General features: G+C 51.0%; 1 protein-coding gene across 1 annotated transcript; it reads right to left on the bottom strand.

The window, feature by feature from the left end:
• Window positions 1-26,162: 26,162 nt before the first annotated feature.
• On the bottom strand, window positions 26,163-63,863 carry XPNPEP2 (X-prolyl aminopeptidase 2). Its single transcript, XM_073360629.1, has 21 exons — window positions 63,614-63,863; window positions 53,533-53,606; window positions 52,884-52,994; window positions 47,070-47,133; window positions 45,791-45,895; window positions 45,255-45,341; window positions 44,867-45,013; window positions 44,311-44,412; window positions 43,502-43,583; window positions 42,702-42,897; window positions 41,720-41,809; window positions 41,480-41,589; window positions 40,578-40,655; window positions 40,002-40,073; window positions 39,667-39,727; window positions 39,067-39,136; window positions 35,516-35,620; window positions 34,870-34,929; window positions 34,433-34,509; window positions 26,490-26,588; window positions 26,163-26,412 (listed from the first exon to the last, which is right to left on the bottom strand). Exons 1-21 carry the CDS (start codon window positions 63,660-63,662, stop codon window positions 26,212-26,214), a joined length of 2,040 nt encoding a protein of 679 aa, XP_073216730.1. The 5' UTR covers window positions 63,663-63,863; the 3' UTR covers window positions 26,163-26,211.
• Window positions 63,864-71,017: the final 7,154 nt, after the last annotated feature.

The raw sequence follows: 71,017 nt of genomic DNA, 5'->3' as shown, positions 1-71,017 counted from the left end.
CTCATTCCAACGCTCTCCATAGCACATGTCAAGGTTCCTTCCCCACTCTGAACGCTTGGGTACAGATGTGGGGACCTGCATGAAAACCTCCTAAGCTTACTTTTACCAGCTTAGGTTAAAACTTCCCCAAGGTACAAACTATTTTACCCTTTGCCCTTGGACTTTCGCTGCCACCACCAAACGTCTAACACTGGTATTATTATTATTAGGAAAGAGTTCGTTTGGAAACGTCTTTCCCCACCAAATCCTCCCAAATCTTACCCCCTTTTTTCTGGGGAAGATTTGATAAAAATCCTCATCAATTTGCATAGGTGACCACAGACCCAAACCCTTGGATCTTAAGAACAATGAAAAAAGCATTCAGTTTCTTAAAAGAAGAATTTTAATAGAAGAAAAAGTAAAAAAGAATCACCTCTGTAAAATCAGGATGGTAAATACCTTACAGGGTAATTAGATTCAAAACATAGAGAATCCCCCTAGGCAAAACCTTAAGTTACAAAAAGACACAAAAACAGGAATATCCATTCCATTCAGCACAGCTTATTTTCTCAGCCATTTAAACAAACAGAATCTAACACATCTCTAGCTAGATTACTTACTAAGTTCTAAGACTCCATTCCTGTTCTGTCCCCGGCAAAAGCATCACACAGACAGACCCAGACCCTTTGTTTCTCCCCTCCTCCAGCTTTGAAAGTTTCTTGTCTCCTCATTGGTCATTGTGGTCAGATGCCAGCGAGGTTATCCTAGCTTCTTAACCCTTTACAGGTGAAAGGGCTTTTCCTCTGGCCAGGAGGGATTTTAAAGGTGTTTACCCTTCCCTTTATATTTATGACAGCACGACACTTAGGCCCTGTCTACACTGGCAAGTTTCTGCTCAGTAAAGCCACTGTCTGCGCTGTGACTCCCGAGGTGCATACGCTGCCAAGGCACTTAGTGCGCAGAAACTGTGCAGTTCATAGATTCATAGATTCATAGATATTTAGGTCAGAAGGGACCATTATGATCATCTAGTCTGACCTCCTGCACAATGCAGGCCACAGAATTTCACCCACCACTCCTAAAAAAAACCCTCACACCTCACAGTTGCAGCGCTGTAAAAAAAAACCACCCTGACAAGAGGTGTGCAGCTCAGTGTAGACACCCTGGTTGATTACAGCGCTGTGATTGGCCTCCGGGAGGTGTCCCACAATGCCTGTTCTCGCCTCTCCGGTAATTGGCTTGAATTCTACTGCCCTGCCCTCAGGTGACCAACCATCATCCCCACCCCATACATTCCTTTGGAATTTTGAAAGTCCCCTTCTTGTTTGCTCAGTGATGCATGCAGTGGTCTCAGCACATCCTTCCAGGTGGCCATGCCTGCTCCACACACCAGGCGATCCCCCGCTTGGAGCAATGCTGAGCAGCTGGACCTCATCGGCATTTGGGGAGAGGAGGCTGTCCAGTCCCAGCTGCGCTCCAGCCATAGGAATTATGATACCTACGGACAGATTTCACGATGCATGACAGAAAGGGGCCATGACCAGGACACATTGCAGTGCAGGGTCAAAGTGAAGGAGCTGCGGAACGCTTACCACAAGGCAAATTGCCACTCCGGTGCTGCACCCATGAGCTGCTGATTCTACAAAGAGCTGGACGTGATACTCAGCGGCAACCCTACCTCCACTGCAAAGACCACTGTGGATACTTTGTGGCTTGCGTGCCAGTTGAGAGTGGACTGAGCCAGGAGGAGCAAAACTTGGACGAGGATGTGGAGGGGGAGGGGGACCCAGAGGCAGAGGATGACTCGGAGGTCAGAGATGCATTCAGCTAGGACCTCTTTTCTACCCCGGAGGAGGCTAGCCAGTCACAGCTGTCGGATGTTGGCAAAGTGCAAACAGGGGAGGAGGCGCCGATAAGTGGATTTGATTTGGGGAATTGCTGAAGCAAGTTGTTGGGGGCAGGAGGGTTGCAGAAAGCAGGCTTGTGTCCCACCGCATGCCGAGTCTGAGCAGCGGAACAGGCTGTTGATTGACTCCCTCACTTCGTGGGAATCTGCCTCAGATCTCCAGGAAACTGTCATGGAGATACTGGGCAATCCACTGCTGCAGATTCTTTGGCAGAGCAGCTTTGTTTCTTGCCCCATTAACAATAACTTTCCCGCACCACTGTGCCATCACGGAGGCATGGGAGGAATCATTGGTGCACACAGGTGAGCCACACAGGAGCCAGGGCGGAAGCTGCAGGCTTGGAGAAGACCCTCCCTTGATTCCTGCTCACCCTCAGCAGCGAGATCTTCCATAATGATCACATCCTGTGGAAAGTGTGGGGACAGGAATGATTATCAGGCCCCCTACAGTGCTGGCTCTCCCCAAGAGCCACATGCCCAGTGTACAGCAGGGTTCGGGAAGACTGATTTACCCTGCCTCTGTGGCTACTCACCATTTTGGGGGGCTTGTGGCTCATGTGGGTTCAGCCAGTTAGTGACAGGTGTCTGAGTACTGGCTGTGTTTTAAATCACTGAATCAGTGTTCTGTGTGTTGCAAACAATACTGCTTCTGTAAAATGTTGCATTTAAACTTCACAGAGAAGACCTTGGGAGCCCAGCCTCCCTCTTTATCAGTGGGACAGCGAGAAGAGGGACCAAAAGGAGAACATGGCACACCAGAATGAAGCCAGAGTGGCTCTTAAACATTATGGAGTGCAAAGCAGACTCTCTCCTCTGGTTGTTGTTTTTTAATAAAAGAATTGTGCTGGTTTGAAAGCAATCTTTATTCTATTAATTGAAAGCAAACAGAGCCCTGAAAAGCAACAGACAATTGTTAAGCATTCATATTGCACTGTCTGCATCAATCACCTCCTAGCATTACAAGCACTGCACTCCTGAGCATAGCAACAAATATTCATGGCCTTCAGTTTAAAATTCCTGCCTCAAGGCATCCCTGATCCTTATGGCCCCGCGCTACGTCCCTCTAATAGCCCTGGTCTCTGGCTGTTCAAACTCAGCCTCCAGACACTGAGCCTCTGCGGTGCAGCCCTGAGTGAAGCTTTCACCCTTCCCTTCACAAATATTATGGAGTGTACAGCACACGGCTATAAGCATAGGAATATTGTCATCGACCAGGTCCAGCTTCCCATCAAGGCATCGCCAGCAGGCCTTTAAACGGCCAAAAGTACATGCAACAGTCATTCTGCACTTGTTCAGCCTGTTGTTGAACTGCTCCTTGCTGCTGTCAAGTTGCCCTGTGTATGGCTTCATAAGCCACGGCATTAAAGGGTAGGCGGATCACAGGATCACAATGGACATTTTGACTTCTCCTATAGTAATCTTCTGTTCCGGGAAGAAAATCCCTGCTTGCAGCTTCCTGAACAGGCCAGTGTTTCAAAAGATGCATGCATCATGCACCTTTCCAGACCAGCCTGCGTTAATGTCTGTGAAACGCCCATGGTGATCCACAAGCACCTGGAGAACCATTGAGTACCCCTTGCAATTAATGTACTCAGTGGCGAGGTGGTCTGGTGCCAGAATTGGAATATGTGTGCCATCTATCACCCCTCTGCAGTTAGGGAAGCCCATTTGTGCAAAGCCATCCACAATGTCACACACATTGCCCAGAGTCACAGTCTTTTGGAGCAGGATGCAATTAATGGCCCTGCAGACTTCCATTAAAGCGAGTCCAACAGTCGACTTTCCCACTCCGAACTGGTTAGTGACCGATCTGTAGAAGTCTGGAGTAGCCAGCTTCCATGATGCAATCGCCACACGCTTCTCCAACGGCAGGGCAGCTCTCATTCTCGTGTCCTTGCGCCGCAGGGCTGGGGCGAGCTCATCACACAGTTCCAAGATTGTGGCTTTCCTCATCCGAAAGTTCTGCAGCCACTTCTTGTCATCCCAGATGTGCATCATGATGTGATCCCACCACTCAGTGCTTGTTTCCTGAGCCCAAAAGCCGTGTTCCACTGTGGTCAGCACCTCCGTGAATGCCACAAGCAATCTCGTGTTATAGCTAGTACGCGTGGCAAGATCAATGTCTCACTCCTCTTGCCTTTGAAGTTTAAGGAATAACTCCACTGCCACCTGTGATGTTAGTCAGAGCGAGCAGCATTCTGGTCAACAGCTCGGGATCCATTCCTGCAGCCTGAAGAGGCAGGGCAGGGCGCGCAGGACACAAACCATTGAAAGATGGCGCCAAATGCGGACAGAAGCACAGGGATTTCTGGGATGCGAAGCAATGCATCACAGGACATTGGGACAGGACCCAGGATGTCCCACGACTCCCTCCCTCTTCCCACAACTCTTAGTGGCAGAAGAGAAAGAGGGGCTCGGTGGGATAGCTGCCCAGAGTGCAACACTCCGAATAGCGCTGCAAGTGCCACAAGTGTGAACATGCTATTGCGCAGGCAGCTGATAGTGTGAACACACAGTGTTTCCCTTCAGCGCCCTCTCAGTGGCGCTGTGACTCCCAGTGCTGTAACTCTGCCAGTGTAGACATGACCTTAGGTGGGTTTATAGTAAAACCGAATTGCCCACATTATAGCGTGGCTGCGCTGTGACGTGGGCTAGGTAGTCACACTTTGTCAGTGCGGGAGAGCTCTCCCAGCGATTAAAAAATAACCACCCCGAACGAGTGGTGGTAGTCTATATTGGTGCTTTTCAGTGCTAAAACTTTTGTCGCTTGGGGGGTGTTTTTTCACACCCCTGAATGACTAAAGTTTTAGCACTGAATGTGGCAGTGTAGACACAGCAGGAGCTTGAGATAAAGATTCAAGTAAAAGGATTTGGAGACCTAAGGTTAGAGGTAAAAGAAAAGCATAAAATGCTCTCTATGGCCTGTACTTATTAACAAGTCGAATAAGGCATTTCTCACCCCCTGGTTAGTTCTTGCAGCTCTTGTCCAGTTTAGAGAGCTGGGATCCACTGTTCATGAGACACCCCCACTGGCAGTCACTCCTCTGTAATGGATAACCATTTGGGCTATTTCTTCTCCTCTTATGCAGTCACAAGCGACTGTCTCTTAGCCCAGGGGGCCCCCTCTTCTGAGAACTCTGCTGGGGTTTGTTTGTCATTGTAAATCTCCAGTCTGCATCTAGTCCAAACAGTAAACTTAGGTTGTCTCTGAGGATGTTCATTGTTCTTATGTTGATTGGGTCAGCTCTCAACTCTCCCTCCTCAGGTTTCCCTCCCAATAGATGAGGAACAGAATATCCTACATGTTACATAGCTCTTAACTTGTTTCACATACAAACATCTCACAATAACCATGACAATCAGCTACTTCGTAGCTTTCGGCACAAATCTCACGCGGCCCCTGTGGTAAAATACTGTGAAGATGGTCGGACACAAGGCTAATATGCCTGCCTGCCTGCCTGTGTTATAGGTGTCATGGACACCCATGCAGTGGACAGATGAGGGGCTTGTGGGGCTGAATGAAATGAAGTTGTGATGTGTCTCTTTCATTCCCTATATGTGTCACCGTTGTTAGGCAGGCACAGGGGCAGGGTTTTCTGGTGCGGGTACGGTGGGGCTGTTTTCTGGTTTGCATCTCCCTTTGCCTAGGAACTCCATCTGCTAGCTGAGAATATTGTCAGTCTAGTTGAATTACTTCCCAGTCCTGTGAACAAATTTCACAGACTTTAAGGTCAAAAGGGACCATCATGATTATCCTGGGCACGTCTCAGGCCAAAGAATCTCACCCACCCAGGGGTGGCAGGTCTGTAGAAATTTTGGTGGTGCCCAGAATGCCCAGAGCCTGCCCCCCACAAACTCCACCCCCCACACCTGCCTAAGGCTCTGGGAGGGAGTTTGGGTGCGGGAAGGAGGTCTGGGGTGCAGGCCCTGGGCTGGGGCAGGGGATTGGGGTGTAGGAGGGGTGCAGGCTCTGGGAGGGAGTTTGGGTGCAGAAAGGGTGAGAGGTTGGACTCTGGGAGGGAATTTGGGTGAGGGAGAGGGTTTGGGGTGCAGGATATGGGATGGAGTTTGGGTGCTGGGTGCAGGCTCTGGGCTGGGGCAGGGGCTGGGGGTGCAGGAGGGGGTGAGGGGTGCAGGATCTGGGCTGGGGCTACAGCCTCTGGGAGGGAGTTTGGGGATGGGAGGGGGTGCAGAGGGAGGCAGTGCAGGCTCTGGGAAGGAGTTTGGGGGTGTCATAAATATAAAGGGAAGGGTAACCACCTTTCTGTATACAGTGCTATAAAATCCCTCCTGGCCAGAGGCAAAACCCTTTCACCTGTAAAGGGTTAAGAAGCTAAGATAACCTTGCCTCCACCTGACCCAAAATGACCAATGAGGGGACAAGATACTTTCAAATCTGGAGGGGGTGGAGGGGACAAAGGGTTCTGTCTGTCTGTGCGATGCTTTTGCCAGGAACAGATCAGAAATGCAAGCCTTCCAACTCCTGTTAAGTTAGTAAGTAATCTAGCTAGAAAATGCGTTAGATTTCCTTTTGTTTAATGGCCAGTAAAATAAGCTGTGCTGGAGGGAATGTATATTCCTGATTTTGTGTCTTTTTGTAACTTAAGGTTTTGCCTAGAGGGATTGTCTGTGTTTTGAATCTGATTACCCTGTAAGGTATTTTCCATTCTGATTTTACAGAGGTGATTCTTTTACCTTTTCTTTAATTAAAATTATTCTTTTAAGAACCTGATTGATTTTTCGTTGTTCTTAAGATCCAAGGGTTTGGGTCTGTGTTCACCTATACCAAATGGTGAGGATTATTATCAAGTCTTCCCCAGGAAAGGGGGTATAGGGCTTGGGGGATATTTTGGGGGAAGACGTCTCCAAGTGGTCTCTTTCCCTGTTCTTTGTTTAAAACTCTTGGTGGTGGCAGCATAGGGTTCAAGGACAAGGCAAAGTTCATACCTTGGGGAAGCTTTTAACCTAAGCTGGTAAGAATAAGCCGTGCAAGTCTTTCATGCAGGTCCCCACATCTGTACCCTATAGTTCAAAGTGGGGAAGGAACCTTGACAGGGGGCAAGGGGGATGTGTGGGAAGGAAGTGGGGGTGCAGGCTCTGAGAGGGGGTGTGGAGGTGCAGCACTTACCTGTGGCTCCTAGGCAGGGCAGGCCGGGGGGCCTCTTCACGCAGTTACCCCCGTGCACTGCCCCCGTAGCTTCCTATTGGCTGCAGAGGCGCTTGGGGTGGAAGCAGCGCGCATAGACACAGATCCACCCTGCCCAGGAGCCGCAGGGAGGTGCCAGCAGCCACGTGGAGCAAGCAGGCAGGAAGCCGCTCAGCTCTGCTGTGCTGCCAGAGGTGGGTAGGGGCCCCAGGCCATTTTAAATCACCTGGGAGATGCATGGGGGGGAGAGCCCAGGGGCGGAAGGCAGGGCTGAGGGAGAGACCCGGCCTCAAACATTGCTGGAGCCCTGCGGGCCAGGAATATTCCTAGTGCCCAAGCACCACGGGCTCATAAAATTCGCCACCCTTGCATCCACCCCTCCTGTAATAGCTCCTACTCTCTGGCTGAGCACCTCTAGTCCTCAAAAGTTACTCTAGTTACCTCTAGTCCTCAAAAAGTTACCTCTAGTCCTCAAAAGTCTCATAAAGTTACTGAGAATCCACCATTTACACTAGTTCAGATCTGCAAGTGACCTGTGTCACATGCCGCAGAGGAAGGTGAAACCTCCCTGGGATCTCTGCCAATCTGACTTAGGGGAAAATTCCTTCCAGACCCAAATATGGCAATCAGTTAGACTCTCCGCATGTGGGAAAGACCCCCCAGCCAGAAACCTGGGTAAGAATTCTCTATAGTAACTCAGAGCCCACTCCCTCTAATGTCTTATCTCCAGCTGTTGGAGACATTTGTAATAGCAATCGTGGATGGGGCACATGCCATTGTAGGATGGGGCACATGCCATCCGCTCCAGGAACTTATCAAGCTCAGTCTTGAAACAAAGTAAAGGTTGTTTTTGTGGGGGGTTTTTTTTTCCCTGTTCACAGGCGCTGACTTTCAGCTTTCCCCAGGGGTGCTCCAACCCCGCTTGGCCCCGAGGCCCTGCCCCCACTCCACCCCTTCCCCCAAGGCCCCACCCCTGCCCCACCTCTTTCTGCCCACTCCTCTCCCTCCCCCCAGCACTTCCCCATGCTGCCGAACAGCTGAGCGGCGCTGCGTGAGAGAGTGTGACACATGGCTAGAAAGGGTTAAACATCATGCAGAAGAAATAACCCTCAAAAGACATGTGGGGAGATAATGTTTGTGGTTTTGGATGTTTACATATGTGTGAGTAGGGTGGACAATGTAATCAACAGTCCCTGTCTATGCTGTATTCTGATAATTCAGACGTCAAAAGAACATCATCATGTAAATGAATTGTAAACAAGGGATATCTTAGTATTCATCTCACTTTGAAATGTACTGTGAATGGTGGAGGATGAGCAAATGGTCTTATGTTAATTCATATAGCTAAGTACCGGTGATGGACCTCCTTCAAAGTCATCCTAATTACCTTTTGTTCCCTGAGGAATTCCAACTTGTCAAAAGACATGAAACTGTATAAAAGATCCTTGGGTCCTGATTCTGTCGTCTCCAATCTGCTTAGGCTTCATCAGGGGAAGTTTGAGTCGCAAGACTGAGGTCCCAGTTATGCTGGTACGCCTTGAATATGAGATTTGGACATTGGACTGTCACCTATGAACTGAATTCTAAATGAACTCTTTGCAATTGCAAAGCTCACCATCTCTACTATGAATCTGCACCTCAATGAATTGAACTCATGTCTGTAGGTATATTGATATTTTAACCATACTCTCTCTCTTGTTTTTTAATAAATTTTAGTTTAGTTAATAAGAATTGGCTGTAGCATGTATTTGGGTAAGATCTGAAATGGTCATTGACCTGGGAGGTCATGTGTCTGATCCTTCGGGATTGGTAGAACCTTTTCTTTTATGTGATGAAATAAGGTTTACAGAAATTTTCATCACATTTGACGTGGGTACCTGGATGGAGGCCTGAGGCTGGATCACTTTAAGGGAACTGTGTTGTTTGGGTTTCTGAGTAACCAGTAAGGTAATAAAGAAGCTGTTTTACGCTGGCTTGGTGAATCTAAGTATTGGAATATCCACCAGCTTTTGGGGGTTTGTCTGTCCCATTCTTTGCAGTTCACCCTAATTGAGTGACCACAGCTGGCTCCCCACTAGGACCCCGGTCACAGTGGTGTAGTTGTGCTTGGATACACATTACCACAGGTAACTGGGTTTTTGTATCAGAACCACACACTTGTCAAAATTTAATTTTGATATTGGAGAGTTTAAGGGTTAAAAATCAGTTACAGTGAGTGACCCATGATCAAGATCCTGACAAAAAGCCTGGAAGAATTGTGCTCACCGAAGGGGTTGTCTTTTAAGAAAAACGCCCCAGAGCAGGAACTGAAAAATCTGTTAATTGCTAGTGATAAGGAAGCAGACCCAGCGAAAATGCTTGCAGTGAGAAATCAGCAGCTAGAACTTGAACAAAAGCAAAAGATAGCTGATATGGAAGGAGAAGCTGCTGAAAGAGAACCCCTGTGTTTTGAACATGAACAAAGAATGGCATATATTTGATTGCAGGAACTAGAAGCTAATGCAAAAGTGCACAGATTTAAGTTCCAACTCAAGAGAATAAAGGAACAACAGGAACTGTATCATCCTGAAAAACCAGCTCATCTCAACAGCAAAGATGGAGATAAAATCTATCTAGGTTGTAACAATGTTGGTATGTTGTTTGACTCTACATCTGGAAGTGTAGCCATGCCCTTAGAGCGCTTTGAGTTAAACCCACCTTCGGAGAGCGCAGTAGGGAAAGCGCTGCAATCTGTCCACACTGACAGGAACAAGCGCACTGGCATGGCCACATTTGCGACACTTGCAGCGGAATTGGGAGCGGCGCATTATGGGCAGCTATCCCACAGAGCACCTCTTCCCATTCTGGCACTGTGGCTTGTGAGAAGGGGGCGGGGGCTGCGGGGCCTTGTGGGTCCTGTCCCAACACCCCATGATGCATCGGTTCGCATCCCAGCAATCCCTGTGCTTCCATCAACATTTGGCGCCATCTTTCAATGTTTTTTGTGCTGCGCGCTCTGGCTTCCCTTTCGGTCTGCGGGAATGGAGCCTGAACTGCTGAGGAGTATGATGGTGAGTCTCGCCAACACATCATGTTTGGCAGTCGAGTTGTTCCTTATGATCCAAAGTGACAGTGAGGACTCCGATGATGATATTGACTTGAATAACACATATGACATGAGTGTGCTTGTGGCATTCACAGACATGCTCACCACCGTGGAACGCCGCTTTTGGGCTCAGGAAACAAGCATTGAGTGGTGGGATCACATCGTGATGCACGTCTGGGATGATGAGCAGTGGCTGCAGAACTTTCGGATGAGAAAAGCCACTTTCATGGGACTGTGTGATGAGCTTGCCCCCACCCTGTGGCGCCAGGACACAAGATTGAAAGCTGCCCTGAAGGTGGAGAAGCAGGTGGCTATTGCAATCTGGAAGCTGGCAACTCCAGACAGCTACCAATTGGTCGCTAACCAGTTTGGAGTGGGGAAGTCGACCGTTGGAATTGTGTTGATGCAAGTTTGCAGGGCCATTAATTGCATCCTGCTCAGAAGAACCATGACTCCGGGTAACGTGCATGACATTGTGGATGGCTTTGCACAAATGGGTTTCCCCAGCTGCGGAGGGGTGATAGATGGCACACATATTCCAATTCTGGCACCAGCCTACCTAGCCTCAGAGTATGTTAATCGGAAGGGGTATTTCTCTATGGTTTTCCAGGCACTTGTGGATCACCATGGGTGTTTCATTGACATTAACACAGGCTGGCCTGGAAAGGTGCATGACGCACGCATCTTTTGGAACACTGGCCTGTTCAGGAAGCTGCAAGCTGGGACTTTTTTCCCAGACCAGAAGATCACCATAGGGGAAGTCAAAATGCTCACTGTGATCCTTGGAGACCCCACTTACCCTTTAATGCCATGGCTCATGAAACCCTACACAGGGAGCCTTGACAACAGCAAGGAGTTGTTCAACAACAGGCTGAGCTGGTGCAGAAAGACTGTGGAGTGTGCTTTTGGCTGTTTAAAGGGCCGCTGGCACTCTCTGTATGGGAAGCTGGACCTGGCCGATGACAGCATGCCCATGGTTATACCTGCATGCTGTACCCTCCATAATATTTGTGAAGGGAAGGGTGAACGATTCACTCAGGCATGGAACTCGGAGGTTCAACACCTGGAGGCTGAATTTGAACAGCCAGAGAGCAGGGCTATTAGAGGGGCCCAGCACGGGGCTGCAAGGATTAGGGATGCCTTGACGGAGCAATTTGAGGCTGAAAGCCACCAGTAATGTCTGGTTCCCTGCACGGGAGTGAAGTGCAATGGTTCCAATGTTAGTAGGAATCTGTGTTTTGCTATGCTGACTTGCAGTGCCTGTTTCTTTCCTGGGCTAAGGTATCTTTTACTTCATGCAATAATAAAGAATGTTTTCAAAGCCAAAAAATCCATTTATTGAAAAGAAACACAACTGCTTGGGAAACAGGGCAAGGGGGTGGGATGGGGAATGATACAATCACAGATTTGCGTATGTCCTGTTATCATACTCGGCCTTCCTGTCTGGAGTGCTGTGCAATGAGTGCTGCACTTCAGGATGGCTATACTGCATGGTGATGGGGGTTGAGTGCAGTGGGTAAGGGTCGTAGTTTCCAGGGCTGGGTGGTGAAGCTACAGGTGTTGGAGGCAGTTGGTGGCAGTTAAGAACCCGGATGTTGGGGAAAGTGGGTTGGAGATGATATGGGGGCACAAGGGAAAGAGTTTTGGGACCAGAGCTGCAGGGGGGCTCAGGCACGGTAGTGCTCCGCCTGCATGGCTACGAGCGCCTGGATCGAGTCCGCTTGGCGCTCCATTATGCTTATCTGCTGATCCGTGCTTTGCTGCCGGAGCACCACGCTTTTGTGCCGGCGCTCCTCATTCTGCTGGCAGATCCTCCTTTCACTGTTCCGCCACTCCTGCACTTTTCAATTTTCATTACTTGAATGCTGCATGACTTCATGCAACATGTCTTCCTTGCTTCTACGTGGCCTCTTTCTGATTCTTTGGAGTCTTTCGGCTGGTGATAATACAGACGGCTGAGATCTCAAGGTTGCATCTGTAAAGGCAAAATGCAACACTTAACAGAGGCAGCATTGTTCACATCAGACAGAGCAATGATTCCCCTGTACTTAAGGGCAAGCACAGTCTACACAATAGCATAATTTGCCCATCCCAAAGCGAGCACACATAACCCACGGGAGCCCCAAAATGGTGAGTAAGTACAGGGTCAAGCGTGATTGACTGTTCCACAGCTGTACTGTCCTCTGGGTTTCTGTGCCTGGGGGAGAGCCAACAGTGGCAGGGGGCCCCTATACTGAACACTGTCCCCACATTTTCCACAGGAGTTCATCCTGGAAGATATCTCGCTGCTGAGGGTGACCTGGGAAGCAAGGGAGGGTCTTCTACCGCAATGCAGATTCTGCCATGCCCCATATGCAGCTTGCCTGTGTGCAGCAGTGGTCCTCTCGCCCCTCAAGGCACAGTGGCGTGGACACGGTAGCCTTACTGGGACAAGGAACACAGTGGCTCTCCTGAGAAACCTGCGCAAGCGCATTGCCCAAGTTCTAGATGAGACCTCTGAAGAGATCACTGAGGCCGATTACCGTGATGTGAGAGAGCACATCAACGCCCTATTCTGCATCTAGGCATGGATGCAGCTCAGACCCTCCTCACCCCAAGAGTCCGTACCAAATAACTTCCTTCCCAAAATAAAAGCCGCTTACCGGGAACCTCCTCTGGTGTTTGTCCTTCCCTAAGCACTGGCTGCCGCGACTGGCTACCTTCCTCCTGGCTTGAGAACAGTTCCTGGCTGCATGCATCTATGGATTCTGGGGTGTCTTCCTCCGCCTCAGCACCCTCGCTCCTGCATTGCTGCTCCTCCTCTTCCTCCTGCCTTGTTGAACTGGGCTCTGAAGTGTCCATGGTGGTACTCGGAGTGGAGGTGGGGTCGGCCCCAAGTATCATGTCCAGCTCTTTGTAGAAAGGCAGGTTGCAGGGGCAGCACCGAAGTGGCTGTTTGCCTCACGGGCTTTGCGGTAGGCATTCTGCAGCTCCTTCACTTTAACCCTGCACTGCAGTGCGTCCTGGTCATGGCCCCTTTCCATCATGTCCCTTGATATCTGCCCGAAGGTATCATAATTCCTACAGCTGGAGCACAGCTGGGACTGGACAGCTTCCTCCCCCCAAACACTGATGAGGTCCAGCACCTTGCCATTGCTCCATACTGGGGATCGCCTCGCATGAGTACTCATCTGGAGTACTGTGTCCAGTTTTGGGCCCCACACTACAAGAAGGATGTGGAGAAATTGGAGAGAGTCCAGCGAAGGGCAACAAAAATGATTAGGGGTCTAGAACACATGACTTATGAGGAGAGGCTGAGGGAGCTGGGATTGTTTAGCCTGCAGAAGAGAAGAATGAGGGGGGATTTGACAGCTGCTTTCAGCTACCTGAAAGGGGGTTCCAAAGAGGATGGCTCTAGACTGTTCTCAATGGTAGCAGATGACAGAACGAGGAGTAATGGTCTCAAGTTGCAGTGGGGGAGGTTTAGATTGGATATTAGGAAAAACTTTTTCACTATGAGGGTGGTGAAACACTGGAATGCATTACCTAGGGAGGTGGTAGAATCTCCTTCCTTAGAGGTTTTTAAGGTCAGGCTTGACAAAGCCCTGGCTGGGATGATTTAACTGGGAATTGGTCCTGCTTTGAGCAGGGGGTTGGACTAGATGACCTTCTGGGGTCCCTTCCAACCCTGATATTCTATGATTCTATGAGGAGGCATGGTCACCTGGAAAGATTTGCTGAGAGCACTCCATGTCTGGCTGAGCAAATAGGAAGGGGATTTTCAAAATTGCCAGAGAATTTAAAGCATGGGTCTGATGGTTGGTCACCTGTGGGCAGGGCAGTAGAGTTCACAGTGATGACGAGAGTGGCTAGAACAGGCATTGTGGGACACTTCTGGAGGCCGATCAGAGTACACTAACAGACCAGGGTGTCCACACTGATGCCGCGGCGTTCCAGTGGGGGCGCACAGAACATTATTTCACTCGCCGACGTGGAGTACCAGAAGCGGACCAGCTGCGGAGTCAGAGCGCTCTATGTGCCTTGCCAGTGTAGACAGGTAGTGAGCTAGTGCACTCGGGGCTCCTCTAATGCACTGTAACTCGCAAGTGTAGCCAAGCCCTAAGCAGTTGTCTGTGTGTAACAAAATTTACCCCAACAGTGCCACATTTTATGTAAATGCTTTTACTGTGAGCTCAGGTGAAGGTAACCCCATAACTTATGCAGAGAATGTAAAAGTCAATGGTAAAAGCTGTTTAGGGCAAATTACAGCTTCTAACATCACTCTTGTTAAAGCAGATTTTGTCAAAGAGGAAGATTATTCATCAAATCAGAGTATGAATATTTTAATCCTTGTGAAGCTCTGTACCTCAGGGGAACACCCAGCACCCCCCTGTTCATCCTTGTAAAATGATTGTGTGATATCCACTACAAAGTTTGTCATGTCAGGTGTCTTCAGAAGGCTCATGATGCACTGAGCATTGTTATAGTGATGTGATAGGTCATAAATTCATGTATATAGTTATGAGGCTGAAAATGTGTCTTCATGGCTTAAAATAAACCCAGGCAAAAACTCTCCAAGAGCAGAGACGCAGTTCTCACCTCATCATGGCATGTATGGGATAAACCCAGCCCAGCCTCACAGGAACAAAGGACGCTGGCCTAGGCAGCAACAAAATGATCCGTTTGACTCTCAAGTGAGTCACTCCCCTTCCTTTGGTCAGATTGGGACTGTGATGAGGTAATGCTCATCTGACTCTGGGTGGGGGGGTGCAAAGCCAATAGGGAAGAAAGAATATGATAAAAGGGAGAGAAGTTTGCCATGCTCTCTCTCTTCCACCTCCATCTACAGACATCACCACCAAGCAATTGAAGTGCTGAACAAAGGGGAGAGCCTGGCTGAAGAGCAACCAGCCAGCCTGTGGAGAGAAGCATCTAAGTTTGTAAGGGCACTGAACGTGTTAAGATCAGTTTAGAATGCATTTTGCTTTTATCTCATTTGACCAAATCTGACTTGTTATGCTTTGACTTATAATCACTTAATCTATCTTTGTAGTTAATAAATGTGTTTGTTTATTCTACCTAAAGCAGTGCATTTGGTTTGAATTGTGTCATTGACTCCCCTTGGGATAACAAGCCTGGTACATATCAATTTCTTTGTTAAATTGATGAACTTATATAAGCTTGCAGCATCCAGCAGGTATAACTGGACACTGCAAGATGGAGGTTCCTAGGGTTGTGTCTGGGACCGGAGATATTGGCTAGTGTCATTTGGTTGCAAGTAGCTGGGAGCAGCTTACATGACAGGGGCTGTGCGTGAACAGCCCAGGTGTGGGAGTTCTCACAGCAGAGCAGGGTAAGGCTGGCTACCAGAGTCAAGGATTGGAGTGGCCTAACAGATCACTGGTTCAGACAACACCAGGCAGGAACGTCACAATCCTTTGAGTTTACTGTAAGTGTGCCTTTAGTCAGAATCCATCTTGAATGGAATGGTGTTAAACATAAAGGTATAGCTGGTGTAAGGAAGTTATTGCCTAAGGATCTTTTGATTGGGGATGATATTAAAACTTTGTTCAGTCAAGTTGATGACATAAACCAGTCTCAGGAAAGAAATAATCCTGAACCTATGTCTACTAGGGGCAAGGATTTGCCTATGGAGGGTTTCTCCAAATGTTTGTATGAGGAAGATAGCTGTGCAAAGAAGCAGTGCATATGTGGAAGAAATTTCTGAGTGCCTGTCTGGTAGAGCAGACAGAAAAAGCCTGTCAGCCTATGATGGATAAAAATTTATCAGTTGACCCAGAGTTGATTCTGGACACAACTAAAGCCCAGGAAGGAAGTTGTTCTAAATTTGTGTCTGCTAGGGATGATGACATTGTAACTTGGTTGCTTCCAGTCAATGTCATAAGTAATTTCCAGAGACCAAGCGATTGTGGTGCTTCTATTTTGCCTGTTGCTAGTATGTTGCTGGGTAAAGATATGACAACCCTTTCTGATCAGGGTGATATCATAGGGGGAAGGGAGTCCAGGAGAGCTGGCTGTATTTCAAAGAATCCCTATTGAGGTTACAGGGACAAACCATCCCGATGTGTCGAAAGAATAGTAAATATGGCAGGCGACCAGCTTGGCTTAACAGTGAAATCCTTGTGGATCTTAAACATAAAAAAGAAGCTTACAAGATGTGGAAGATTGGACAAATGACTAGGGAAGAGTATAAAAATGTTGCTCAGGCAAGTAGGAATGAAATCAGGAGGGCCAAATCGCAACTGGAGCTGCAGCTAGCAAGAGATATTAAGAGTAACAAGAAGGGGTTCTTCAGGTATGTTGGCAACAAGAAGAAAGCCAGGGAAAGTGTGGGCCCCTTATTGAATGAGGGAGGCAACCTAGTGACAGAGGATGTGGAAAAAGCTAATGTACTCAATGCTTTTTTTGCCTCTGTCTTCACTAACAAGGTCAGCTCCCAGACTGCTGCGCTGGGCAACACAGCATGGGGAGTAGGTGGCCAGCCCGCTGTGGAGAAAGAAGTGGTTAGGGACTATTTAGAAAAGCTGGATGTGCACAAGTCCATGGGGCCGGATGCGTTGCATCCGAGAGTGCTAAAGGAATTGGCGGCTGTGATTGCAGAGCCATTGGCCATTATCTTTGAAAACTCATGGCGATTGGGGGAAGTCCTGGACGACTGAAAAAAGGCTAATGTAGTGCCCATCTTTAAAAAAGGGAAGAAGGAGGATCCTGGGAACTACAGGCCAGTCAGCCTCACCTCAGTCCCCAGAAAAATCATGGAGCAGGACCTCAAAGAATCAATCCTGAAGTACTTACATGAGAGGAAAGTGATCAGGAACAGTCAGCAGGGTGAGCCCTGCACACCCCCAGCCCTGCATCTCCCCCCAGAGATGTATGTCCTGTACTGCCCAGCTTGATTACCATGCACATTGTAGGGAGAGTGGTCACTTTGGATGAGCTATTACCAGCAGGAGAGGGAGTTTGTGTGTGTATGGGGGTGGGGGGGTGAGAAAACCTGGATTTGTGCTGGAAATGGCCCACCTTGATTACCATGCACATTGTAGGGAGAATGGTCACTTTGGATAAGCTATTACCAGCAGGAGGGTGAGTTTGTGTGTATGGTTTTTGGAGTGGGGTGAGGGAGTGAGAGAACCTGGATTTGTGCAGGAAATGGCCCACCTTGATTATCATACACATTGTGAAGAGAGTTGTCACTTTGGATGGGCTATTACCAGCAGGAGAGTGAGTTTGTGTGTGGGGGGGGGCAGAAACCCTGGATTTGTGCTGGAAATGACCCAACTTGATGATCACTTTAGATAAGCTATTACTAGCAGGACAGTGGGGTGGGAGGAGGTATTGTTTCATGGTCTCTGTGTGTATATAATGTCTTCTGCAGTTTCCACGGTATGCATCCGATGAAGTGAGCTGTAGCTCACGAAAGCTTATGCTCAAATAAATTGGTTAGTCTCTAAGGTGCCACAAGTACTCCTTTTCTTTTTGCGAATACAGACTAACACGGCTGTTACTCTGAAACCTGTCATTATGTAGAAGCAGAGGTTGGTAATGGAAGGACAAAAGAATCTTGGATGGTATCTCTTTAAGACAGCCTTGGAATTGGTAAAGCTTGAGGATTTGAAAACTAGTAAACAAGCTCGTGTTTGTGTTGATGCAAATTACCTGACTCACTGTGGGGAGAAAGACTTGCCTGTAGCTGTTAGCAAAGAGGATGCACCCAGCCAGTCAATGGATTCTGTTACACAAACGAGTTCAGATTTTGACCCTACTGGAAAGGGAGGAAGGGAAGGATTAACCCTTGCAAATGAAAACCACATGTTAACCCTAAAATACCAAAACACCAAGGAAGGGGTTAAACTGAAAGCCTTTGTTAAGGAAGACCCTGAGGTCAAGAAAAAGCTACAAAGATTCAAAAGGGATATTGAACAAGCTGACCTAAAGAATGATTTGTCTAAACCAAAGGCTTGGCATGACAAAAATAATTGTAAATGTACACTTGTGATAGAACTGATGTTAATGTTATTGCTAATGATTGAAACTAATTTGTTGCTGATACCAAGAACTGTAAAAATGTACAATGTGCATGGTGGTTTGGAAAAGTACTTGAACATGTTAAGAGTGGTGTATATATATATAATTTTGGGGGGAGGGATAGCTCAGTGGTTTGAGCATTGGCCTGCTAAACCAAGGGTTGTGAGTTCAATCCTTGAGGGGGCCATTTAGGGAGCTGGGGCAAACATTGGGGACTGGTCCTGCTTTGAGCAGGGGGTTGGACTAGATGACCTCCTGAGGTCCCTTCCAACTTTGATATTCTATGATTCTATGGTACATAATAGAAACCCTTATGATTATGCTGTTTGGTTCAACAAGGACACACTTTGTGTTAAAAAGCCTAATGATGTTGAGGCTTCACAGCTAATGAATAGACATATTTCCAAAACTTTCCACAGCAGAAAAATCAATACAAGCTTAAACTGCTGTGCACAAAGGGAAACTGAGGTACAACACCTAACAGCCTTTATGGCTGAATGCCAGAGTAAGTACTCTCTGAAGAACGTTCATGGCTATGTTAAGTTAACACATAGACCAAACCCTGGAATCATTGAAGTGTTTCACAAAGTATGTGCTAAGTTTTTGGCTGGGGCCAAAGCATGCATCAATGATTTGGCCTTACAAAGAATTCAATATAAACACAGCTCATATCTATGTTGGAAGGTACTTAAGATGTATCCAGGAGCTCTAATTTCGCCCTTCCACACCAGTCTCATGTTGGAGCTGTGACTTGTGGCTAGAAAGGGTTAAACATCCTGCAAAATAAATAACCCTCAAAAGACATGTGGGGAGATAATGTTTGTGGTTTTGTGTATTTACATCTGTATCAGTAGGGTGGACAATGTAATCAATAGTCCCTGTCTATCCTGTATTCTGATAATTCAGAGGTCAAAAGAACATCATCATGTAAATGAATTGTAAACATGGGATATCTCAGTATTCATCTCTCTTTGAAATTTACTGTGAATGGTGGAGAAACAAGCAAGTGGCCTTATGTTAATTCATATAGCTAAGTACTGGTGATGGACCACCTTCAAAGTCATCCTAATTACCTTTTGTTCCCTGAGGCATTCCAACTTGTCAAAAAGACATGAAATTGTATAAAAGATCCCGGGTCCTGATTCTGTCATCTCAGATCTGCTTAGCCTTCATCAGGGGAAATTTGAGTCCCAAGACTGAGGTCCCAGTTATGCTGGTATGCCCTGAATATGAGATTTGGACATTGGACTATGACCTATGAACTGAATTCTAAAGGAACTCTTTGCAACTACAAAGCTCACCATCTCTATTATGAATCTGCACCTCAATGAATTGAACTCATGTCTGTATGTATATTGTATCAGAGGGGTAGCAGTGTTAGTCTGGATCTCTAAAAGCGGCAAAGAGTCCTGTGGCACCTTATAGACTAACAGATGTACTGGAGCATAAGCTTTCGTGGGTGAATACCCACCTTGTCGGATGCATGTAGTGGAAATTTCCAGAGGCAGGTATAAATATGCAAGCAAGAATCAGGCTAGGGATAACGAGGTTAGTTCAGTCAGGGAGGAGGAGGCCCTCTTCTAGCAGTTGAGGTGTGAACACCAAGAGAGGAGAAACTGCTTTTGTAGCTGGCGAGCCATTCACAGTCTTTGCTTAATCCTGAGCTGATGGTGTCAAATTTGCAAATGAACTGAAGCTCAGCAGTTTCTCTTTGAAGTCTGATCCTGAAGTTTTTTTGCTGCAGGATGGCTACCTTTAAATCTGCTCTTGTGTGTCCAGAGAGGTTGAAGTGTCCAGGGAGGTTGAAGTGTTCTCCTACGATACCCACACGAGGAAATAAGGAAACAGATCAACAGAGCCAGACTGTACCCAGAAGCCTTCTGCTGCAAGACAAGCCCAAGAAAGAAATCAACAGAACTCCACTGGCCATCACATACAGTCCTCAGCTAAAACCTCTCCAACGCATCATCAGTGATCTACAACCCATCCTGGACAACGACCCCTCACTTTCACAAGCCTTGGGAGGCAGGCCAGTCCTTGCCCACAGACAACCCGCCAACCTGAAGCATATTCTCACCAGCAACTACACACCACAACATAGTAACTCGAACTCAGGAACCAATCCATGCAACAAACCTCGATGCCAACTCTGCCCACATAGCTACACCAGCGACACCATCACAGGACCTAATCAGATCAGCCACACCATCACCGGTTCATTCACCTCCACATCCACCAATGTAATATACGCCATCATGTGCCAGCAATGCCCCTCTGCTATGTACATCAGCCAAACTGGACAGTCCCTACGTAAAAGGATAAATGGACACAAATCAGATATTAGGAATGGCAAGATACAAAAACCTGTAGGAGAATGCTTCAACCTCCCTGGACACACAAGAGCAGATTTAAAGGTAGCCATCCTGCAGCAAAAAAAACTTCAGGACCAGACTTCAAAGAGAAACTGCTGAGCTTCAGTTCATTTGAAAATTTGACACCATCAGCTCAGGATTAAACAAAGACTGTGAATGGCTCGCCAGCTACAAAAGCAGTTTCTCCTCCCTTGGTGTTCACACCTCAACTGCTAGAAGAAGGCCTCCTCCTCCCTGACTGAACTAACCTCGTTATCCCTAGCCTGATTCTTGCTTGCATATTTACACCTTCCTCTGGAAATTTCCACTACATGCATCCGACGAAGTGGGTATTCACCCACGAAAGCTTATGCTCCAGTACGTCTGTTAGTCTATAAGGTGCCACAGGACTCTTTGCCGCTTGTATGTATATTGATATTTTAAACATACTCTCTCTCTCTCTCTTGTTTTTTAATAAATTTTAGTTTAGTTAATAAGAATTGGCTGTATCGTGTATTTGGGTAAGATCTGAAACATTCATGAACCTGTGTCATAAATATAAAGGGAAGGGTAACCACCTTTCTGTATACAGTGCTTTTAAATCCCTCCTGGCCAGGGGCAAGACTCTTTCATCTGTAAAGGGTTAAGAAGCTAAGGTGACCTCGCTGGCACCTGATCAAAATGACCAATGAGGGGACAAGATACTTTCAAATCTGGAGAGGGGGAAACAAAGGGTTCTGTCTGTCTGTGTGATGCTTTTGCCAGGAACAGATCAGAAATGCAAGCCTTCCAACTCCTGTTAAGTTAGTAAGTAATCTAGCTAGAAAATGCGTTAGATTTCCTTTTGTTTAATGGCTGGTAAAATAAGCTGTGCTGGAGGGAATGTATATTCCTGTTTTTGTGTCTTTTTGTAACTTAAGGTTTTGCCTAGAGGAATTCTCTATATGTTTTGAATCTGATTACCCTGTAAGGTATTTACCATCCTGATTTTACAGAGGTGATTCTTTTACCTTTTCTTTAATTAAAATTTTTCTTTTAAGAAACTGATTGATTTTTCATTGTTCTTAAGATCCAAGGGTTTGGGTCTGTGTTCACCTATACCAACTGGTGAGGATTATTATCAAGCCTTCCCCGGGAAAGGGGGTGTAGGGCTTGGGGGGATATTTTGAGGAAAGACGTCTCCAAGTGGTCTCTTTCCCTGTTCTTTGTTTAAAATGCTTGGTGGTGGCAGCATAGGGTTCAAGAACAAGGCAAAGTTTGTACCTTGGGGAAGTTTTTAACCTACGCTGGTAAGAATAAACTTAGGGGGTCTTTCATGCAGGTTCCCACATCTGTACCCTCGATTTCAGAGTGGGGAAGGAAGCTTGACAACCTGGGAGGTAATATGTTCGATCCTTTGGGATTGGTAGAACCTTTTCTTTTATATGATGAAATAAGGTTTACAGAAATTTTCATCGTATTTGACGTGGGTACCTGGATGGAGGCCTGAGGCTGGATCACTTTAAGGGAACTATGTTGCTTGGGTTTCTGAGTAACCAGTAAGGTAATAAAGAAGCTGTTTTACGCTGGCTTGGTAAATCTGAGTATTGGAATATCCACCAGCTTTACGGGGATTGTCTGTCCCATTCTTTGCAATTCACCCTATTTGAGTGACCACAGCTGGCCCCCACTGGGACCCCGGTCACAGAGGCGCTGGGGGTGAGAAAGGGGGGAGCTGATGGAGTCCGCTGAACAGCTGATCGGTGGTTGGCTGCTGTTGGGTGCTGAGCACCCACTATTTTTTTCTGAGTGCTCCAGCCCCAGAGCACCCACGGAGTTGGTGCCTATGCCCCTACTATTCCCCTTGGGAGGCTGTCGCAGAACTTCACTCCTCTGAAAGTTAGAAACTTTCCTCTAATTTCAAGCCTAAACTTGTTGATGGCCAGTTTATATCCAGCATTGGTTCTTAACTTAAATACCTCTTCTTCCTCTCTAGTGTTTGTTCTCTATAAATACATCAGAGGGATAATCATGCCATTTTGTAAGGCTAAACAAGCCAAGCTCTTTGAGTCTCCTCTCATAAGGTAGGTTTTTCATTCCTTGGATCATCCTAATAGCCCTTCTCTGCACTTGTTCCAGTTTGAATTCATCTCTCTTCAACACGAGGTCAGCACTGCACACACTATTCCAGATGAGGTCTCACCAGTGCCTTGTATAATGGTACTAACACTTCCCTGTCTCTACTGGACATACCTCGACTGAGGCATCCTAGGGTTGCATTAGCCTTTTTTATGGCCACATCACATTGCAGTGAAACTAGATATTCTAGTGTGACAGAATACACTCCTGTATTCACACCCTATGCACTGTTGCAATCTTTGTACAAGGTATGCCTTGTAAGGGATCATTTGAAAACTCATAATTTGCTGGTCAGTATTATTCTGATAAAGTGCGTGGCAACACTGTATGTAAAGTTATAAGATTCCCCTGTATGGTGTTAACACATGTAGATTATCATAATTGTCCCTTCTGACCTTAATATCTATGAATCTATGTTCCAAACCGCACAATCTTGCCCAAGCAAAAGAGGTCTGTTTGTTTTGAACCAAGGAGTGTGTTTGCCTTAATTTGCGTGTAAGCAGTAAACAGAGTCAGCAAGCAGGAAGGGAAAACAAAGGCAGATCAAACAGGTGAAGAAGAAACAGCAGAGAACATCCTTCCACGCAGACTTTGTCTCCTAGTGCCCAGCTGGAAACGGTTTTCAAGAGGGGAGACTGAAACTATAAAAAGAAGGGGCAAACAGCCCAAGGCAACCCCCCTGCCCCTCTGTGTGTCCCTGTCTCTCTGGCATCACACCTAGGAAAACAGCTGTTGGTGGGGATGGGGTCCTGACCTGAAGAGTTTGGTCAGTAATCGTGCTGGAAGCACGTGGTGAGAAATTTTGCTTGACTTTAATATAGTTTAATTTAAGCAATTTATCTTTATTTTTCTTGTAAACATTTCTGACTTTTATGCCTCATTGCTTGTACTCACTCAAAATCTCTCTTTGTAGTTCATAAACCTGTTTTTATTGCTTTATCTAATCCAAGGTGCTCAAGCTGAAGCGTCTGGGTAACTCTATTTAAGATAATAAAATGGCATATTATTCCTTTTAAAGGAATAATGGACTTAATATATTTTGCACTGTCCAGCTGAGGGCTGGGCAGTACAGGACATACATCTCTGGGGGGAGATGCAGGGCTGGGGGTGTGCAGGGCTCACCCTGCGGTGTAACCAAGGCTGGTGAGAGCCAGAGTGTAGCTGGCTGGAGTGGTCCAAGTGGGAGCTACTTCAGCAAGGCATTGGAAGGCACCCAAGGTTGCAGGGCAGGGGGGACAAAGCTGCCGCTCCCCAGCCTGGATTGTGCCCTGGTATGTCATATAGAGGGATAATGGAAACATGGTGGACTAGTAGTGATAACTGGAGCACAGGTATAGAAGGGATTGTATTGTATTGTTTGGTAAAGACAGCCGTAAAGGTGGTGTGGCATTGTATGTTAACAATGAGGTAGACTGTAAAGAAACTAGAAGAGAAGGAATGGATAAATACAGGAAAACACACCTTGCCATGGGACCTTGCTCAGGGGCATTTGCATTGCATTCTCTCACACTGCTCCCTGCGCCCTCAGGTTTCTTTATATTGCAAGTTCCGCAAGGGAAACCAAGGAGGAGAAGTGACTTGCCCAAGCCTCAGCAGCAGAGCCAGGAAGAAACCCAGATCTCCTGACTCCCAGACCAGTGTCCTATCCACGTGACCCTGCCATCTGCTTCTCCGGGGCTGATTTGACCTGTGCCAGGTGCCACGCCAGCCTCTCGAGCAGCATGGCATCTGGGAGGCACAAAGACGGCTTAGAGCTGATGGCTTTAGAAACTGGCCCAACGTCTGCAGGTGGGTAATTGCCTCCTTGCTCTATTAGCCCCCTTCTTCCCATCTCCGCTGTCCCTCCCTCTCTGCTGGCATCCGCAAGCCCACCCCCTCTATGCTGCTCCCCCCGCCCATGTGCTAGTCTGCAGTGGGAGGGGCAGGGGAGAGTATATCAGCTTTGCCACTCTCAAGAGATCAAAAATCATGAGACTACCGCCCCTCCCAACCATGAGATTTTAAAAAAAGACTACGGGGGGATTGCTCCATCTTTTGATGAACACTTCCTGCCCATCCCTAGTGTGTGTGAAATAATTAGTGGGGAGTCAAGGAAACGGCCACCCAAGCAGGACAGCCCATTCAGTCAGGGCAGCCAGCTGTGGGGCAGGTGGGTCTCCCTGCTTCCTCACGTGTCTTTAGCCTCCCAGCATTATTTACAGGGAGCTGGGATCCCTGGGATGCTAACAACAGTGCTATAGCCAGAGTCCATGTCAGGGGCCTGGTTTTCAGGGGCTCTCTGCCCCCCTACCCCTCCCACCTGCCACTGTGGCAGTATAAGGGACGTTAAACTGGATTGAAACAGAAAGAGGCTTCTGGGATTCCCCATGCATTGGAGAATCACCACTGGTATGGCACTGGTCTACAGGCTCTCTGCTGCCCTGATCCCAGGCCTGTTTCAGGGGGTGGATCGGGGCATGACCAGGGAGAGCTGTGTGTGAGAGCAGCCCTGAGGCTGCTCTAATTTACATCAGGTCCAGGCAGTCCCTGCACTTCCCCAGAATACATGGGACCTGATTTTCCATTACCCTGGTCATTTGCACTAGTGCAAAGTGGGTGTCAGTCACTATTGTCAGGATGGGAGCACGCACGCCCAATGTGCACAAGATGTGAGGCCCTGGTGTTCAAAGGTGGCTTAAAGCTACTCTAACACCCTGTCTGAAATACAGGGACAGAGCGATGGAGAATCAGGCCCCAGGTCTTTACATCGCCTGTTGGGTTCAAATCTGGGCCTGTACCAGAGACTGGGCTACCCTAACTGTGGCAGGCATGGGAGGAGGCTAGGGAAGGGATGAGCCTTTGGAAATTAGCAGGGAGGTTGGAGAGGGCAGGCCCTGCCTGGAAAGGTGGACACTGGGGTGGAGCTGGCAGTCTAGCAGGGGGGACACAAGTGGGCCCTAAACTAAAGGCAGGCCCAGGAAGTGATGACACAATGCTGCTATGTAGGGTGAATTTGGAATCTGTCCCGTCAGCCAGCCTAGGTTCCACATGCATCTGGGCCGGCCACGTCAGCCTCCCTCTCCACAGAATTCAGTGCTTCACTGACACTTGCCCGTTGGCAGGCTGTTGTGCCCCAGACCTGTACATGGATGCCCAGGTGCATGCAGCAGTCCTGCACACATGCTCCCCCCCCGCCCTGCACACACCAGCACTACACATATACACGCGCCCACCAGTGCCACAAGCGCTTGCATGCAGAAGCCTTGCACAGGTACCTCAGCTCAGCCCCCGCACCAGCGTCCCTCCCTGCATGCGTCAGCCCCATTAATGCAACCGCTGGCTTGACACACGCACACCAACCCTGCTCGTTTGTGCATGCCACAGCCAAGCCCCACACCCTGAGGGCGCAGCAGCACAAGGGGAAGCTCTCAACCCCCTGCCCGGAGGTTACTTGTTTTTAATCATAAGCTAAAAAGGAAGTGAGGTAACAAGGCTGAGGGTGAGAAAAACAAACAAACCACAGACTGCCTGGAAAAGGGGCTGGGAGACTGGCTTACAGCGGGGGGGGGGGGGGGGGGGGGGGGGGTTAGACTTGGCTGGGTGGTTGGGGGCGGAGTATCCCTCAGGCCTGTCTGTCAGGCAGGAGCGCAGACACCAGAGAGGTGATTGCCAGGGTGCCCAGGGAGGCGGCCACCAGCGTGCCCCGTGAGAAGGGCTGTGTGTTCCTCCTCAGCCACTCGTACTCCTCCTCCAGCTGCTGTCTCTGCAGCTCTGGCCCCACGCGCTGGCGGATGGTCTCATAGTACGTGTTGAGATACTGGATCTGCAACCAGACAGGAGAAGGCCATGAGCGGTAGGCGTGATGGGCAGCCCCAGCCTGCCCCGAGAGCCCCCACTCACCTGGTGCTCAGACAGGAAGCTGATGTCGATGAGGTTCCGGTCATAGGGCACCAGAGACACCACCTCGAAGGTCAGGTAGGCCTTCTCCCCTGCCCCATGCTGCAGCAGGAGAGAGAGAGTGAGGGGACCGAGCCCACCACCCCTCCCAGGCTGCTGTTTACACCCTGCCGGCCCTCCTGAGCCCTGACCTCCTCCTCCTCACAGCGTGTCATGGCCCCAGTGCCACAGCCTCACTCATCTGCCACCACACCCCTCACTCTCTGCCGCGTGTCATGAAGTGCCTAGCTCTGTGCCACGTGGTCAGGACCTGGCTTGAGAGACAGGCCCCACTCCCTTGTGCCCTGTGGCCAAGGGAAAGGTGCACGAAGCTAAAAACCCACACGTGGGGGTTTCAAATCCCAGTGCCTCCTCCACTGACTGGTCTCCGTCTGCCTGGGTGTTGCCCGCCCTTCGCTCTCTGCAGCCTCCTCTCGCCCCCCACCAAAGCATCTCCCCATTTCGCAGACGGGACAAGGTCACTGCAGACCCCCAGTCCCTGGGCCAGCTGCGTTGCAAATGGGCTGGGCCGGAGCAGCTCCCTGGGTGACACATTGTCCCGCCCATGGCTAGAGTTCACCCGAGGTTTGCGAGGCTGCTGCTGGGCCCTGTGGTGTTGCTCAGGCGCTAGAGGCACAGGTGGGCACCTAGCTTTGCTGCCTCTGGCCACTGGAGAAGGAGGCTGGCCCAAGGGTTTGTCATTCGCCAACATGGGAGACCTGGGGTCAATTCCCTGCTTTGCCACAGACTTCCTGTGTGACCTTGGCCATGTCTCTTAGCTGCCACTGTTACAGGCTCTGATTTAGGTGAGTCACAGCCTCTCCCCACGCGATTAGCACCCAGGCCTCTCCCACATCTGAGCCAGTGTGAACCTCCCTCCCTTCCCTCTAACCATGGCAAGAAGACAGAGCATCTCCCTACTGTTGGTAACCACGCACCCTCTCATCCAGCCCAACTGGGAGGAATGGGGCATGGCTTAGTGCAGAGGCCAGTGCCTATTGGGGATGCTCAGTGGCTGGAAGCATGGCATGCAGGACCTAGCAGGACAGCCCTTCCATGCAGACAAAGTAGGGGCAACCGCTCCTTCCCCTCCTCCAGCCTGGCCTCAGGGGAGGGGCCAACTAGCCAAGCCTTGCTGACCGCTCATGGACAGCCAGACTCCCTGGAGCACATGTGTACAGCCGCCCCTGCAGCTCTGCTCCAAGTAACTCTGACCTGGGGCTGCTCAGCGCTCAGGGACTCCAGAGCAAATGGGCTCGGGGGACAAGGAAAAGGGGGGTTCTCAGGTGGCTGGTTCTGCAGACTCCCTGGGACTCATGAGTCCTGCTGGGCTCTCTCCAGCCCATGCATCATCCCCAGTATCTGACCCAGCAGGAGTGTCCCCCTGCATACAGCTCCACAGAACCATCGTACAGCTGGACTCTGCTATCAGCGCTGTGTGACCGGGGCTAGGCATCAGCTCCCTCTCCGCAGCCTGTGAGTCAGTGTAATGCCAGCTGGGAGCAGCTCTGGGGGGCTGTGGCTATTTTGTCAGTCGTGACTTTTGGCCCTTGCCTGAGCTATGGTCCCTTCGCTCTCCTTCCCGGCCCGGGGTGTTCTTGTGAAAGGAGCCGTCACACCTTTCCCACTGCAGGCTCCTTCGCTGATCCCAGTCTGGGCTCTGCTGCAACCTGGCCTGGAAACAGCTCAGCTCCCTGGTCTCTTCCTTTCCTAGCTCTGGCTCCTTCCAGTGCCTCGCCCCCTTGGCCCAGCCCAGTGAGTTGTGCTGAGGAACTGCCTTCCTAGCAGTGCATCTCTGTCATGGTTCCGGACCCGGTCCCACCTACATGGTGGCTCCCTTTTGGGATCCCACCAGGTTCCTTTCTCCAGCTCTGCTCTTTGCTCCCTGGTGTTTCCTCTCTGCTCACTCCCAAGCTGACCCACCCGTGCTTTTCCACACCTCACTGCCTGTCTGGGTCAAGCTTACGTGGCTGTTTCTCCTCTTCCTGTGGCTGGACGGCTGAGACAGGTGTGTTTGCGTTGAGCAAGAGGTGCCTGCCCTGCCACAGCTCACCGCCTCTCCCTTCCAACGTGCTTCCATTTGCCACACTCCCTACAGCCCAGTGTGGCCTGTCCTGCTCTCACACCTGGGGCTGCCAAGCCTCCATAACACCACTGAGGGTGAGGGCTACTACTCTTGGCTCCTGCTCTGCACACAATGTGCTCTGAGCTGTGATCGGCTCAATCCCAGCCCTCACTGCGCCCTCCACGTCCGTGCTGCAGCCTCTCCCGGGGATGCTGGCAAAGTGGCACCGAGTTCACTGATTCTGTTGAAGTCTCATGTGTGGATACCTTTTGGGGCTCACAAGACCCACACTGACTCAGTGGCATTGGTTTAACACATGGTTTTAAAATGCCAGGAGACCAAATCCAGCTAGACACCTATCTGGTCTTCCTGGTGCCCTACCTAGTGCCCCAGCACTCCCTGGCTGGTGGGTGCAGCGGGGCACAAGGGCTGTCATTTTGCACACACGCTACAGGGCCCCATCCTGCCACACAGACCCCGGGTCACACAGCCAGGCCCCGCTGCCCCCACCCAGACGCCGGCATGCGCAGCTGGGTCCCTCTGCCCCACCCAGACCCCAGCACGCACAGCCAGGCCATGCTGATCCTGCAGCCAGCAAGTTGAGCTCTTTGATGATCTGCCCAAGAACATGAATAAGTACACACTCCATCTCCTGTGTGTTCAGAGTCTCATAGACTCCAAGGCCAGAAGGGACCATTGTGACCATCCAGTCTGACTCCCTGTATAGCACAGGCCAGAGAACTACCCCAGAATAATTCCTAGAGAAGAACTCTTAGACATCTCTGGCCTCACACACCCTTCCCCGAGCCATTGCTAAGCACCTGGTAGGGAACTCATAAAGCAGTGAGCAAACAACCAGGGAGCTTTGCAAACAGGAGCCGCTAACAGGGAGTTTGGAGAGGGACTTTGGAAGGAGAGTGGGAAGGGGGCAAGATACACTTGCCATTCTTTAAAACCTTTATACTAAACTATAATCAAAACTTCTTGATTTAAACAAAAACCCTATCATTAACCTAGGTAACTGTAGGAGAAAATGCAGGCAGAAGCCCAGCAGCAGAGTGGGGGCTATCCTGTTTATTGCACTCAGTGTAGCATGTATGATTACCTGCCCTGTGGGCGGGTGGCATATGTGTGCATTCGGTGCAAGGAGCTCCTGGCCCTCAGAGACCGCGTACGGGCTTCGGAGGCCAGGGTGGCGGAAATGGAGGAGCTAAGGGAGGCAGAGAGGTATGTTGATGAGGCTTTCCGGGACACTGCAGATTTGTCCCACCTCTGGTCAGACAGCTATTAAGGAGGATGAAAGGCCCAGAGAAGGAGAGCAGTCAACAGGAAGAGAGGGAAACCTTTCCATAGTTGGGACCCTCCTTCCAGATGAAGTTGGGGTATCCTCTCGCACTGAGGTTAACTCACCGGGGGAGGGAACTCCAGTCATTAGGAAAAGGCAGGTGTTAGTAATGGGAGATTCGATCATTAGAAACCTAGATAGCTGGTTTGTGATGACCGGGAGAACCGTATGGTGACTTGCCTGCCTGGTGCGAAGGTAGACTTACATGTAGTGCTGGGGAGAAGCCGGTGGTCGTGATACATGTAGGTACCAATGACGTAGGGAAGAGTAGGAGAGACGTCCTGGAGGCCAAATTTAGGCTGCTAGGAAAGAGACTGAAATCCAGGACCTCTGTGGTGGCGTTCTCAGAAATGGTTCCAGTTCCACGCGCAGGGCCAGGTAGGCAGGCAGAGCTTCAGAGTCTCAATGCGTGGATGAGACGATGGTGTAGAGAGGAGGGGTTTAGATTTTTTAGGAACTGGGGAATCTTTGGGGATAGGGGGAACCTATACAGGAAGGATGGGCTCCACCTAAACCAAAGTGGATCCAGACTGCTGGCACTTCACATTAAAAAGGTTGCAGAGCAGTTTTTAAACAAAGAGATGGGGGAAAGCCGATTGCTGCAGAGGCACACGTGGATCGGACAGAGACTTCTCTTAGAGGAGAGTCTATTGATAGAGATTCTCTAGGGTTTAGTCAGGAGGAGAGGATGAAAGAGCACAAAGTATGGGCCAGATCAGACAAGAAACATTCACATAAAGAATCTGACACATCAGAAAAGGGCAGACAAATAAACAGTGACAAGTTTTTCAAGTGCTTGTACACAAATGCTAGAAGTCTAAATAATAAGATGGGTGTACTAGAGTGCCTCCTGTTAAAGGAGGATATTGATATAATAGGCATCACAGAAACCTCGTGAAGTGAGGACAATCAATGGGACACAATCATTCTACGGTACAAAATATATCGGAAGGACGGAACAGGTCATGTGGGGTGGGGGGGAGAGAATGGCACTATATGTGAAAGAAAATGTAGAATCAAATGAAATAAAAATCTTAAATGAATCCACATCTTCCATAGAATCTCTATGGATAGTAATTCCATGCTCTAATAAGAATATAACAGTAGGGATCTGTGATCGACCACCTGACCAGGCCAGTGATAGTGACGATGAAATGCTAAGGGAGATTAGAGAAGCTATCAAAATAGAATCATAGAATCATAGAATATCAGGGTTGGAAGGGACCCCAGGAGGTCATCTAGTCCAACCCCCTGCTCAAAGCAGGACCAATTCCCAGTTAAATCATCCCAGCCAGGGCTTTGTCAAGCCTGACCTTAAAAACCTCTAAGGAAGGAGATTCCACCACCTCCCTAGGTAACGCATTCCAGTGTTTCACCACCCTCCTAGTGAAAAATAAAAAAACTCAGTCATAGTGGGGGGTTTCAATTATCCCCATATTGACTGGGTACATGTCACCTCAGAACAAAATGCAGAGACAAAATGTCTCGATACTTTAAATGACTGCTTCTTGGAGCAGCTGGTACAGGAACCCACAAGGGGAGAGGCAACTCTCGATCTAGTCCTGAGTGGGGCGCAGGATCTGGTCCAAGTGGTAACTATAACAAGACCACTTGGAAACCGTGACCATAATATAATAACATTTAACATTCCTGTGGCGGGAAGAACACCTCAACAGCCCAACACTGTGGCATTTAATTTCAGAAAGGGGAACTACGCAAAACTGAGGAGGTTAGTTAAACAGAAATTAAAAGGGACAGTGACTAGAGTTTCAGAGTAGCCGCCGTGTTAGTCTGTATCTGCAAAAAGAACAGGAGGACTTGTGGCACCTTAGAGACTAAAATAAATGTGTTAGTCTCTAAGGTGCCACAAGTCCTCCTGTTCTTTTTGCAGTGACTAGAGTGAAATCCCTGCAAGCTGCATGGACACTTTTCAAAGACACCATAATAAAGGCTCAACTTAAATGTATACCCCAAATTAAAAAACACAGTAAAAGAAGTAAAAAAGAGCCACCGTGGCTTAACAACCATGTAAAAGAAGCAGTGAGAGATAAAAAGGCATCTTTTAAAAAGTGGAAGTCAAATCCTACTGAGGTAAATAGAAAGGAGCATAAACACTGCCAAATTAAATGTAAAAATGTAATAAGAAAAGCCAAAAAGGAGTTTGAAGAACAGCTAGCCAAAACCTCAAAAGGTAATAACAAAATGTTCTTTAAGTACATCAGAAGCAGGAAGCCTGCTAAACAACCAGTGAGGCCTCTGGATGATCGAGATAGGAGCACTTAAAGACGATAAAGTCATGGAGAAACTAAATTAATTCTTTGCTTCAGTCTTCACAGCTGAGGATGTTAGGGAGATTCCCAAACCTCAGCTGTCTTTTGTAGGGGACAAATCTGAGGAATTGTCACAGATTGAAATGACACTAGAGGAGTTTTTGGAATTAATTGAGAAACTTAACAGTAACAAGTCACCGGGACCAGATGGCATTTACCCAAGAGTCCTGAAAGAACTCAAATGTGAAATTGCAGAACTATTAACTATGGTTTGTAACCTGTCTTTTAAATCAGCTACTGTACCCAATGACTGGAAGATAGTTAATGTAACGCCAATATTTAAAAAGGGCTCTAGAGGTGATCCTGGCAATTACACCAGTAAGTCTAACGTCAGTTCCGGGCAAATTAGTTGAAACAGTAGTAAAGAATAAAATTGTCAGACATATTGAAGAACATAAATTGTTGCACAAAGGTCAACATGGTTTCTGTAAAGAGAGATCATGTCTTACTAATTTATTAGAGTTCTCTGAGGGGTCAACAAACATGTGGACAAGGGGGATCCAGTGGAAATAGTGTACTTAGATTTCCAGAAAGCCTTTGACAAGGTCCCTCACCAAAGGCTCTTACGTAAATTAAGTTGTCATGGGATAAGAGGGAAGATCCTTTCATGGATGGAGAACTGGTTGAAAGACAGGGAACAAAGTGTAGGAATAAACGGTAAATTTTCAGAATGGAGAGGGGTAATTAGTGGTGTTCCCCAAGGGCCAGTCCTATGACCAATCCTATTCAACCTATTCATAAATGATCTGGAGAAAGGGGTAAACAGTGAGGTGGCAAAGTTTGCAGATGATACTAAACTGCTCAAGATAGTTAAGGCCAAAGCAGACTGTGAAGCACTTCAAAAAGATCTCACAAAACTAAGTGATTGGGCAACAAAATGGCAAATGAAATTTAATGTGGATAAATATAAAGTAATGCACATTGGAAAAAATAACCCCAACTATATAAACAATATGATGGGGGCTAATTTAGCTACAACTAATCAGGAGAAAGATCTTGGAGTCATCGTGGATAGTTCTCTGAAGACATCCACGCAGTGTGCAGCGGCAGACAGTCAAAAAAGCAAATAGGATGTTAGGAATCATTAAAAAAGGGATAGAGAATAAGACAGAGAATATCTTATTGCCCTTATGTAAATCCATGGTACACCTACATCTTGAATACTGAGTACAGATGTGGTCCCCTCATCTCAAAAAAGACATACTGGCATTAGAAAAGGTTCAGAAAAGAGCAACTAAAATGATTAGGGGTTTGGAACTGGTCCCATATGAGGAGAGATTAAAGAGGCTAGGACTTTTCAGCTTGGAAAAGAGGAGACTAAGGGGGGATATGACAGAGGAATATAAAATCATGAGTTTCAGAGTAGCAGCCGTGTTAGTCTGTATTCGCAAAAAGAAAAGGAGTACTTGTGGCATCTTAGAGACTAACCAATTTATTTGAGCATAAGCGTTCGTGAGCTGAGCTGTAGCTCATGAAAGCTTATGCTCAAATAAATTGGTTAGTCTCTAAGGTGCCACAAGTACTCCTTTTCTGTTTTTGAAAATCATGAGTGGTGTAGAGAAAGTGAATAAGGAAAAGTTATTTACTTGTTTCCATAATATAAGAACTAGGGGCCACCAAATGAAATTAATGGGTAGCAAGTTTAAAACAAATAAAAGGAAGTTCTTCTTCACTCAGCGCACAGTCAACCTGTGGAACTCCTTCCCTGAGGAGGTTGTGAAGGCTAGGACTATAACAGGGTTTAAAAGAGAACTGGATAAATTCATGGAGGTTAAATCCATGAACGGCTATTAGCCAGGATGGGTAAGGAACGGTGTCCCTAGCCTCTGTTTGTCAGACGGTGGAGATGGATGGCAGGAGAGAGATCACTAGATCATTACCTGTTAGGTTCACTCCCTCTGGGGCACCTGGCATTAGCCACTGTTGGTAGACAGGATACCGGGCTGGATGGACCTTTGGTCTGACCCAGTATGGCCTTTCTTATGTTCTTATGAGCTGTCACTTGGCTAAGTCCTCAAATCCCTTTACCCTCACCTGGGCTCCAAGTCTGGCCCAGCCCTCTAGAATTGAGGGAGAAAGTGCAGGGAAGGAGGGAAGGGAAGGTGGCTGCCGACCAGTGATGCATTCAGCAAGGCCTGTCCCATCAGGGGTGAGGAAGATTAATCACCTTGGTCTGAGCTTCCACCACCAGTGCCACGTCTTCAATGCGGATTCCAAACTCACCCTCCTGGTAATAACCGGGCTCTGGGGAGCAGACACAGGGAGGTCAGTGAATCCAGAGCCCTGACAACCCTGTCACACTGTAACTGGGGTCTCTCTCACACCCCTGGGATCACAGAGCTCCAGCTGCATGATTCCCACTTCCCCAAATACCTCCAGGCCACAAGCTAGACACCAGGGCCCTGTCCCACAGCACTACCCCCCACCCCCTAGCCCTGGCAAGTGCCTAGGACTGCCATGGGGTCCTGGATGCATGTCATGTCATGGAGGCATGGGGTCTGGGGGATTTCATGAAGGGCAATGCTGCCTGAGAGTAGAAGGCACAAGAGCCCACGTCTCGGGGCACAGGGGTACTGGTACAGGGGTTGTGAGGGACATGCGTACCTATGGACGTGAACATCCCTTTGACCAAGGGCACGTTGTTGGACTGGAATCCCACTGGCCCTGCCGGGAGAAGATGCCAAGTTTATTTCTCCTTCTGGATGCTGGAGCAGGATGAGCCCTGAGACTGGAGACATCCTCTCCCTCCTCCATAAGCAGGGTCTAGTGGAGAGCAGGCTGCACCTTCCACATGCATAGGGCCTGGGGACCTCTGCTTATCGTGAATCTACCCAGAGCCCAGCCTGCTTAGCAACCCTTCACCCCCTGGCACCCCCAGACGATTCCCTCTGCTGGGCCTCTTGAGCCAGCCAGGCATCCAGCAGGCTGAGCTGCCACACTGCCCAGCCATTGGTATCCTTCAGGCCCTGTGATGAGAGGTGCTGTGCTCCCTGGGGTCATGACGAAGTCACTGGGAGGGTGTGGGGCATCCAGTTGCCAGCAGGGGATTGAGAATTCTTGGTGGGCAAAGGGCACCTGTATCACAGACACTGGCCTAGCAATGGGAGCAGGGAGAAAGGGTGAGGCAGAGCGGTTGGCGCAGCTCCCCTGTGCCTGTTCAGTCCAAACTCCCAGGGGTGGGGGTGAGAGCCAAGGGGCACAGGCCCTTGTGGTGTTTCCCTTGGGGACAGGCAACGAGCAGAGCACCTACACTCATGGACAGACAGAAAATTGCCGATGCCATGGCCAGTCCCATGGCCGTAGTTGAGTCCAACCTCCCACAAGGCTCGGCGTGCGAAGGCCTCAACCACTCTCCCTGAAACACAAAAAGCCAAGAAGTCCTCAGAGGAGAAGCCATGCCCATCCCCAGTGCGCCTGCCTGCATAGCAGAATGCTAAACTGTATTATACTGTTCACCCACTGGGTGTCGGTGTGTGTGTACTACCTTGTTTAAGCTAACCTTAGCCATACCTGGCAGAGCATTAAAGGATCTTACAGTGACCAGGTCTGCTGTGTCTCTGTCTGGGAAGGAATTTCTGTGGTCAGTCAATAACTGGTACAGAAGCCTGACCTGCTAGAAGCAGCCCTGCTGCTATGTACAGGAAGTACATGACATAGTGTCAGAAGTAAACTAATGCCAGAGGAGAACAAACAGAAGGAACAAAGCAGCAAAGGTTGCAAACAGAAGGGGAAAAGGAAGAAAGGTTGCAGGATCTCATCAACATGCCACACTTCAATGCCCCCGAGAACTTCAGCTTTGACAAAGGGACAGACTGGAAGCAGTATTTTGGAAGATTTCCAATTGCTACACATTTATTTATTATTAAACTTTAATTTACGCTGTGGGGAAACAGGCAGAGCATATCTTTAAATCCTTTGACTTTACTGAAGCCAGTCACAAAGATGACAAGGAAAGGGCTCTGGCTATATTTGATGCATACTTTATGCCTCAGAGAAATGTGGCTCATGAAAAACCACATTTTCACCAGAGAATTCAAGGACTGGGGGAAATGGTGGATGTTTTATAAGAGCTTTGAATGCATAGGCTGAAAACTGTGATTTTGGAACTGCAAAACATGAAAATATCAGAGACAAGTTGATTATGGGGGTAACATATAAAAATCTTTCACAGCAGCTACAACTGAAGACGACTAGCTGTAGCTACGGATAACAAAGTATTCTGACAGGTTTCAGAGTAGCAGCCGTGTTAGTCTGTATTCGCAAAAAGAAAAGGAGGACTTGTGGCACCTTAGAGACTAACCAATTTATTTGAGCATGAGCTTTCGTGAGCTACAGCTCACTTCATCGGATGCTCAAATAAACTGGTTAGTCTCTAAGGTGCCACAAGTCCTCCTTTTCTTTTTGTAAAGTATTCTGAACTAGTCAAACAGCAGAACAAAAGGCTGGAGCATCTTCAGAAACCTGAAACTAGCTTAGACACTGTAAACAGACACCTGAGAGCACTAAAAGCCATTATCATAAAGCCCCTGAGGCAAGAAGAGAGAACTCCAGAGGGATAAATTCCAGCCTGCATGCATTAGGTGTGGAAAAAGTCCTATCCCAAGAGATGATGCATGTCCAGCCAGAGGCAAAAGATTCAATACAGGTACAAGATATGGACAGCACCAAAGCAGTGAAATTGAATATTCATAGCAAGACTATTGATTTTAAAACTGACTCAGGAACTGAAGTCAGTCATCTCAGAAGGGACTTACAAAAATCTGTCTAGCCCTAGAGGGATTCAGAACTGCATGGGCCAGTCCCCCACTGAAACAACTTACAAAGACAAAAGCTTTGCATTCAGAGTGCACATGTGAAGAAAGGACAACAGACCAGCAGCCTTCTCAGCCGCAGCATGGCTGCCAGGATGGGCCTAGTGAGGAAGGTGAAAGAACTCGATGGACTATTTGGTGATATTGGACTTCTGAAAGGGGATCCAGTACAAATAACCTTAAGAGACTATGCTGAACCATACAGTGTACGTACAGATCACAGGATTCCCATCCCGTTACTTCATAGAGTGGAAACTGAGTTAAAGAGAATAGTGTAGATTGGCATAAACCAGAAAATCTCTGAAACAACAGCATGGTGTGCTCCAGTGGTCCAAAGAAAAATTAAAAAAAAAAAAAATCGTTGTGGATCTTAAGAGACTCAGTGAAGCAGTTGTAAGAGAAACATATATCCTCCCAACTAGGGTTGCCATATTTCAGGTTCCCAAAAAGAGGACACTGCCAGAGGGGAGGTGTTGGAGGGGAAGGGGGAGCTGGAGATGGGGTACAGTTGGGGGTGCTGAAGGGGGTACCTGCAGCGGGGGTACTCACTGGAAGTGAGGGGCAGTGTCACTCCCTGTCACGGTGGCAGGGCAGCTGGCACAAGCCCAGGATGCAGCAACAAACGTCAATCAGCGCCTCCCTGCAGGACCCCCTCCCCAGGGCTAGGACACCGCCTGCGTGGGCAGGATCCAGCAGCTGTGGCTTGCAGGGGAATGGACCAATCAGCTGCAGATGCAGAGGTGGGACCAATCGGAAAGCGGACCAATCGAGGCTCTTTCTGAGCTGCTGCTTGTTTGCTCTGCAAAACCCCTGGACATTGCCTGTTATTTTTAAACACACACCCCCCCCCAGAAGAGAAAGGAGAATCAAAAAAGAGGCTGTGTCCAGGGAAACCCGGACGTCTGTAACCCAACTTCCAGCACTGGGTAACTTCCCCCTCAAAGTGAAAGGAGGTACAGTATTCTCCAAGCTGAATGCCTCGAGCAGATTCTGGCCAGTTCCTTTAGCCAAAGACAGTGCTAAACTGACTTCACTGATCACACCCTTTGGGGGACTTTGCTTTTGAATGTTACCTTGTGGGATTCCCAATGCACCTGAAAGTTTCCAAAGAAAGATGGCAGAACTGCTAACAAACACAAATGGAGCTGTAGGTTTCATGGATGTCATTATGGGTCTTTGATAGGAGAACACAACAAATCCCGCAACCAAGGTCTCAGCCTAATCAGTCACTCTGGACTGAAGCTAAACAAGGAAAAGTGCATTTTCACCTACCCTAAATCAAGATTTTGGGACAGACAATAAACAAAGATGGAATCAGTCCTAGCCCTGAGAAAGTAGAACCAACTGGAGAATAGAACGCACCAACAAACGTACCAGAACTGAGATGAGTACTGAGGATGGTACATTGCCCTGGTCAATACCTACAAGACCCTTCTGCAGAGACAAAACCTCCAACCGAACTGTTAAAGTCCAACACATCTTGGCTGTGGGAGCCAAACCAAGAAATTGCCTTTAAAAAGGTAAAAGAAATGATCTCAACAGCTCTAGTTCTCACGTACTATGATGTGCTCACAATGCTCAGTGCGGAGGCAAACAAGCTACAGCCTAGGTGGGGTACTATTGCCACAACGTGGCTCTGAGTGGAAGCCAGTTGCATTTTGCTCTCTCACACTTACAGAAGCAGAAAAATGGCAGGCACAGATTGAAAAGGAGGGCCTGGCAAGAACATGGGCATGTGAGAACTTTCTCAGATCTCTGTGGACTGGATTAATTTACATGGGTAACAGACCAAAAACCCCAGGGAACCCTCATCAACAGAAAACACCTGGATCAAGCACCACTGAGATGCCAGGGCTCTTGGGTGGGTTGATCCATCTGAAAAGCCAACTATGCCCCAGAGCACTGACTCTCAGGTTCTCCCCGGCCTTGTTCTCAGCATGGGGCGCAGCCAGTGATCCCAGGGCAGGGCTGTCCCCAGCTTGGCACCTACCTGACGTTTCGGAGGGGAAGACGAGCCTGGCCAGGTCGATGTTTCCCATCAGCACTCGTGTATATGCTTCCTGCATAGGACAGAACAAGTCAGGGGCCACCTGCAGCACTTGTCATGGCTGCAGTGATGGCAACGCAAGGGGGCAGGGTGTCCATGCAGACTCACAACCCCTCTTCTGCACGGCATCAGAATTGCTCCGCTGCGGGCCCTATGGCTGCTAGCAGCTAATGGAGACTCTCCTCTAGCTAGGTGGTGGCGCCTGTGTTTCTGTAGCAGGGGAAGGTGGGCGTGTCCCAGCTGGCGCCATGAAGTCTCAAGTCTCAAGGTGTGGTGTTACCGCGGCTGTGAAACTCAAGCTGGCTGTGGATTTGAACAGGGTGCTGTCCTGTCCTGCTGCCTCTGGGCCCTCCAGGGGCTGGTGTCTGGGAGCCAAGGGATGGAAAGAGGAGAGGGCCCTTATTACTGACACAGGCAGGGAGTGGGGAGCCCTTGCCATCCCCCCCACAAGAGGTGCACATCAGTCCAGGACTGTAGCAGATGGTGCCTGGGACCCAGCCACAGGCCAAGGGCAAGGGGTCCACATAGGGGCATGCTCAGTACCTTCTGGAAAGGGGTGGGCTCTCCCCAGTGGACAGTCCGGGTTATATCCGTGGTTCCATCCCTGCAGCAGAAAGAAAAGTCAGCAGCATCCCCAGGAGCCGGGCCATGACTTTGTGAGCCTGGGACTCCCCGCCTGCAGAGCACGGAGCCGGACAGAGCAGCTCCTGTCTGTCCTCCTGCCCGCTGTGGGACTGGAGGGGCACTGGGCTGGGTACACCCTGGGGGAAGGCATCTCAGTGCAACCACCATGGTTTGCCTCTTTCTGGACATGGTTAGTGCTGTTCTTGTGGGGACAGAGCTGGGGCAGCATGAACATGAGGCCAGGCCATACGCACAGATATTGCCCTCCGGAGTCCGACAGGTACATTTCATCCACAGACAACTTTCGGCTGCTGATGTTGGATGGACTGAAAGGGAAAAACCCCACAGTAACCAAGAGATTCCGCTAACAACCCCAGTGGACACCCCGACAGCCCCCTCATGTACATGCTTGCGTACACTCACATATGTGCTCACATGCTACGGCGGGCCAGTCCGAGGGCCTGGAGCAACAGATAGAAATGGGAAAGCTCTGCAGGTCCCCTCCCCCAAGAATGCCCCCCCTCCTCACCACAGCATTGGAGCACCCCACCATGCAGCAGCAGGGCCCCCCACGTGCCATGTGTGCAGTGGGGAGCTGAGAGGAGCATGGCATTCAGCTCTGAGAGGGCTGCAGCTGGCTCCCCTCTCTAGGGCAGGAAGCCCCCACTACCTGGGCCCAGCTCCTGGGGCAGTTCTGTCTCCTGCCCTGCTGGCTGAAAGATTCCTGGTCCCGTGGGCATTGAGTGTGGGGGAGGCCTCGGTTGTGGAGGGCGCCAGGGCCTGTCCCAGCGGCACTGATCCCGTCCCTGGAGAGGCTGCTCCGCTGGTACCTGTAGTGGGCGAGTGCTGCGTTGAGCCCGCTGGCAGAGATGGTCTCAAAGCTGGTGCCCCTGCAGTGCTCCTTCTCTCTGGAAAGGAGAAAGGAGCCCGGGAATGGGGGAGGGATGAGACTGTGCAGCCAGGCCCCTGGGGGTGAGGAGGGGGCAGTGTGGCTGCCTCCAGGGACTGGGAGGGCAGGGGACATGGTTGCGCCCTACAGACTCAGGAGAGGTCAGAGCAAGCCCTGGAGAGGGTGCAGATGGAGTGTGAGGAAGGATAATCTAGCTGGACCCTGGCAATTGGTTCTCTGGTCTCCCCCTCCCCTCCATCCCCCTCCCTGCCGAGCCATGCATTGCTTCTTCCTCTTCGTTCCCAGTCTGGGGGGTGGTTTGGGGAAGGGAGGACACAGCAGGCTGGGGCTCACCCTGACCATCTCCCCCCCACACAGCTCCCTGGAGCCTGCTCTCCCCTCAGGCGGTGTGTAGCTGCCAGGGAATGGAAGGGTGATCAGCCTCTTTCTTCCAGTGCTCGGCTCTAGGACACCATCAGACTTCAACATCGCCTCACCACTAGGGGGTGCTGCTGATCTATATAAACCCGGCCAGTGGAATGCTGGCCATGGGCACCCTAATGCTTGCCCTGCCCGCTCTCCATGCGGCGCTGCCTAGCAGGGCACAGGGGTCTGCAGGCATCCCTGTGTGGCCGTGGCCATGCCCTGCTCACCGTCGGGGTCAACAACACAGAGCGACTCCCTCTCTGGTCACTAAGGGCTCGTGGGGAGCATGGGCCCCAGAGCCAGATCCTGCCCCATGGGCCCATCTCCCACAAGGCCTGTGGCTCAGTCAATGTCCCATAGGGGCGGGAGTGGGAATTGCCAGGCTGGAGCCCAGGCAAGGGTCACGCTCGTACTGACCTTCGTAGCTTGTCCACATAGCGAGCGCCGGAGAATTCATCCACCGACCCCTTGGGAACGTTCTTCTCCAGCCAGAGCAGGTATTGGATCACGGCCACGGCATCCCGCACCTGGGGGCAACCCACCAGGAGCCTGACTCTCCCAGGTGAGAGAAGCACCAGGCCCTTCCCCATGTCAGCCAGTCCCCACTTCCGGGCCAGCCCCTCTGCAGAGGGAGAGCCAGCTCCTGCCAGCACTTACGTGGGCCACTCTCAGCAGCGCCTGCTCCTTGGCGTTCTTCACTGCCTTGGTCATCATCACGGGGGAGTAGCTGCTTTCCACAAGCTTGTCCTGCAATGGGCAGGATGGGCCAGGTGTCAGCCGGCCAGAGGAGCGAGGCTTGCCAGCCACGCTGCCCCTGAGTGCCCTGTGCGTGCTGGGAGCAGGGGGACGGCTATTCCCCTGAGCTGCTGGCACACAGCAGCCCAGCTGGGGCCAGTGGCGGCTCCAGGCCCTGCACTTACCACCTGGCAGAAGAACTGGCTGGTTTCTGGGGGAGGAGGTGGGGGGCGTGGGTGGTGAGTCACACACCCAGGACCTCTCAACCCCTCCTCTTGCACACCTGGGGCCTCTCAACCCCCCTTCCCTTGCACACATGGGGCCTCTCACCCCCTTCCCTTGCACACCCAGGGTCTCTCAACCCCCTCCCCTCACACCTAGAGCCTCTCACCCCCCCTCCCCTTACATACCCAGGGCCTCTCAATCCCCTCCCCTCATGCACCCAGGGCCTCTCAGCCCCCTTCCTCTTGCACAGACAGGACCACTCAGCCCCCTCCCGTCACATGTCCGGGGCCTCTCAACCACCTCCCCTCACACATCCAGGGCCTCTCAACCCCCTTCCCTTCACACACACTGGGCCTCTCACTCCCTCCCCTCACACTCATGGGGCCTCTCACCCCCACTTCCCTCACATACCCGGGGCCTAACCCCCCTTCTCTTGCACATGCTGGGCCTCTTCCACCCCACCCCCCCAGCTTTGCACACGCAGGCACATCACTGCTGTCCCCTTCTTGCATGCCAGCTCCTTACATGGGTAATGATACCCCTGATGCCCCTCACACAGGCAGATTAGCCAAAGCCACTTCCAGCCTGGGGCTGGCTCAGCCTGTCCTGCAGATGCAGAAGAGAGGAGGTGGCAAAGGCATATCCCCTTGGCACTGGGAGGACTGGGGCCGGCGCTTACCTGGGGGATCACTCCGTAGAGCCCATAGGTAGTGTATTCCGTCCCAATCCAGACCCGGACGTCTCCCTGGGCATAGGCCTGCACCCTGGCTCGCACCTGGTCATACTCCTCCACCTGCACGCACAGGGGCCCCGGGCACTGTGCTCTCAGGGACTGCAGCGCCTCCGTGCTCAGGCGGCTGCTGTCCACAAACAGACTGGGGGGAAGGAGCACCGGGCTGGGCTCAGCTGTGGCCTCCACCACTGTCCAGCAGCAGCAGGCCCAGCACCCTAGATCAGGGCTGGGGAGGGAGTGGGGCTGGAGCCTGAACGCTGGGAAGAGAGCCCAAAGGGGATTGGGGAGCCGGCCCAGTCCCCAGAAGATGCACTGGGGCTCAAAGGAATTGGGGAGCCAGTTCTTGGGGGACATGAGGGGGCTCAGAGGATGTGGGGGAGCTGGTGCCCAGGAGATATGCTTGGGCTCAAAGGGGGTGAGGAGCCGATCTGGTACCCAGAGGGATTGGGGATGTGGGGCCAGTCCTTGGAGGATTCATGGGCTCAGAGGGGATGGGGCAGCTGGTACAGTCCCTGGGGGAAGTGCTGGGGCTCAGAGGAGCTGGGTGAGCCAGTCTGATCCCTGGGGGACACTCTTGATCTCAGAGGGGCTGGGGGAGCTAGACAGGTACCTAGAGGACATGTTGGGGCTCAGAAGGGATGGGGAAGCCGAGGGCCAGTCCGCAGGGGATGTGCTGAGGCTCAGAGGGGCTCAGGGAGCAAGCCCGGGCCCCAGGGGAAGTGCTGGGATGGGGAGCTGCTCTGTACCTGATGTCTGATGTGGTCAGCAGTGCGTAGGAGTAGAAGACAGGGTTGTACGAGATGTCATCTCCTCGGAGGTTGAAGAGCCCTGTAGGAACAAAGGTGTTACAGACCCTCCCTTGCGCACCAGGTTGCCTGCCCTGCCCTAGTGTTGCTCCCCGCTGGGTTCCTGGGGCAGTGCTGGCAGAGGGTATGGGCACGAAGTGACACTAGAGTGGTGCCATCTGTTGGGATGGGTGAACAGTGCCCAGCACAAGGGGCCCTGATCTCACCCCGTAACAGTGAACAGCCAGGCCGGGCAGGCAGTCTCAGCTTGGTGTGGGATGCCCAGCAGGGAAGCTGCTCTGAGTGGTGCTAAGGGCACTGAGGGCAGCTGTTGGTATGCTGGGAGGGTCTGAGTGGTGCTGAGGACACTGGGGGGTTTGTTGGGGGGCTGGGAGGGTCTGAGTGGTGCTAAGGGCACTGGGGGCGTCCGTTCAGGTGCTGGGAGGGTCTGAGGGGTGCTGAGGACACTGGGGGGTTTGTCGGGGGCTGGGAGGGTCTGAGAGGTGTTGAGGGCACTGGGGGCTGTTCAGGTGCTGGGAGAGTCTGAGGGGTGCTGAGGGCACTGGGGAGCTGTTGGGGGGCTGGGAGGGTCTGAGGGGCACTGAGGGCACAGGATTGGCCGTTGGGGGGCTGGGAGGGTCTGAGGGCACTGGGGGGGGCGGTGCTGGGGGCCTTGGACACCAGGGCTGCCGGCGAGAAGCCAGGGGTGTGGGCTGAGGCCATGGTAGGGAGGGTGCAGTGGCAGGATGGTCCTGGGCCACAGCGCTCACAGGCTGTCTCCTCCAGAGCCGACAGCAGCACTGCCGTGGGGCTCCTGTAATGCTGCTCCATTTGCCTCCGGATCCCGGACACTTTCTCCTGCCAGGTGCTGCCTGAAAGGACGGGGGGGTTGGGCATGAGAGTCAGGTACATGCAGGGCCCCATGCGAGCCCCTGGCTCATCCCTGCCCAGCTGGAGACCATTCGTTCCTCCAAAGCCTGCCCTGGCAGAGGGCTCAGGGCTGGCCAGGACTCTCTCTGCAGCCTCCCAGAAATGCTGTGCCCTCGGCGAGCAATCCAAGGACCTCCCAGCCTGACCCAGCCCAGCCAGACTCCACCAGGGGAGCCCAAAACATCTGGAGAGCTCCGGGGAGCACAGGCACCTCCCTGGGGCCAGCTGTGTGCGTGGCACTTAGACATTTGCCTTCCATCAGCACGAACAGGTACACGCCGCCGACATCCCAGCATGCCCAGTGGTATGCAGGTGGTTGCTCTCCAGTGTCACCAGCAGGGGGCGCCAGGGAATGGGCTCACACGCCACACCTACCCGCAGGGAGCAAGTACCTACCCGTGAAGGTCTCTGGCAGGAGGTAGATCTTGCTGGTGGGCAAAGGAGGCCGCTGCGTGCCCCAAACCAGGTCCACAAGGTTGTCCTCGATGGGAACCAGGGTCCTCCTGGAACCCTGCAGAACGCGGGCATAACTGTTCCAGAGATCTGAGAAGGGATGCAGCTGTCAGTTAGGCTCAAAGGTATGGTCAGTCTTCTGCGCCCTCCACAGGCACTGCTCCGGCCAAGGTTTCAGGGGGGAGAGCCAGGGCAATAGGAGCTGGGCTGCAGTGTTAAGCCCCCCACCCCATGTCCTAGGCCTTAGAGGGCAGGTACTGTGGAGTGGAATGGGGGGATGGAGGTTTGGCTCCTCGGGGCAGGTAGGAGACACAGGGAGCAGGGGTGATACCGATGGAGAAGAGGAAGGGATCCAGTCCAATGTTCTCGCCAGCGGGAATCTCTTGGAGCAGCCACTCGCCGATGGTATCAGTCCAGACTGCAAGACAGGGCATAGCACAGTGGCACGCGGGTTCTGGCAGGGGACGGGCAGGCTGGGAAGGGGGAGCAGGGCCCGGCACGGAGAGCTCAGGTGACTTGTGTGTGCCATGCCTGGAGAAAGGCTCACAGCTCTGAGTGTCCATAGCTGATGGGCTGCCAAGCTGGTTCTGCCAGGAGCCCAGGGCTCTGAGTCACTGCTAGACTGGCAGCCTCACGGTACCAGGGGCTGTTGTGTGCCAGGCCGGGTTTGCCCGCAGCTCTGGAGACCAGGGCTCCACAGTGAGAGGCTGGGCTCATGGTCCTGGGACTCCCCAGCACTGGGCACTCATGGCAGCTTCTGGGCACAGAAAGGCCACTGAGGCCCTGAGACTGAGGGCGGCTCTGGGACTGGAGTGGGCAGCAGAGGTCGGGCTTGGCACAATCTCCCTGCCCATTGTGGCTACTGACTTGTCTTCTGCAGCTCCCAGTTGCAGTCCATCTGGCGCTCAGCCTGGGTCCAGTACCGACTGTCTGTCCACAGAACCGCCTTCTTCGTTGTCACCACCCCAGTCCCTGAGACAGGGGAGGAGAAGGCTCATTAACCCGGTTCCAGACACTAGTGGTGCCAGTTGGGGGTGCTGTGGGGACGGAATGCCCCTTCCAAGGGGGTTGAGGGAGGACCCAGAGGGGGCCCTGTTGTGGGGGTGGGGAACGGAATTTGCTCCCAAGGAGTCTGTGAATTGGTGCCGCTGGCAGGCACATCTCACTGCCCCTCCCCTCCCAGAGGGGCTCTTGTCAGGACAGTTGCTGGGGTGGGCGACTCAGGCAGGGACCCGTTAGCCCCGGAGGCTAGTGCATCACTTGCTCTTTTGCTAATGCAGGGAGGGGCTTGCGTGGCATTGCATGCTGGCCTGTTCTGCGGCTTCGCACAGAACAAATGACCCACCTTCCCAGCCTGCCTCTGCGGTGATGGCAGTGGGCAGCAGGATGGTGCCATATGCCATAGCCCCTAAGGGATGGCAGGGACCTCAAAGGGTCACCTACCCCCTCCCCCTGCGTGGGCTTCTCCTTGTTGGGACTCCCACCTGCCTCCAGGGTAACAGGGACATGGGAAGTACTTGGTGTCCATGATGTGCTCACCGGTCCCCAGGGCTCCTTGCCCTGCACCAGCACATGCCCACCTTTGCAGTGAGGGATGCTATAACCTCAATGCAGTGAGTCTGGCAGGGAAGCCTGTTCCCATGGCTCTGCCTGCTGCCCATCAGTGCCCATCCTCAGCCCCCTTCCTCCTCCAGACATGGCCCAGCCAGACCCAGCCAGCTGGTTCCAGGAGGCCCCCATAGCCTCAGCAGTGCATGGGCTGGCTTCCCCTCGGCAGCTCGGAGCCCCTCTCTGGCTAACAAGGAGCGCAAGGGCTGGCTGATCCAGGGTTTGTGTGCTACGGAGGGGGAAGGTCTGTCCAGAGCTAAGTCTCACTCACCCCACCTACCCTGGCTGGGACGCAGTCAGCTGGAGAGCTTGGGGCCTGGTTACTTTGTGTCCGGGGCGTGGGAATGACCCCCCTGAGGATCAGGGAGAGAGCACACAGGGAGAGGCACCTTGTTCGGAGGGGGTGCTGGGAGGGATGGGCCCACCAGGGGCATAATGAGGGTGCAGCCTGGCTAGAGAGGCCTGTGGGGTGGGGGATCCACGAGTGGGGGAAGGGAAGGTGAACGGGAATGCAGACAGGCCGTGGGGATGCACTCACCTGCAGATCCCGTGAAGCCACTAATCCACGCCAGCCGTGCATCCCGCTCAGCAATGTACTCGCTCTGGGACACAGAGAGACACGGCATGACAGTGCATGCCTGCCCCCTGCCGCACGCAGAGAGACGCCATCACAGTGCATACCTACTTCCCTCATGCAGAGACACACCATCACAGTGCATGCCTACCCCCCCACGCAGAGACACACCATCATAGCGCACACCTACCCCCCCACAGACACGCCATCACCACGCATGCCTACCCCCCCACACAAAGACACGCCACCACAGTGCTCGCCTGCCACACCACTCAGAGACATGCATCACAATGCACGCCTTTCCCCCCATGCAGAGACACGCCATCAAAGCGCATGCCTGACCCCACCTCTACGCAGAGACATGCCATCATAGCATACACCTACACCCCTCATGCAGAGACACACCATGCCAGTGCACGCCTGCCCCCCTGTGATGCAGTGGGGATTTTCCCTTGTTAATGTTGTATGTGAGCCTATGTGAGTCTTACTGTTTTGCATGAATGCTGTGTGTGCCTCAGTTTTCCTGTGTATTGCACCAATGTCTAGGTGGTGGGAATAAGGGTGTGTGACTTTTGCGGGGGCTGCTCAGCTGCCTACATGGATGCTATGGCCTCCCCTTCATAACCTGAGACCCCGGGGGCGGGGATGCAACCAGGTGACTCTTGGCCCGGGAAGCGAGACAAAGGCCAGAGGAGGAGCAACGGGCAGGGCAGGGGCCAGGCAAGTTGGAAGCGAGTTGGCTGTCTTGGGGTACAAGCGGAGGGCCAGAGCCCTGACTCTAGGCTCCCCTCCCCCCAAGATGGACTTGGCTGAAAGTCACTGATTTCTGTGCTAACAAATTCTGTTCTATGCCAGGGATTTCCCTACACCCCCCCAGAATTCCCCAACACCCCCCCTCCCCAGTTTTGTGAACTAGTTACATGCAGTGTTGCCAATGTAGTGATTGTTTGGAAATTTGAATTGAAATTGAAACATTAATATTGTACATACTTTAAAAGCATATAAAAAGCAGGGGTTCTCAAACTGGGGGTCGGGACCCCTCAGGGGGTCGTGAGCTGTCAGCCTCCACCCCAAACCCCGCTTTGCCTCCAGCATTTATAATGGTGTTAAATATATAAAAATGTGTTTTTAATTTATAAGGGGGGGTCGCACTCAGAGGTTTGCTATGCGAAAGGGGTCACCAGTACACAAGTTTGAGAACCGCTGATATAAAATGTATGATAACATACGTGTATCTGCAAAAGTATAATACATTTGAAAAGTATGAACATAGACTAGCTTCCTTGTACAGCTGTTGTTTTTTATGACAATGCCAGTGCATTCAACAGTGATGTTGGCCAACCTAATAATTTCAAATTATGATTTGTAAGCAAAGTCTAAATGAGTTCTCCCTGACAGGTAGTGATGAGCTGGGGGCTGGGAGGAAAGGCTTCAGGACCAGATTGTATTTGCATTCACACCTAATCTACCTAGGTATCCAGCAAACAGAGCTGTGTTGCCCAAGCGATAGATTTTGGCTGGGGTTGGGTTACAAATCACTTGAATGCAGGGGGTAATGAAATGTTGTTGTTCTTATTGTCTGAACAAAGGGCAGTAGAACTGTACTTAGCCTGTGCTGATTGAGGGCATCAAGAGAGAGGGTGGGGACAGGTGTTTGGCTTGATGGTCTGCCTGAGTCACAAGTACTATTTGACCTGCCCCTCTCCACTGTTTAAAGACAGAGCTGATTAGGCTCCATAGAGAGTCTTGTTTTAAGTGACCACTACAGCTGAAATCACTGATAATCAGGTCTAAGTGCTTAGACCTGCTGTGGGACAGGGTTTCTGTGGAAGAGACGGCCCAGACTGCACTAGCAGCGAGGTTCCCCACTGAGAGCTCAGATGAAATCACTGAGAGCTGGGTGGAACTCAAGAGACCAACTCTCAGAGGTCACAGTGGCAGGTGGCAGCAGAAGGTGACAGCTCAGGGCCATTGGTAACAGATCGATGGAGTGCACAGTGGCACAACAAACAACAGTGGCCAGAGCGAACAGTGAGCAGCTGGAGGAATGAGCAAGGTGCCTTCTTGCCCCCAACCTCGGAGGTGAACTCATGTGAAAGCACCTCTGAACTCTGAGTCTCCACTGACCAAGGACAACACTGGTGAGTGTTAATGAGGCTGTTAAGAATACTGGAGACACAACACAGTTCATGCGAACAAACATGGCTGTGGCATCATACTTTCTATTTAAGCAAGAGATACCACACACTACAAACTGGAGGCCAATGTTAAGTGCATTGTCACTTGTTCATCCTGAAGTTGAACACTGGTCCTAAACAAGGCCAGCAAATGCTCACTGTCTTTCTGCAAGAAACTCAACTGACTGGCTAGAAGCACGTGGTGCAACAGTGAAAGACTCAACAGTTGAAAAAGTGTAGAACTCTCTCACCACATTCAAAAAATTCACATACATGGCTGATGAATGCACAAATGCAAATGGGCATCAAGTATTAAGTCATTGTGTATGTTATCTTGATGTCCGTGGTAGGCCAGTAGATGTATTTCTAGATGTTCAAGTTATAGAAGACACATTGGCTGCATCTGTGACAACCTACATCTTAGAAGAGTTAAATGCTTGTCACTTGGACCCCAAACAGATGGCTGCTTGTGCATTTGATGGACCTGCAAACTTCTCTAGAAGACATGGTGAAGTATAAGCTTTGCTCAGAGAAAAGTGTAACCCAAATCTCTCCTATGCAAACTACAGAGGCCATCTACTCCAACTAGCACTAGTACGAGCTGCAGACTCTTCAAAAGACATTTAAAAAGCTACAGATTTAATGTCTTCATTAGATTCTTTTTTCAGCAAGAGTCCAAAAAGACTGAATATCTTGGAAAATACAGAAGATATAGAAGATACACTGGGACTGAAATTCAGATTAGTCCAACCTGGGAAAATCCTTTCCCTGTCTCTTGGCTGTTGTCTTAAAATTACTCCAGCCATTATTACTGGCCTTGGAAAGTATCTACCAAGATGGGATGGATCTAAGTAGTGAGGCTGGTGGATTACTTTTGCTACTACGTTCAGAGAAGACTATTGCTGTTCTCTCTCTTGTAAGTCTACTGTTCAAACTACTTGGGTCATTAAACAATGCCATCCAGGCATCTGCTACAACAGTAGCAGATCTTTGTCCAGCAACAGAAGCTACATTTGGATCAATCAGAGAGCTATCCATTGAAAAAGTACTGGAAGAAGCAAAGACTTCAGTCCAGAAGTTGAGTAATGAAGGTATGATGAATGATGAAACATGATGAAATGATTAAAAAGAACGCTCAACTGTACTGTTGTGACTGGGAGTAACAAGAGATGAATTCCTACTTCCTTCATCCCAGGAAACATAGCACAAAGATTGGGTCAAGCCACTAGTGATGATAAAAAAGAAGTTGAAGTCAAATCTTCATTCGTCATATGATATTCCACTCTGTGTTCAAATTCTCTATTCTGTCCTGAGCACATGGCAGCCCCATTGCTAGTACTGCCTCACTCCACTCAACTGTCGGTGTTTTATAGGACTGAGATCTGTAAAAGCTACATAGAGGTTGAGTAGAATCTAGAAGTCGCTGTTGTAGATTTTTAAGAATCTAGTCTGTGTACTTTTTCAGTTGTCTTAACAAACACTTCTTGTCCTCTTCACTTAAGGATTCAATATATATTCAATATTGAATTTTCATCATTGAATAGAATTTTGTGTTTTGAAAGAAGTTGCCTTCTGCCTGATCATGTGAATGAACTAATGAGCATATCAACTGAAGGAATGGAAGTACCGGACAAACAAGAAGACACCAAAGATGAACGCATTGCATTCAAGAAGTTCATTAACAGAGTTGTGCGAAATTATAACAAGAAACCAAGAAGGATGTAGACGTAGTGCTTCATAGAAGGCTTGAGTAGCCAACTTTAAATTGTGTGATGATTTTAAAATATAAGTTAAATCTAATAAAATGGTCATGAAACATTTTTCAGTTTTTACTATGGTGCCATACAGCTCACCTTCACCCTCAGGGTCTCACCCGTCATCGGCCCTGACCCACCACCCCCGTAAATTCGAACAACCTCCCCTAATTTAAATTCCTGGGGAAAACACTGTTCCACGCTGTATTCCTATCAACTAATAAATCTTCTGTTTTACTGGCTGGCTGAGAGTCACGTCTGACTGTGGAGTTGCGGGGCAGGGCCCTCTGGCTTCCCCAGGAGCCTCGCCCAGGCAAACTCGCTGCGGGAAGCGCACAGTTGGAAGGGGATGCTAAACGCTCCAAGGTCAGACCCAGGAAGGTCGAAGCTGTGTAAGCTTCTTGCTCTGGAGACAAGAAGGCTCCCCCAGAGTATTGGCTTGTTTCATATGGAGTAGTTTCAGAGCATCTCCCTGGTGACTCCATGACACCCCCATGCAGAGACACCCCAGCAAAGCACTTGCCTGCCCCCGCAGAGATACGCCATCACAGCGCTTGCGTGCCCCCACAGACACCCCAGAACAGCGCATGCCAGCCACCCCACGCAGAGACATGCCATCCCAGTGCATGCCTGCCCTCACCCCCCACGCAGAGACATGCCATCCAGTGCACACCTGTCCCCACACCCCACGCAGAGACATGCCATCCCAGCGCACTCCTGCCCCCCCACGCAGAGACACGCCATCCCAGCGCATGCCTGCACCCTCCACGCAGAGACACGCCATCCCAGCACACGCCTGCCCCCCCCACGCAGAGACACGCCATCCCAGCGTATGCCTGCCCCCCACACAGAGACACGCCATCCCAGCGCACTCCTGCCCCCTACGTAGAGACACGCCATCCCAGCACACACCGGCCCCCCCCCACAGAGACACGCCATCCCAGCACACGCCGGCCCCCCCCACGCAGAGACACGCCAACCCAGCGCACTCCTGCCCCCTACGCAGAGACACGCCATCCCAGCACACGCCGCCCCCCCCCACGCAGAGACACGCCATCCCAGCGTATGCCTGCCCCCCACACAGAGACACGCCATCCCAGCGCACTCCTGCCCCCTACGCAGAGACACACCATCCCAGCACACGCCGCCCCCCACACACAGAGACACGCCATCCCAGCACACGCCTGCCCCCCCCACGCAGAGACACGCCATCCCAGCACACGCCGGCCCCCCCCACACAGAGACACGCCATCCCAGCACACGCCAACCCCCCCCACGCAGAGACACGCCATCCCAGCACACGCCTGCCCCCCCCACAGAGACACGCCATCACAGCGTATGTCTGCCTCCCCCCAAGCAGAGACATGCCATCACAGCGTACACTTGCCCCCCAAGACACCCCAGCATAGCACATGCCTCGCCCCCACAGAGACACACTATCACAGCACCCCCCCACCCCCCCGACACCCCAGCACAGCGCTGCTGCCCAGGGATGAGTGCGCTGAACAGTCTGGACACTGGCAGACAGCAGCTGCCCAGTGGGACTCTGCCCTACAGTCCCTCCCACTAGCAAGGCTCATGGTGCCTGGGGGGCAGGGGCTGTGCACCAAGGGGAACATGATCCAGGCAGGGGAAAGGGGCAGGTGTTTGGGCCAGAAGCGCTGGGCCAAACAGCTGTGCTCCCAGGGACAGGCAGCGAGGGCCTGAACCACAGGCAGGCACTGTGCAAAGGGTGCCTATTCCTGATCAGGGTGCAGCAAATGCTGGGGCCCCTGCCCCGGGGAATGGAGGGTGGGGGAGACCCTAGGGCAGGACAGAGACCTGGAGGCTGGCAGCCTGAGCCTTACCATGTGTGCATCGGTGGCTGGGATGATGTAGGCACTGATGTTGTAGAACTGCATGCGTTGGCGTAGGGCATTTAGCTGTGCGCTCGTGTCCGTCACCATGGGGGGCAGGAACTGAGGTCACAGAGAAACACACTAATGAGGGGCCGATCCCCGGAGCAGCCCTCTGCCCTCCTGGCCTTCCGTGGGGGCCCTGCACTGCTGGCATGGAGAGCAGGAGTAGTGAGGACGTGCAGCTGTGCTGACCACTCTACTCCTGTGTGCTGCCAGGCGGGGCAGCATGTCATTGAAACCACCCAAGGGCTGGCTGGCTGCTCCCTGGGGCCCATAACAGATGGCCCTGGCAGCACGTGGACCCTCTGACGTGTATTGCCTGCACTCGGGGCAACGGGGCTCAGAGCTGAGCACAGACAGGACAGAGACAGTCTTCAGAAAGGCAGGGAGGTGCCCCTGTGTTGTAGGGGGCTCGGCTTTCTGTTCAGCCGCTGGCTGGCTGCCCTTTGGCTACCCTGCCAGGACATGTGGATCCCTTGCTTTGCACTGAGAAGCAGGGAGAAGGCTGGAGGCAGAGAAGGGCAGAGAGGAGGGAGAAGGTCTGGGCCCGAGAGAATCTGGCTAGTGGGGGGTACAGTCAGGCCGGGGAGGATCTCACCGGAGGGGATGTAGTGCAGTCTCTGATGTCACTCCGAGCAGAGCTGCTTTGCTTCGGCCATCCCATGGCACAGCCTAGGAGCAAGGGAGAGAACCACGTCAGCAGCTGCTAGGATGTGCCCCTCTCCCTGAACCACTGAAATCCCTCCTCCTCGTTCCCTGCCATGTGTTCCTGGTGCCCCGTAAGCCCCAGCGCTGTGAGGCCAGACCTCTCTTCCTCTGCAAAGCACGGCTGCTCAGAAGGCCATGCAGAGACAAGGAAGATGCCAGTGCTCTAGCAGTGGGCTTATGGGGCCCAGAGCCAAGAAGCAGGGCCTATCTCCATGTCACACTAGTACGCGACAAAGAGCCTGGTTGTGAGGAAGACTTCCCCCAGCCTAGAGACAGTACAAAGCCTGTGCTGCAAACGCTGGTGATACTTGATGCTTTTCCTAAAGCTCCACCTCCTGGAGTCCTATGAGTTTGGAGAATCTTAGCTTGTGCTTTGTAAGATATAGTATGTTCCCAGCCCATGTGGTTGTGGAGAGAAGCCAGACATCATTGGCCGAGTGCAGCTGGAGGACTCAGAAACCAGGAGGTTTACATTTATTATTGTTTTAAATCTCATGACTTTTCAGCCAATCTCATGATTTCCTGACTCCAAGTTTTTGAGTGCTTGGGTTGGTGACACTCAAACCCAGGATTGGCCTGGCATCTGATCAGTCTCTACCACTGCCCCCTGCAGAAGAGCAGAAGCAGAGGCTTTGTTCGCTCCCCTGCCCTAAAGCAGAACGCAAGCCTGGTGCCCAGCATTCAGCAAATAGCAAATTCACTGAAAAATGCATGTTTCAGGGTCCTGAACCTGTTCAAGAATTTGCATTGAATTCAGCCAGTCGTTTCAGCCCCAAAAAGAAACATTTTGGAAATGCTGACTCAGTCTGTTTTAACAATATCCATTCAAAGCGACATTTGAAATGCTTTGTTCAACCTGTTTTTCATATAGTCAAGAAACCAGTTCCCACTGACCCAAGGTTTTTTTTCCTGTTCAACCACAAAACCCCCAAATCAATGATTTGCTCAGCCCAAGCGGAACAGAGCTGTGGCCTGAGCAGGGGGCAGTACCTGGGACAGAGCACCTCCTTGGGCCCGGCTTCGGTGTCAGTGTGGCACCCAGACTCACCTCGGCAGCAGATTGCTTTCTGTTGGACGTGACCAAGTTAGACTCCAACTCCAAGTTGCTTAAATATTTTAGCATCAGGGTGAAATGTTCAGACGTTGCTGACTGTAAGTGAACTAGGTACGTGGGGTAGGTTCACACAGTGTGTGTGTGGGGGGGGGGGTGTCTGTGTGATGCATGTGTGTATACTAGGGCTGTCAAGAGATTAAAAACATTAATCACGATTAATCGCACGATTAAAAAAAATAATAGAATACCATTTATTTAAATATTTGTGGATGTTTTCTACATTTTCAAATATATTGATTTCAAGTACAACACAGAATACAAAGTGTACAGTGCTCACTTTATATTTATTTTTTATTACAAATTTTTGCACTCTAAAAATAATAAACAAAAGAAATAGTATTTTTCAATTCACCTCAAACAAGTGCAGTAGTGCAATCTCTTTGTCATGAAAGTGCAACTTACAAATGTAGAATTATGTAAAAAAATCACCCGCATTCAAAAACAATGTAAAACTTTAGAGCCTACAAGTCCACTCAGTCCTACTTCTTGTTCAGTCAATCGCTCAGACAAACAAGTTTGTCTACAAGTTTGTTTACATTTGCAGGCAATAATGCTGCCTGCTTCTTGTTTACAATGTCACCTGAAAGTGTGAACAGGCGTTCTCATGACACTGTTGCAGCCGGCATCGCAAGGTATTTATGTGCCAGTTGCGCTAAAGATTCATATGTCCCTTCACGCTTCAACCACCATTCCCAGGGACATACGTCCATGCTGATGACGGGTTCTGCTTGATAATGATCCAAAGCAATGCAGATTGATGCATGTTTCATTATCTGAGTCAGAAGGTTGATTTTCTTTTTTGGTGGTTCGGGTTCTGTAGTTTCTGCATCAGAGTGTTGCTCTTTTAAGACTTCTGAAAGCATGTTACACACCCTGTCCTGATCAGATTTTGGAAGGCAATGCAGATTCTTAAATCTTGAGTCGGGTGCTATAGCTATCTTTAGAAATCTCACATTGGTACCTTCTTTGCATTTTGTGAAATCTGCAGTGAAAAATTAGAGGGAACACTGATGATGGCCCAGCACATGCTGTTTGTTTTAAGAACACTTTCACTGCAGATTTCACAAAATGCAAAGAAGGTACCAATGTGAGATTTCTAAAGATAGCTATAGCACCCGACCCAAGATTTAAGAATCTGAAGTGCCTTCCAAAATCTGATCAGGACAGGGTGTGTAACATGGTTTCAGAAGTCTTAAAAGAGCAACACTCTGATGCAGAAACTACAGAACCCGAAAAAAGAAAAGGAGTACTTGTGGCACCTTAGAGACTAACCAATTTATTTGAGCATAAGCTTTCGTGAGCTACAGCTCACTTCATCAGATGCATACTGTGGAAAGTGTAGAAGATCTTTTTATACACACAAAGCATGAAAAAATACCTCCCCCCACCTCACTCTCCTGCTGGTAATAGCTTATCTAAAGTGATCACTCTCCTTACAATGTGTATGATAATCAAGTTGGGCCATTTCCAGCACAAATCCAGGGTTTAACAAGAACGTCTGAGGAGGGGGGGGAGTAGGAAAAAACAAGGGGTAATAGGTTACCTTGCATAATGACTTAGCCACTCCCAGTCTCTATTCAAGCCTAAGTTAATTGTATCCAATTTGCAAATGAATTCCAATTCAACAGTCTCTCGCTGGAGTGTGGATTTGAAGCTTTTTTGTTGTAATATCGCAACTTTCATGTCCGTAATCGCGTGACCAGAGAGATTGAAATGTTCTCCGACTGGTTTATGAATGTTATAATTCTTGACATCTGATTTGTGTCCATTTATTCTTTTACATAGAGACTGTCCAGTTTGACCAATGTACATGGCAGAGGGGCATTGCTGGCACATGATGGCATATATCACATTGGTAGATGTGCAGGTGAACGAGCCTCTGATAGTGTGGCTGATGTTATTAGGCCCTGTGATGGTGTCCCCTGAATAGATATGTGGGCACAGTTGGGAACGGGCTTTGTTGCAAGGATAGGTTCCTGGGTTAGTGGTTCTGTTGTGTGGTATGTGGTTGCTGGTGAGTATTTGCTTCAGGTTGGGGGGCTGTCTGTAGGCAAGGACTGGCCTGTCTCCCAAGATTTGTGAGAGTGTTGGGTCATCCTTCAGGATAGGTTGTAGATCCTTACTAATGCGTTGGAGGGGTTTTAGTTGGGGGCTGAAGGTGACGGCTAGTGGCGTTCTGTTATTTTCTTTGTTAGGCCTGTCCTGTAGTAGGTGACTTCTGGGAACTCTTCTGGCTCTATCAATGTGTTTCTTCACTTCCGCAGGTGGGTATTGTAGTTGTAAGAATGCTTGATAGAGATCTTGTAGGTGTTTGCCTCTGTCTGAGGGGTTGGAGCAAATGCGGTTATATCGTAGAGCTTGGCTGTAGACAATGGATCATGTGGTGTGGTCTGGGTGAAAGCTGGAGGCATGTAGGTAGGAATAGCGGTCTGTAGGTTTCCGGTATAGGGTGGTGTTTATGTGACCATCGTTTATTAGCACTGTAGTGTCCAGGAAGTGGATCTCTTGTGTGGACTGGACCAGGCTGAGGTTGATGGTAGGATGGAAATTGTTGAAATCATGGTGGAATTCCTCAAGGGCTTCTTTTCCATGGGTCCAGATGATGAAGATGTCATCAATAACCCGAACCACCAAAAAAGAAAATCCTTCCCCACTCTGAACTCTAGGGTACAGATGTGGGGACGTGCATGAAGGACCCCCTAAGCTTATTTTTACCAGCTTAGGTTAAAAACTTCCTCAAGGTACAAACTTTGCCTTGTCCTTGAACCGTATGCTGCCGCCACCAAGCGTTTTAAACAAAGAACAGGGAAAGAGCCCACTTGGAGGCGTCTTCCCGCAAAATATCCCCCCAAACCCTACACCCCCTTTCCTGGGGAAGGCTTGATAAGAATCCTCACCAATTTGTACAGGTGAACACAGATCCAAACCCTTGGATCTTAAGAACAATGAAAAATCAATCAGGTTCTTAAAAGAAGAATTTTAATGGAAAAAAAGGTAAAAGAATCACCTCTGTAAAATCAGGAGGGAAAATACTTTACAGGGTATTCAGATTCAAAATGCAGAGGATCCCCCTCTGGGCAAAACCTTAAAGTTACAGAAAACAGGAATAAACCTCCCTCTTAACACAGGGAAAATTCACATAAAATGAAAGATAAACTTATCTGCCTTGCCTGGCTTACCTATACTGGTTGCAATATTGGAGACTTGGATTAGTATGGGTTGGAGAAGATGGATTTCTGTCTGGCCCCTCTCAGCCCCAAGAGAGAACAAACATGTAAACAAAGACCACAAACAAAAGCCTCCCCCCCCAGATTTGAAAGTATCTTGTTCCCTTATTGATCCTTTGGGTCAGGTGCCAGCCAGGTTAGCTGAGCTTCTTAACCCTTTACAGGTAACAGGAAGTTGCCTCTGGCTAGGAGGGATTTTATAGCACTGTATACAGAAAGGTGGTTACCCTTCCCTTTATAGTTATGACAGTCTCTAAGGTGCCACAAGTCCTCCTGTTCTTTTTGCGGATACAGACTAACACGGCTGCTGCTCTGCAACCTATGTTTCTAAAAGCTCTGCCCTAGGGATTATTGTGGGCCAGGTCTCTGGCCTATACGATTCAGGAGATCAGACTAGGTCACACTGGTCCCTTCTGGCCTTGGAACCTACGAGTCTAAGGCTGTGTCTACGCTGCCACTTTCAGAACTAAAACTTCTGTTGTTCAGGGGTGTGAAAAAACAACCCCCTGAGCGACAAACGAAAAGTGCCAGTACAGGCAGTGCTTTATGGCCATGTTCCCACCAATAAAGCTACCACCACTCGTTCGGGGTGGCTTTTTTAATCCCTCTCCCCCACCGGTAAAGCGTGTCTACACTGCCCACGTCACCGCGTGGCCGTGCTGTGGCCACGCTGCAATGTGGATAGTGTAGACACACCCTAAGAAAGGGGAATAGTGTTCTTACAGATTCTGGGTTTAAGGGATTAGTCTTGGAACTGAGATGTAAAGTAAGACAGGGAGCCTGCAGGGGCTGAGGAGCGCCCTGGGACAGCACCTGTCCACAGGCAGGAAGATGGGGCAGAGAGAAGTGTATCTCATGGGATACAGAAGGGCCAAGGTTTAGGTAATGATACTGGTTTTGGGGGCTGGGGGATTGGAGATGTCCCCCACACGGGGGATCCTTCCACTCCCCCTGCTGGGGATCTCAAGGAATAGCTTGAAGATGCTCTTCCAAGGAGCACTTCTCCCCAGCTGTGTTGTGTTTCCATGTCATTGTCCAGCTGGCAATTATGAGGCGTGAGCTCTGTGAGCTGTATGGATTTCCCAGCATTTCTGGAACACATAGATTTGATCCCTAGAGAGCAAGACTCGGCTTCAACAACACAAAACTGCACATCAAATAGAAACCGTGCAGTGTCTCACCCTCTAAACACGAGCAGGAGAGTGCCAGGATTGCGAGAGAGAGTTCCTGGAATCAGCCAGAGAGCATGAAGGTGTTTGCAGCCATGAGAAGGAGATTGATTGCAAACAGGGATTCTGGACACATTCGAGGTTTCCAATAAATACATTTTCCTGAATCCAAAGGAACCACAAGCACTTCAGCCCCAAGAGAGGTGCCTGCACGGGAGACCAGAACCGGAGGAGTCAGAGCAAGGTGCAGAAATCTGGAGAGCTTGTGGGTGGTGTAGATGGGAAGGGGAACAGAGTGGAGTCAGGTCATGCTCCATGTACTGGGGGAGCAGAGTGGATGGTTGTGACACTTGGGCTGTAACTTTTCCCTGCTTAGGAATTTATCATGGAAACTAGGTCAAATTAGTTTCAACGAAGAATGTTATGAACAGGTGCAAGAGAACCGCAGAGACACTGGGCTAGTCGGAACCAAACAGGCCACGTTGATGTCATCCAAGGACTGCTGAAATGATGCTAAGTAAAAACAGATGATGATGTGGAGCCAAAATTGGGATGTTGGATATTAGGCCTAATTGGGAGGGGCTGAACCATTCCACCCACCCTTCCCTGTGTGGATCCTTAAAGAAAGAGCGTTTTGGGGGGAAAGACAGAACGAACAGACAGAAGAGGAAGAAAAGATGGAGGCTACTGAAGTAAGCTTCACCATCATAGGTACCACCCCCGCCCCCATTTCCTGGGACCCTGGGCTTTCGTCATCCTGCTCCTGAGAGATGTCCTGACCAGATCGAGCCAGAGGGAGGAACCTAGCTGACATCACCACCTCTCTCAGCTCCAGCTGAATTCCCAGCACCTGGCATGACAGTTTTACTACCGTGACACTGTCAAACAAGGGCTTTTCTGTCTAAAATCACCTTTTACAGCAGCTCATGCCCACCTCAGCCAACTTCATCTCTTTTCCCGGAAAAGACAGGCTCTCCCCTTGTATCAGGGGAGGAGGAAGCAGAGAGGAAGCCGGGCACTCGCTGTGTATTTGGGGGCGGGAGCAGAGAGGAGGTCAGAGAGGAGGCTGGGCACTCGGTGTGTATTGGGGAAGGGGGGAGCAGAGAGGAGCCCAGCATTTGCTGTGTTTCGGGGAGGGGGAGCAGAGAGGACGCTGGGCACTTGCTGTGTCTCGGGGAGGTGGGGAACAGAGAGGAGGCCGGGCACCCGCTGTCTATCTGGAGGGTGGGGGATAGAGAGGAGGCCAGGCAGTTGCTGTGTACTATTTACTATGGCTAAACATAAATGTGTCCAAAGAATGCAGACCACATGTACAGGATGGGGGACTCTATCCTGGGAAGCAGTGACCGTGAAAAAGATTTCAGGGGGTGGATAATCAGTTGAACATGAGCTCCCAGTGCTACACAGTGACCAAAAAAGCGAATGCATTCTTGAAATGCATAAACAGGTGTGACGAAGTGGGACTGTTCTTAATGTTTCCTCTGAATAGTGTGGGGGTGCCTCAGTTTCCCCTATGCAGTTCTTAAGTATCTAGGGGGTGGGATAAGGGTGTATGATCGTTGCAGAGCCCTAGAGGGCAGGTATGTGCAGGGGTCTGGACACAGAGAATGGCCAACACCCTGTTTCCTGGCAATTGATGGCCTGGGCCCTTCCCCGCTGCAAGGTGAGAGCTAAAGGGTTGGAGAATAAAGGAATCAGGTGACATTCTGGCCTGGAAAGGGACAAAGCCCAGAGGAGGAGGGGCTGCAGGGGGAGGCAGTTTGGGGCTGGCTGGGGACTAGGAGTGAAGTGCAGACATGGTTGTCTGGCTCACTGCCCCCCAAAATGGACTCAGCTGAGGGGTCCTGTTCTCTGCACCTACAAGCTCTGTATTAGACCATGTTCCTGTCATCTAATAAACCTCTGTTTTACTGGCTGGCTGAAAGTCACGTCTGACTGCGGAGTTGGGGTGCAGGGCCCTCTGGCTTCCCCAGGACCCCACCTGGGCGGACTCGCTGTGGAAGCACATGGAGTGGCAGAGAGGATGCTGAATGCTCCGAGGTCAGACCCAGGAAGGTGGAAGCTGTGTGAGCTGTGGGTCCTGCAGACAGTCTGCTCACAGAAAGGAGACTTCCCCAGAGTCCTGACTGGCTTCATAGGGAGCAGTTCCAGAGCATCGGCGGGGGACTCCGTGACAACAGGGAATCTCGAGTCGGAGCAGAGAAGTTATTTTACCTCTGTGTTGGGCACTGGTGCGACTACTGCTGGAATCCTATGTCCAATTCTGGTGTCCACAACTCAAGAATGATGTTGATAAACTGGAGAGGGGTCAGCCAAGAGCCACAAGAACAATTAAAGGATTAGAAAACCTGCCTTACAGTGAAGGGGCTTAATCTATTTAGCTTAACAAAGCGAAGGTTAAGAGGTAACTTGATCCCAGTATATAAGTACCTCCATGGGGAAGAAATCAATCTAGCGGAGAAAGTTATACCACGATCCAGTGGCTGGAAGTTGAAACTACACAAATTCAGATGGGAAATAAGGCATACATTTTTATCTGTGAGAGTAATTAACCACTGGAACAATTTACCAAGGGTTGTAGTGGATTCTCCATCACTGACAATTTTTAAATCAAGATTGGATATGTTTCTAAAAGATCCACTCTGAGAATTATTTGGGGGCAGTTCTCTGGCCTCTGTTATACAGGGGCAGGGGGCGGGGTCAGGCTAGATCAGAGGTGGGCAAAGTACAGCCCAGGGGCCGCATCTGGCTCTTCAGACATTTTAATCTGGCCCTTGAGCTCCTGCCGGGGAGGGTGGTCCGGGGCTTGCCCTGCTCTGGCACTTCAGATGAGGAGCGGGGTCGGGGGCTTGCCCCTCTCCATGTGTGCTGTGGCTCCATGCAGCTCCCGGAAGCAGCAGCATGTCCCCTCTCCAGCTCCTACGCGGAGGGGCAGCCAGAGGGCTCCCCACGCCACCCCTGCAGCTCCCATTGGCCAGCACCCCCATCCAGAGCCCTCAACCCCTCCCACACCCAACCCCCAATTTTGTGAGCATTCATGGCCTGCCATACAAGTTCCATACCAAGATGTGGCCCTCGGGGCAAAAAGTTTGCCCACCCTGGACTAGATGATCACAATGGACCCTTCTGGCTTTGGAATCAATGAGCCTATGAGCTAGGTAGATCTGCAGCATCATGAGAGGATGGGCAGGGACTGCGATTAGTGGGGACTTGCTGACCAGCATGCCCTGCCTGGAGCGTTGCACCCCCTGTACCATGGTCCCCCTAGAGACTGCTGGAACAGGGCTCCCTTCTGGTGGATGCTTGAGCCATTAAAAAACAAAGGAAATTACTGGACAAAAACATTATTAGTATGAGGTTAAGGTTCAGAGCGTGCCCACAGATTGGTCAAATTAGGGTACAAATCCTCACAAGAATGGGGTGGTTATCAAAAACCAACCGGTAAGCAGCCAGGCTATTCAGAGCCAAGGTAACTTTACAGCGAGGCAAACATATCAAAGCATGCAAATCCACAGAAAAAGAGGGCAAACCACCTTGTAGTGATACTCCAAGGTGATCTGAAATGGAGTCAGGCTTAGCCATTCGCCAAGATCTTCACACAAAGCTAGAATGCCCCATGCACATGACCAACAGCTGTATTCTGCAGATTCGTGCTCAGATACATGGATGACTCCTGGGGCTGCCGTTCCCTACACTCTGCTGCTTACTCAGGGGCTGGTCCTGACAGAGGCCACTCAGCACAGCACAGGATCGGACCCTGCCAATTCCACATGCCAAGATGCTCTCTTGGCTGAGTTATCGACTGAGTCTCTGCTTACAGAACTCGAATCACTCTGATCTTAGTTTGCTGGGATTTTAATCTTTCTTGCTCTCATAATGTCAGTCACAGCAGGCCACCGGAGCACATCCCAGATCACTTGCCATCTGCTTGTGGAGGTGCCCAGCTGGGCCACTGATCTTCCCTGCATGAGTCCAGGCTGCACTGACCAATGCTTTGGGGTTGGAAAGTCCATTGCATATTCCCACAGTTTGTCCTTTAGTCAGTCTGTCATGCAGGGGCCACAGATCAGTGCCCACAGGAGGGACAAGCCCCCAGGGCCAGAAGGAGCTGGAGAACTCCGCTTCAGGTCTGGGGGACAGGGGCAAGGAGCAGCAGTACTATTGTCCTTTCTAAGAAGAAAACCTCACTTGTTTTCTCTGGGATGCCGAGCAAAGAGACTTGTCTTTATTTAACCCTAAACTTCCAACTCAGATCTCAATACCAAGTCAGGCACATGGGTCCCGGCCCATGGCAGCGAAAGGAAAGGCATGGGCTAGACATTCGAGGGGGTGAGGGGAGATTAGATAGATAGATAGATAGATTAGATAGATAGGCAGGCTCAGTGAGAACAACGGTTTGTCCCAGGCTCAGCCCAGCTCTCCATGCTGGTGCCATCTGAATGAAGACTCTCACCAACATACCAGGAAGGAGAAGTATCCAGGCCCATGTGGTCCAGTGAGAAGAGGGCATGTTTCCTTGGCAGTCCGGAGCCTTCTTCTTCCAGGTGGGATCAAAGAGCTGAGGTCTGAGTCTTTGTCTGACTCCCAGTCCCAGTCCTCCTGTCCTGGAAGTGTTACAGCTGTGCCCACGAGACAGCAGGTCCTTAGTCAGCAACAGGCAGAGAGCTAGCTTTCAGATTCCTTTCACTTCCTCTGTCCTCCAGTTCAGATTCTTTCAACCAGATAAAAGCAAACAGATAATACAGCAAGGGACAGGGTCCCAAAGTCCAAAGATCCACCCAAAGTCAGCAGCAGTGACAGACAATATCAGAGAATCCAGCCTAGGCCTGCTCCCCTGGCACACTTCTGGGTAAGGGTGGGGCTTGAAAAGGACTGGAAAAGAAGCAGCATAGGGGCATGTGCCTTGCTTTGCTCCTGCCGGCTCTTCTGAGGGCCTGAAAGGAGATTTGTCTAGCCGGGTGTTTATGCTAGAAAGGTCAGGGATACAGGGTCTCCCTGGAAGTCTCACAGACCCAAAGATCTGGCATAGGGGCATCCTCTGCTCTCAGCTGGCAGGAGTGGGGCACAATCGTTCACATTCAGATGTTTAAGGTCACCAGGTTTACGAAGCCAGGCAAAATTTAAGGGCTTTAAACAACCTGAGTGAAATCCCCTCCCCTCTCAAGTGCTCAGCTTGCAGCTCCTTGGGAGATCATCATCCTGCAAGTTCCCCAGCTGGCCACAGAGCCTTTTAGAAGAAAGAAACAAGGGAGATAAGACCCAAATGTATACCTTAAAGAACAAGCAGCAGACAAACAATCCCCTTCGCAGGCCCTCTTTCTGCATCATAAAGCCACACACAAGGGCACAGAGCCAATTCTTTTCCTTTGCGGCTGACTTTAGTCCAGGCCAGAGGGAGGCTGTGGGGCTCAGGTGGGGGCCTGCCAGAACAGAAGTGCAGGAGACAGATGGACTTTCCTTTCCTTTCCCCAGTCTCCTGGCCTGGTTGGGGCAGAGGAGGGCAGGGCTTGGGCCCCACTCACCCCAGTGCCTGCTCTTACATTTTCCCTCCGATTTTGGTACTTTTTGACAACTGCAAGTTAAACACACTATGAGCCTGACCCACACTCAGTATTGTAGCCAGTCATTAACATGCACAGCTAGGGCTGGGGGACATCCTCAGAGGGAGGAGTGACCAGATCCAAGCCCCCCTGGCTCCCGGATTACATGGCCACTTCTTGTTCTCCAGACAGTTCCTGCTGCAGGAGCTGGGTGGGCTGCAGGAGTGGAGCTGTCTCCGAGCACCTGCGTTTGCTGCTCCTGGTGCAGGAGCACAGTCATAGACTCATAGAATATCAGGGTTGGAAGGGTCCTCAGGAGGTCATCTAGTCCAACCCCCTGCTCAAAGCAGGACTAATCCCCAATTTTTTCCCCAGATCCCTAAATGGCCCCCTCAAGGATTGAACTCACAACCCTGGGTTTAGCAAGCCAATGCTCAAACCACTGAGCTACCCCTCCCCCCCTCCCCCCGCCTATAACACCCCAGCACGCCAGAGTCCTCGCTGGCTTTACTCAGATATCGTGTGAGGGCCACCCATAGGGTCGACTCTCAGGGCTGGTGATGACCTTGGTGCAGAGGGTGTAGCTGTGACCGGGGCAGGTTATCAGCCACTTGCTGAGTGGAATTTATCCTTCTGCCCGACCTGCATGGGTGAGACTGATTGCCAGTCCTGTCGCTGTCTCTCTTCTGGCACAACTTCCTGGAGCACAACGCCACCTGCGGTGCCTGACTCGAGGAGCACGTTAGATGTTGGCGCTGGGGTTTTTAATCCGTCTGACCATGAGCCTGATAAAGAATCAGGGTGTGATGCAACAGCCTAACACGGACAAGCATGGATCTGCTGAATCTAGTTTCTTATCAAGCTCTTTGCCACCTTCCTGCCAGCCCATTAGTCAGGGCTTACGGTGGCTGGCATTAACACAGCTGTCAGAACCGCTGAGGACAGACATGAACTGTAAGCCACGCCCCGTCATTCACTCCTCTGGGCTCCCCTCCTGCACTGCCCAGGAGGAAGAAAAGCAACCGCCAAGCTCAGGCCTTCCTCCAGCTGCACTGGGAAGGAGAGAGGCAGAGCTCCAGCTCCCCTGGGGCAGGGGAGGGAAGGGGAGGGAGAGGCAGCGGGGCAGCTGGAAGAGGAGACATTGCAGCAGGAGAGTGGCAGGGGAGGCACAGAGAATGCATGGAGCAAAGAGAGCACTCAGTGGGCAGGGACAGCCAGCCATGCTCAGCAAGTCGATGGTGGAGGGCCCGGCAAAGACACAGCTGGGCACAGCTGTAGATAAATCTCTGCATTAAGCATCTTCACATAACTTTAATATGGCTATGTATTATGTCTCTTCATATAACCTTGTATTAAGCCTATCCACATATAACATCTATTTTCATACACTTTGTATCAGATCCTTATATAGAAACTTTGTATTGAACCTTGATATAATGTTATAGCCCCTAAAATAGTATAATTAAGGTAGAAGAAAAATGTCTTTTTTCTAGGAATAGAATTAGATCTTCCCCCCGCCCCCCTCCCCCCCCCCACACTTTGTAATCAATTGCCCTGTTGAATGAATGAGGTGTGAATGAGTAAGGTGTGGAAGGCAAGCACCTCCAGACAGCTGCGACAGTTGGAGAGGGGATGGAAGCCAGACCCAAGAACAATAAAACTTGTCAAATGGACTCACTACAGAACAGCAGACATATTGACGGCCTTGGGGATTAGAAGCAAACACCTTCTTTTGGGAACACCCTCTTTGCAGCATTTGGACACCACCCAGAGGGAAGCAGCACAAAGGACCACGGGATACAGACCAACCGACACAGACACAGATTTTGAATCTGGTATAGATTTGCATGAGAGGGAAGCTGCTATAAAAGTGAGGTGGCTTGCAGAGGACCCCGGGTCTCGTCTTGTTAACATCAGAGCATCAATCCGGATTGGCGGAAGCCCGGCTCCACCCGTCCCCGATCTAACTCACCTGGCCAGTGAAGTTAAGGGGAACAACTAGTTGGCAACAACAACAAGACGGAGTGCGCTTGTGTGTGTGAGAGAGAGAGTGCATGAGTGTAATATATATCATATGCAAATGATACAGTGTTGACTGATATATGTATTACCAATAAATGTGGCGTTTTGCCTTATTCCCCCTGAACAGATTCTGTGCAGTACTTTAAGTACAACATAGCCACAGGCCATCAGCTTCCAGCAGCTGGAACATCTCACACGCCTCCTGACAGTCCTCCCCGCCCTTCCCCCTGCTGCCAGAGCACTGCCCTCCTAGTCCTCACCCAGCATGTTCCCCTCTCCCGGCCCTGGTCTATGGCAGGCCCCAGAGCCTGAGTCTCATCGCATGAGCCCAGCACAGAACCAAAGTTCCCGGGAAACATGCCCAGTTTCCTCCCCTAGCCAGCCACCAGCCAGCTGCCTGTGAAGAGCAACACTGGGGCACGTGGCACACAGAGCCGTGCAGCCCCACCCCAGAGCGCGCCGAGGGCCCCCGGCAGTTACGGAAACGTAATAGTGGCTCATAAAATGGCATTGGAGCAGTTTGTGTAGCGAGCCAGCTCCAGGACAGAGGGAAGAGTCAGCTGTTCCCACTCTCCCCTTGTAGAGCAGGGGCACTGCGAACCGTATCAGCTCCCTTCTCCCAGCCGCAGTCGTGCCCTGAGGGGATCATGCCTGGGGACAGGCCGGGGTGCAGCAGAAAGGTCCTGCAAAGCCAGCACACAGGAATTCTGGGGAGTTGCGGGAGGCTAGCCTGCTGGTCAGGGGGCGTTACCGGGCCCCTCTGTTCCTGTGTCTGTTCCAGCCCCAGCTTCCCAACCTGGCTCTGCAGCTCAAAGCTGTGAGACTCATGCTGTGAGCTCCAAAGGTTTGCGGTTCAGTCGCTGGTGTAAGGCCAGGAGGGTGGGTGTCACATACGCACACAGCCATCTTTCCACTGAGCTCCAGCGGGCGTCTCAGCCCATCCTGCCGCTGCTGAGGGGTTGTTGGCATGGCACCCATCTCTGCCAGCTGGGGTCTATGCTCTTGTTAGCCCAGGGAGCCACGGCGAGGCACTGCGGGTGCCCTGGAGTACGCTGTGCCCCCCTCACCTCTTCACCTCCTGGAAACCCTGCATGTTGCCAACCTCAGTATCCAGGAGGTGACCACAGTGCCTTCGTGCTGGAGCCGGTCCTGCTGGCACAGCCCTGCCTCCTGTGGCAACCAGCAAGCCAGCAAATGAGCTGCCAGCACAGCCAGGGATGCTCCTGTCATGCTCCAGCCCCACTTCGGGAAGCCACATGTGTGCTGGCCAGTTAGCCTGGAACAAGCTCTAGAACCAGTCACCGAGTGACCCTGAGCCCAGCCGGGAGGGGTCCACTGAACCACTGAAGAGCCTCTAGGGCATGACAGTGGTGTACCCGCGTCCACTGAAATCAGTCTCTCCTTATGCAGCTCAGTGCATGGGTACATCCTTGTGTGTGCTGAAGCCCTGAGCACACTGGCTGACCCCATCCTCTTGTCTCCCTTCCATTCCCAGGCCATGGGTGACTGACCAGAGCCCTGGCAGTGGCCAGCAGCCTGCCCTCACCCCGGGCACCTCACCAATTCTGCAGAAGCCCGGTGCTTACTGCCCTCGCTACGCAGCTGCACCGGGCCTACCTTGTCTGGGATGCACACTTGAGAAGCTTGGTGAGAGATCAACGGCACATGCCCAGAGCGCACCGCTAACAGGGTCACAGCTTGGTCAGTCGAACCCACTTCCCCCCACAGCAATGAGAGCCTCCACACCTCACTGAATACATGCAAGCCGTACGCCGTTTTGGCCCTTCCCCATGGGAAATCCATGCTCAATGGCAGTTAGCACCCTCTGGCTCAGATTTTGTTACCAGGAGACACATACAGCTGTGCACATAGAAACACACTCAGCATACACACAAACTTGAACACTCACACCCAAGTGCTTATGCACACGCACACACACACACACACACACAAACACACAAACTGGTGTACCGCCCCCCAAAACTGCACACACACAGCATGCACACACACCTGCGTGTACATTCACATAGACAGAGCTACACACACACACAGATACATGCAAGGATACAGACCCTCTCCCCTTATAAATAATTCCTGCTGTGAAAGCTCAGTTATTGTCAGGAAGCAGGGCCTTCAGCAGAGCCAGTCTCCAGGCCACCTAACGAACGCAGCTGGCATGCAGTAGGCAGGGTGGCCAGATGTCCGGTTTTCAACCAGAACACCCAGTTGAAAAGGACCCTGGTGGCAGTGCTGACCGGGCCATTAAAAGTCCGGTAGGCGGCGCAGCAGGGCTAAGGCAGTCTCCCTGCCTGCCGTGGCTCTGCATGGCTCCGGAAGCAGCAGCATGTCCCCCCTCCGGCTCCTATGCCTAGGGGAAGCCAGGGGGCTCCGCACGCTGCCCCTGTCCCAAACACCGCTGTGCAGCTCCCATTGGCCAGGAACCACAGCCAATGGGAGATGTGCAGGGCTGCGCCACCGCGTAGGAGCCGGAGGGGATAGCCACCTGTAGCCTGAACCCCCTCCCGCGCTCCAACCCCCTGCCCCAGCCCTGATCCCCCTCCCACCCTCTGAACTCCTCAATCCCAGCCTGGGGCACCCTCCTGCACACCAAACCCCTCATCCCCAGCCCCACCCCAGAGCTCACACTCCCAGCAAGAGCCTTCACCCTACCCCTGCACCCCAACACCCTGCCCAGCCCTGATCCCACTCCCGCCCTCCAAACCCCTCAGTCCCAAGCCTGGAGCACCCTCCTGTACCCCAAACCGCTAATCCCCAGCCCCACCCCAGAGCCTGCACCCCCAGCCAGAACCCTCATCCCCCCCATGCCCCTGCACCCTGCCCCAGCCCTAATCACCCTCCTGCCTTCCTAACCCCTCCGTTCCAGCCAGGAGCATCCTCCTGCACCCCAAACGCTTCATCCCCAACCCCACCCCAGAGCCTGCACCCTGAGTCGGAACCCTCACACCCCACAACCATACCCGGAGTCCCCTCCCACACCCAGAACTCCTCATTTCTGGCCCCACCCTGGAACCCGCACTCCCAGCCCAAAGCCCGGACCTCCTCCCACACCCCAACGCCCTGCCCCAGCCCAGAGCCCCTCCTGCACCCTGAACTCCTCATTTCTGGACCCACCCCAGAGCCCTCACCCCCTCCCACACCCAAACCCCCTGAGCCAGCCTGGTGAAAATGAGTGAATGAGTGAGGGTGGGGAGAGCAAGCAACAGAGGGAGGGGGGATGGAGTGAGCAGGGGGTGGGGTCTCGGAGAAGGGGTGGGGCAAAGGTGTTTGGTTTTGTGCAAATAGAAAGTTTGCAACCCGAGCAGCAGGCTGCCTGATTGGCTACGTCGCCAGCCTGGCTGGAGCAGTCAGCAGACCAGCTCTTAAGCCCAGCAACAGTAGCAGTTCAGTGGCCGCTCAAAGCATTCACCCACGGCTGCCATAGCTCCTGTTCCATGTTCCCGCTCTGCTCCTGCCTTGACCCCGCCTGAGCTCACTCCAGGTAACCCAGTCTTGACCCTCAGCTCTGACTCCTCTGGCGCTGACTCTCAGCTCTGACTCCTGGCTACAAACTTCTGCTCTAACTGCTGGGCCCATCTTCTGCTCCAGCCACGAAGCACGACCACCCACTTCCTGGCCACTGACAGCTTTCAATAGAGGAGATTTGGGAACAAATTGATAAGTTAAGCAGTAATATGTCACCTGGACCAATACTCACCCAAGAGTTGAAGGAACTCAAATATGAACTGCAGAACTAGTAACTATGGCATGTAACCTATCACTTGCTCAGCCTCTGTACCAGACGACTGGAAGATAGCTAAAGTACTGCCAAATTTTTAAAAAAAGACTCCAGAGATATTCTGGCAATTTTACAGGCCAGTAAGCCTAACTTCAGTACCAGGCAAATTGGTTGTAACTGTAATAAAGAACAGAATTATCAGACACACATTTTAACATATGTTGGGGAAGAGTCTACATGACTTTTGTAAAGGGAAATCATGCCTCAGCAATCTATTCAAATTCTTTGAGGGTGTCAATAAATATGTGGACAAGGGGGATCCAGTGGCTATAGTGTACTTGGACTTTTAGAAAGCCTTTGACAAAGACCCTCACCAAAGGTTTAAAAGCAAAGTAAGCTGTCATGAGACAAGAGGGAAGGTCCTCTCATGGATCAGTAACTGGCTAAAAGGTAAGAAACAAAAGGTAGGAATAAATGGTCAGTTTTCAGAATAGAGAGAGGTAAATAGTGATGTTCCCCAAGGATCTGTACTGGGACCTGGGCTGTTCAACATATTCATTCATAAAC

Source organism: Lepidochelys kempii, chromosome 9 (genome assembly GCF_965140265.1).
Source record: "Lepidochelys kempii isolate rLepKem1 chromosome 9, rLepKem1.hap2, whole genome shotgun sequence".
In the NCBI taxonomy this organism is placed as follows: Eukaryota; Metazoa; Chordata; order Testudines; family Cheloniidae; genus Lepidochelys; species Lepidochelys kempii.
This window is presented reverse-complemented; position numbering and strand designations above follow the sequence as displayed.

What these genes read in the sequence shown, in the direction of transcription:
- XPNPEP2 (XM_073360629.1), bottom strand. Translation starts at nt 63,662, where the DNA reads ATGCCCTCTTCTCACTGGACCACATGGGCCTGGATACTTCTCCTTCCT. An exon ending in TGGCTTCACGGGATCTGCAG is followed by an intron (nt 45,896 to 47,069) that starts GTGAGTGCATCC and finishes CCCCTGTCTCAG; the next exon opens with GGACTGGGGTGGTGACAACG. An exon ending in TATGTGGACAAGCTACGAAG is followed by an intron (nt 40,656 to 41,479) that starts GTCAGTACGAGC and finishes TCTCCTTTCCAG; the next exon opens with AGAGAAGGAGCACTGCAGGG.